The following is a 59547-nucleotide window of genomic DNA, read 5'->3' as shown; positions in this document are numbered from 1 at the left end:
CATCTGAAGGAATCGTACAACCTTTAAATGGACCAAGACCGTGCGAGTCGACCAGGTAACCGTCTCCTGCTTTACATGCATCAACTGTCACGCGAGTTCACACCCGGTTAAAACGTCACAATCGGGCATTTTGAACACTTGAAAACATTTTGATATGGAGTTCAGACACAGACATATTGTTTCAGTAAACCAGTTTACCAATTTTTTAATGTGTTCATTGGGTCCTCATAGTGTGAAAATGCCTGATCGTTATGTATTCTAAACTGGCGATCGGACGCGGGGCAGTCGAATGACACTAACCATACAATTTGATTTTTAATGCCCTAATCTTGGATACGACTAAATCATATACTTTTTGAAAGCGTCTCATCTTCGACTACTTTTTGCAAGGTCGTCAAATATTCGGTGCAAATTCTGTTAAATCACGATGAAAGATCACGGAAGGATAGTTTCTTCTTTTACAAGAACTTGTCATTTTTTTTCATATCTTGTCTTCTAAATAATCATTTCGTTATTGCGAAACAAATAGAACAAATTTTGGTTATAGCAAATTCATAGGCAAATCAATAATAAAGTTATTTGTTGAAAAATTTGTTGAAAAATGATAATCATTTAGAACACTGCTAGTCAATTTTCAAGCACAAAATAAGATATTACAAATGTAGGTTTTTTAAAACTCATCATAGATACCAGGATTAACTTTGTATTTACTCCAGATGTGCGTTTCGTCTACACAAGACTCATCAGTGACGCTCGAATCCAAAATTGTTTAAAAGTCCAAATAAAATAACGAAGTTGAAGAGCATTGAGGACCAAAATTCTTAAATGTTTTGCCAAATACAGCTTAGGTTATCTATTCCTGAGGTAGATAGCCTTAGTATTTCCAAAATTCAAAAGTTTTGTAAACAGTTATAAACTTACAAATATGACCATGTCAATGATAACTCCTAGTACCCTTTATAACTATAATTCTGGTACCTTTGATAAGTATAATTCAATTTAAGATAGCAACTTTTTAAACAAAATTCCAGTGAAAATGATATAAATAAGTATACAACAAACGTTTGTCAATGATATAATTTTTAATCACGACTAAGCTAAGTAACATATTTATTTTTTTGCCAAGGATGTAATTTTCGTCAACAATTACTGCATTATTGCACAGCCTTCGCGATTATCATTAAAGGAAAAAATACTATGTATATAAATATCAAGCTACCCCCTCCCAAACAAAACATTATAAATAAATATAAATCAAAACATTTATAGATAATAACATAGTTAGTAAGTTAAATAATGAAAAGTTGAATATCAATTATTTCATTAATAGAATTAGAATATTGTTTCCTTGATTGCTTCAACAGCATCATGCATTGACGAAAGAAATGAAAACTATTACCTTTTAGACACTGAAAATATTATGTTTGCCAGTCCGAAGTAGGAAATCTTATCATAGAACATACTTTGCTAGTTAAAAAATTACATGTTGCATTTACATGCAGTTGCATGGTGTATTTGAATGACGTTTTGAAATTTAATTTTCATCCTCGAGGGTATCACCGGTTCAGTAGTCTAGTTTCAAAATATAAGTCCGGTATCTATGAGGCGTTTTTTTTAACATCAAGTTACAGTTCATATTAATCAAGCTATATAAAGTTCAATAAATGTGTGGTTATCTTAATTTTTCAAAAGCCAATAAAACCACATATTTACATCAACATAAGACCATATATTATTTTAATTACAAAGGCCATATGATTGAAACAACATACATTCCAAAAAAGGCCATCTTTAAATGGCCTGATCGGTGTACCATCATTATATATGCCTTGTGAATGTAGCTACTTACATGTATCCATCTGATGATAATTATTCACATATAAACAACTAATCAAATAAATAAAAATGATAGGTGATCCATTGATACTATATGTCCTACTTTAATGACCTTTGATATCATAATGCAGGCGTTATCTTTCAATTTGTTTGTAAAGTCGACACAAACCTTTGTGATATAACTGAAGTGAACAATTTAACACATTTTGCATACAAATTGTCTTAAACGATGAACGGTTATTCCGTAGCAAATAATAATGATTAGATGTATAAAGGAACAAACATATATGGATCGGAACTGAAGGTATGAACTAGATTCGAATTCATTTCTAAATCAATTTGTAATTGAGAAAAACATTCTCTACACAAATTATCGAAACAGGTAAGCTTACATTGTTCGTTGTAAAATTCCAATACATGATATAATTAGAGTTGTTGCAGAACAGAGGTATTTCAGGACGTGTGTATTTCATCGACTTCATAAACGTGTGGGAAAAAACAATTACTAACACAATCTATATATTGATATTCGTGTACTGGTCAGAAAATGCATACAACAACACCATTACAAACTAAATTCCAAATTTATATACTTTTTTTTTATAAATTTAACTAGTTCATAACTAATTCTATTGCGATGAACTGTGTGTGGAAGGATCCACTGTTATTCTTTGGTTTCATATTGTAATGTACTATTTTATTATTCATTAGTGTATTTCTCTGTCCCGAGTGTTCTTTCGTTTATATGTACTATATACCCCTCACGTACTGTTCTCATTTTAGTGTATTTTAACATTCCCGTAAAGGCGGGAGATTTGGCTAGCCTTTATATCAATTTCAACTCACTATTTTTCTTAACAATGTCCTGTACGAAGTCGAGAATATGGCAGTTGTTTTAAAAAAAACAATATATGTTTGTGTTCGTTTTTGTAGCAGTTTAGTGTTTCTGTTATTCCGTTGGTTTCCTCTTATAGTTGATTGTTTCTCACGGTTTTGGTTTGTGATCCAGATTTCGTTGTTGCTTAATCGATGTATGACTATTGAGCAGTGACATACTACTGTTGCCTTTATCAAACAATATGTCAATTATGATTGGTGTATACTATAATTGTAAAGTATACGTGAAAAATAAGGAGATGGTAAACGATTGCTAATGAGATAACTATCCACCAAAGTAGAAATGAAGTCGACGTTAGCAATTATAGGCAACAGTTTCCCTCCAATAATGAGAAAACCCATACTGCATGGGTTTTAAAAGGCTCCGACACGAATAATACAAAACAAATCAGTAGAGAAAACTAACAGCCTAATTCATAACAAAACAATTTACGAAAATCAAATATGACAGACGTTTAAAAAACGACACCAACTGAACTACAACCTCCTGACTTTGAAAAGGCGCATATAAAATGTGGCTGGGTTAGACATGTTTGTGAACGCTCAACTTTTTCTGTAACCTGGGAAAATGATGGAACGGCGCAACATTAGAACAATTTATAAAATCAGGTGAAAAAGGTTGATTTCATCAGATCGATCAAAATAAAAAGATCAAACAAAAAACAGAGAGGACGTGACACGCTATATGTTTCTTCTTCATCCTTAACTACAAAAAAGACATAAAGTAGAGATCTGAGACCATTCGCAGTAATTACTTACAGGTGGCACGGTAGTATTTGCATTCCAGAATTTAGGTTGCTCTTTTGTGTACCCTACTTAGGTAAATGTATCTAAACAGTGTGATTGGACAAAAAATACAGTATCAACTGAACATACTTTCCCAAACTGAGGGATGAATCAGGTGTAGAAAAATATGAAATAATTTTACATACAGATGAAAATGAATTTTTGAGAATTTTTTTAAATTTTGTATTCACTGCACCATAAAAGACCTAAAATTACTAGTGGCCTTAGGTTTCTAAAAATAGCAAAAAAAGTAAACGGTCATGATACATATTCAAATTCATTTCTGAATAGTAAAATGAAAGTACTTCAGTTAAGTGTGAATGTAGATTTTTTTGCAGTGTTAGAAAGTGGTGAAAATTCTAAAAAGGCTATCATTATCCCTATGGGCCAGGAAATACTACCGTGCCACCTACAGCTAGTTCAAAGCTAATAATAAATAATGAAACAAATCATCTAATACTAAAATAAAAATCAGCACACATCCCACGTATAAAGCCGTTATTAACAGTCAGGTAAACATATGACTTTGTGCAGGCAAACATATGAGTATTGATAGATTGTACTTAACCTCTTAGTAAAAATTTAGGAAAGATCAGTTATTGCTGTTGATTTTTTCATTTCTTTCAAGTAATTTTCCTTGGGTATATTCTAGCAGTATGTTGAGGGAAATGTTGACTATTTAACGAAAAAGATATCATCAAGATAGAGGAAAGTGTTGTTGAATTTATCAATTTGATGAGTTAAACGTTTCTTTACTGTATTCAACAATAAAGATTGATTCATAACAGTAAATTTAAAGGATCAAGTCTACAATCTGTCGATAAACTTTATTGCCACAACGCACATAAATATGTCAAGGGCCATTGGGTTCATATCTAAACTTCAGAGTCTCATGTTGAAGGAGCATTATTTTCATCTTATGTAATTGACGTATAAATGAAAATTAAACTTCAACAATTTCTTTATACGAATAAGGAATTAAAGGTGGCTCGGTGTTATGATATGGAGTAATAACTGAAATATTACATTCTGTCTGAACGCAGTAGCAAGTTATTATACTACAATCTTCAAAAAATATTTAAAGTTCAATAACTTGTTGCAAAAATGTAAAGTGAATATGGCGATATATTGTGATCACCGACACGGAAAAAAATATAATCCTATAAAGTCGGTAAGAACGAAAAATTATTTAAGCAGAGGAGCAACTATAACGCTCTTTTAATAATTTCAAGAATAAACGAAAAGGGGGAAAATCAGTTCACTCTATATAGCTAACGAATTGTAAGATGAAAATGGTGCTATCTATTTAGACTTACACTTTCGTCGTGTTAATACTTCCTACATTGATAAATTCATTGTAAATGCTTCCTTGATTTTTTTTAAGAATGAAATAGTTATGTGAAACCAACGAAATGGCATATATACAGTTTAAAGACAATATCCCGCCTGAACTGACAGCCACTATTGTACAGATTCCTAGTTCTTCTAAACAAGGTAATATTATGATAAAATGTGCACGCGATCGAATGGAAAAGGCACACTGTTATTTGTGTCTTATTGTAGCATTGTGATTCCTTATGTGGTATTTTTTTTTAATTCAATCACGGGCGAATATTAGTTGCTTGTAAACAAAACATTTTCATTAAGAACAAATGCCTAAGACAAGTCAACTTAGAGGCAGAATAAAATGCCTGAATACATTTCAAATGATGTATGACAAAACGTTCAAATTAAAAGACAGCGTTTCGTACACTCAGAAAATATAGGTATACATGTATATTATTAAACGCATAATGTGCATAATACGCATACGGTATATCGTATCGCATAAGCAACACGACAGATGCCACATGTGAAGCAGGATCTGCTTACCCTTCCGGAGCACATGAGATCACCCCTAGTTTTTGGTGGTGGTTCCTGTTGCTTATTCTTTAGTTTTCTATGTTGTGTCATGTGTTCTATTGTTTGTCTTTTTGTCGTCTTTCATTTTTAGCCAGGCTTTGTCAGTTTATTTTCGATTTATGAGTTTGACTGTCCCTGCCTCCTTTTTAATACTTCATTTCCAAAAGCAATACAGCTAATAGGCATGTAGTAAAATGTGCATCAAGTTCAATATTTATTTATACTACCTAAAGCATGTATGTTTACAGCTGTACAAAGAATCACCACTTAATTTTTATTGCTGTCAATGTATCTAACAGACAGCATGTTTCAATATCCAAGAAGAACAATTCAGATATAATTTTTTCAATGTTCAATTATTAAGTTGCAGTTTGCAGAAAGGGCTACTTGAATTTGGTCTTTGATAAATGTGTCTTCCTGAAATATGCATATAAAATACCAAGTCAACAACTTTAATGTATAATATTTCGATCATTCTTTAAACAAAAGAAATATAGTTGTTTTAAGATGGATCATAGATAGCTTTAACGGTACCAATTTAATGAGTGATATCCCATACACGTTATGGCAAATGATGTCTTCAGTGAAACTCGAGAATTAAAAAAATATAAGTCCAAAACTTCATATAAACATCATGTTTCATTTGTGAAAGTTAAGCATCATAAACCGGTCAAAATATTTTTGATGTGAAATTAAATTTACCTTGTTTTTTAAGATAAATAATATAATGTGTTTCGTTGCAGTTACAAAACCTGATCTCGATGATGAAAAGAAGAGATGGTTGGTCGTAGGCATTTGTATTCATACAATTGTAGCTCCTGCATTAAGGCAGTATGTTGCACCTGTTATAAACAGCTTGTATCTTTCAATGAAGCAACAATACAATATAGACAGACAAATATTTCCAAATTATTTGAGGAAATATAATCCGACGAACAAAGACTTAAACTATGAAGCAATAAACAATAACAGAAGCAAGAAGAGAAATGTATCCTCTTATAATTACAATATACAGAATGAAGTTGACTTTTCCAAATTGTTTTTGGTTTCTCATATGGCCCATTATTCTGGTTTCGATCACACATGTGACTCGTCTGCACTACTTGGACTTCTTATCAACATAGACACATTCCCAACTATTGTTAAAAGAGTTGCAGAGACGGTTGGTATAACAATTGTGATAGTAATAAAACAATTATCATTTATGTAAAAAAATGTTCATCAAAAATACCGAACTCAAAGGAAAATTCAAAACGGAAAATCCCTACTCAAATAGCACAATAAAAAGCTGAAGTCACGAGCCTCTGACCATTGTTAGTCTTGTATTTTAACTACAAAATTTTGTTCATTTTTATGTTTCGGAATTTAGAGTTACCGCCATTTTGACTGAACTTTTTTTTTTTTTTACACATTTTTGTTTAGAGGTCAGCTGAGGCCCGCCTCCGGGTGCGGGGTTTTCCTCGCTACTCAGATTCCTTCTTATTCAATTTATAAAAAAAAGTTCAAAATTCTCAAATCCTAAAAAAGATGGAGTGTGGAGCATCCAAAGTAGTTATATTAGTTCTCAAAGGTCACCAGGTTAATGATTTAACACACCAGACGTGCGTTTCGACTACATAAGATCCATCAGTGACGCTCAGCAAAAAAAGCCAATCAAGTTGAAGAGCATTAATGTTTCCACCAGCAATGACATCGACCCAGTGGTGTAAATAGTTATTGGAGGTACCAGGCTTATGATTCATCATTTGTTACTAAATAAAGAAGTACCATATAACATTTCCAAAACATTTAATGCAGATATGATATTGCATATTAATCAATAAGACTTTTCAAATATATCAAGTGTAAAATAAAATTAGCTATTTGCAAATCATTTTCTTCAAAAGTAGAAATGGCTGCGCAACAAGTATTATATGCACACACTTTTATGGAATGTCGACGCGTTTTAACAACTATTATCACGGCTACAAATGTCCATTTGTCCAATGAAGTCAGCATTAAACTTCACTGGAAATTAAACAATTTATTGAATCGAACTATGTATAACATATGTTTATTTCATCTTCTTATCGGTGTCTTGAAATCGCAAAATTATTTGATTGTCATTTCTTTCTTTTTATATCCAAGAAGACTTTAGTTCTATTTAAATGTGGCTGAAAATATAATGAAAGTTTTGTTATTCTGGCTAGTTAACTCAAATGAGCGACAATCAATTGTACTAGCCCAGATATCGGGTCTTAGTGAAAAGATTAAGAAAGAGAACAAATCTTCCAGCGATTTTGGTTACAATTTTTTTTTTTAAATATTTGCGAATATAGGATATTTTTCAATGAAGTTTTAAACTTAGTTGGTTAGCAATGATCTAGTCACACTGAAATCTCTTCTCTAGATAAAAACCTTATCAAAGATAAAAATTTATAATGTGGTACGCCTGACGGGCGTTGCGTCAACATAACCCTCATCAATGGCGGTGGCGCTCAAATCAAAATGTTTTAACGCCAAAATCAATGTTAGCTATAATCTTAAAAAGTAATGTGCCTGCCGGGAGAAAAAAAACTAAATCAACAGTGAGCTTGAAGGATTTTTACTTTAATCAATTTGAAATATTATATATAAATAGAATGATAAGATTTCACTTTAATTGTCAAAAGAACAGTTACTTTCTGAAATATATCATCAGCGTAGCGATATTCTTATGAAATGATTTAGCTTGAGTATAATTTTGATGCAATGTTATTTTTAAATTGTTTACTGGTCTTTTATATGTGCTTTAGTTTTTATTTGTTCATTGGTGAATGCGTCTTAAATTTTTGCTATTGTTACCTTGCCAAAATAATTTTTCTACATTTTATATTAAGCTTTTTGAAACATACAATGAAAGCAATAACAGAAAACGCCTGAAGTACAGAGTAGTACAACAGACAATATCAATCAAGGAAACCTCCGAAAATATACAAGCAAGAAAAAAAAAAGAAAAGAAAAAACAGCAGCAATAACAACAACAACAGACAACCATATGCAGTACTTTTGAACGTACACTTTGTTGAGTAATTGAAGCATAGACAGTAAATGTAACAACAAAGATCTGACAATTACAAACATAGCCGTAGCTTGTTCCTTTTCGCTTACATCAATTTCTAACCAAAGCGTATTGATTAAGTAGATTTATCTTACTGAATGCGCCTCCATGTAATTTTAGGATATCATTTTTATAAGTGCCCGAGTTGTTAGATTTTGACGAAAAACAATTAATCATGATAAAGAGAGTAAGCAGACACTATCTTTAAAAACAGTAGCACAATGGTAATTATAACTACTGTATCGTCAGATGAAATGAGATATAAAAAATGAATTCAAATCTAAGTCAATTGTTTTAAATAATATGAATTTAAACCCATTTTTGTTTGTACATGTAGGTATCGGTTTTTTTTAACTTTAGATTCGCTCGGATATAAGGAATCCCTGGGCTCATTGTGACTTTTCTGTATGGGATGCAAACAAATACCTTTCTTCATTTCAATTGATGAACCAGCTCATTAGGAACTTGAAGTTGACAACTGCAGATGAAAACAGGATTTTGGGAGACTTAACTCTCTGGGAATCCAACGGTAAGCAATCATGAAAAGAATAACTTTGTACTTTTCTGTTTTTTCCAACTCAAAGGGTCATGTAACAAGAAGACTGTTAGTTCAATGAATAAATATCGACACTGGTGTTGGAAGATTGTTGCTTCCCGATCGGTTATTACAATATAGGATTAATATAGCTTGTGATAGAGCATCGGTCGTGACTAATTGTAAATATGCGATAAAAAAAAATAATGATTTTTGTAAAACCAAGGTTTTAACTTCCGTAATAAGAACAATAAGTCTGAATCCATTTCTGTAATCGAGTTTTGGATGTGAAAAATCAACTCGCTGTTCCTAACTGTATTTGTAATTTTGGACAAATGGCATTGATTTACCGGATTATGATCTTATAAATTCCGCCGTTGGGGATTTTTCGGTTATGCTTTAAAACCTTTCCTATCTTTTTTTCTATTATTGAATTTGTGATATTTAATCAGTCGGAAAACAGGTTGAAATAGAACAAAAGAATCGAAGCTCTCTATTAGAGAAGGCGATAAATGTTTACTGTATTGTTTACTATAGATACAAATTTTTAAAAAGTTAATAGAAACAAACAAAACTGCAATTTTCTTCTCAATTACGAGGTGTTTTATTTCAAAAACACCATTTGCATAAGTTTTCAATTTATCTAGTACATAGTTAAGCAGAACAATTAGATATCAAGTCGACGACATGGGTATCTTTCAAGTTGGATGACAAAAATGCATAACCTCCGATTTTTTTGAACAAATTACCACGGACGGAAAAGATATCAATCTATTAGTTCAGTAATTTTCGTGTCTGCCCTTCCATTATGTGACTGAAGAAAAAATTCCAAAAAATAGGCAACAATTGTATCGAAAAGAGAAAATCGAGTGAACCTTTTTATGTTAGGGCGTGTTTGAGTTGAGTATTTTGTCTTGATATCGTTCAAAGTAAGAATATTTCATACATCGTCTCGCTTCAGATTCTATCATTTTTATAAATTAAAGCTACAGGTTGACTTTATAACACAAAAAAATAACAGTACTAAAAGATGAAATATATGGGTCAAGTGAAATACCTGTCTAATGATTCACACAAACAGGGAAGGTGTGTTCGAATAGCTATTTTTTTACTGAAAGTACTAGACGACAGTCTTACAAGTTGGATGATGAAAATGCATATCTTCGAAAAATTCTAATTTTTTGTGTGTGATAACTAGGGTTTATAGTCTTCAACCACTAAAAATATCTAGTCTGCCCTTCCACGAAATATTTAATTAGATTTTTTTTAAATGTTTATGATTTTTCGAAAATTCCACCTAACAACCGATCAGACAATAGTTTTAAGTTGAATCAATGCAGACAAGATCATTAACTGATGCTCATTAGCTAGTTGATACATTTGTCTTTTAAAATATAACTGACATATAAGGATCGTATTGGTGCAATGTGGATAAATTTATCGGTTTCCAAGAGCAAAATTGGTAGCGCGTCATCGCTACAATGGCTTCCATTTTTACGATTGTGAAAATGAACTGGCGTAATGGGGAGATAATCTTGACGAAGTAGGATCCTGACTGTAATAAGAAAATAATTTTGATAACTTATAACGTAGAATAATGAGCTAATTAAATTTATTTCAAAAACTTTCAAACGACACGTTTTTTTCGGCACACAATCACTTGATTACAACTCAATGTAATTCTAGGCACACTCGGGTCACCCATATATTTTTAATCAAAACATGAAAAAACAAGTGAAACTTCGAGCTACTGATGATACCGAACCTCACTGACGAGTCTTTTGTAGACGAAACGCGTGTCTGGCGTACATACAAAATGTATACCTGGTATCTATGATGAGATTTTGTTTGTAGAAACCGCATTATCGTCTCTGTGTTCTCGTCAGGACCATTTAATAAACACAGCAATATTTTCACTTGGCATGAGTCACTCGACTGCGGCCACCATTAACGATATTGCTTCCTAAACATATGAGATAATCCCGTTCTTTCTGACTGATGTTTTTAAGGTTCAATACTAAGCTTTTCTTTGTAAGATTGTGTACAAAAGAGTTATGTCTTTATGTGTTCTTTTGGTCATGATATCGTTTGTCCTTGTTCGACTTGAGTTTTTGATTCCCCTTTCTATTATCTGACTTTTTAACATCTAATATTTGTTATATAATGCTATGAATAACATTCACTGTAAAAATATGTGAATTTGTGTCAGTAACTACCTTATGTTCTTTGCGAATGATTTTTTTTTCATAAAAGATTCCATTTGGGCATTTAGTTAAAAATACTACAAATAAATTGTACTTCTTTAACGCTTTTTGACAATTTCCATATATTCAATAAGTGAATGATTGTATAAATATCTGTACTAACACATGCATTTTTGCCATGTTTTGGGATTCAACTGCACTTAACAAGACTGAGGTATGTGCCGTTGGATAAACACAAACATTTCGTTTTACGAGGACAATATTTAGGTAATATTAATTTGCCAGTTTATAAATAATGTGAATAATAATCATGATAATATTTATGATAAATTTATCAATCTTTTCCCACTCAGGTATTCTGTTTCTACAAGGGAAAACCATAGGACTTGATTTGCTGGAAGAGGTAACAAAACAGACCACCTCTCTTGCCAAGTATGCACTGAAAGTTACAAACGAAGCAGATGAAAGCTTTAGACAAGTTGAAAATGAATTATCAAGTATTCAAAATGGGCTAAGCTCTTCCATTGAGCGGATTTTTCAAATTGAAAGTAAACATGAGATATTTCACAATGCTATTGAAGAATCCAATAAAGTTATTGTAGGTCTAAGGGATAAAAACATTAGTTTTGAAAAAAGACAGTTAAGTAATGAAAAAAATATTGAGAGTACGAAACAAGTTTTGGAAAAGGCTGTAGAACAAGTTGGGAAGTTGAATATTTCTAGCAAAGAAACAGTTACAAATATTGGTTACTTATCCGAATCCCAAAAAAATGCTGAGAAAGGTCTGATCGAAATTGAAGAAAGTATTATTGGGATTAAAGAAGATATTGAAAAGCTTAAATATAATTCTCATGTAAGACCAGAAGGAAAAGTTTACTTCTATCCACCAGACCGCATGAAATGCTTTGTAGGTCGAAGCAGAGAGTTGGCGGTCTTGCAAGTAAATTTTATGAAAAACAAAGATTCTCAATATGCTCAGGTGGTTTGTGGATTGGGTGGATGTGGTAAAACTAGCGTTGCTATAGAGTATGCCTGGCAATTTCAGACATTTTATCCAGGTGGTATATTTTGGATGTCTGCAGAGTCAAATGAAACATTGGAAACATCAGTCTCAAATCTAGCAATAGATATAAACACAATCGGAAACAACGCGAAAGAAACACTTTTACGAACCCTTAAATGGATAGCTTCATTGCAATCACAATGGATACTTATTATAGACAATGCTGATGTTGAAGAACTTATTGATAGGTACATGGAAAAGAAAAGCGTGTGGACATATACTGATAACTTCCAGAAGGGAACCAAAAGAAGTAGAAGAATCTTTACAAATTGACCAACGTGATTGTCTTTACCTAGATGTATTGACTCCAGGAGAAGGATTGGAGTTTCTCAAAACAAGAACAGGGATAAAGAGTAATCATGAGAACGAAATTATTCTGGAGCTCAATACAGAACTTGGTGGGCTTCCTCTAGCACTTGAACAAGCTGGTGCATACATTAAGGCAAAAAATTGTACATTTGAGCAATATATGGACAAATTTACAAAACAACGACAAAAACTGTTGAATGCAATGAAAATAAAAACTTCTCAAAGCACTCAGAAAGAACGACTAGCAGTAAAAACGACATGGCAGTTAAACATTGATTACATACAGAAAGCTTCTGAAGAGGAAGGATTAGGTACATCCGCCGTAAAAGTCATGGAAATTGCATCTTTTCTGTCTCCTGATGATATACCAATTGAAATAATCAATGATGGTTCACCTCAGGTAAAAAATGAAGAAATGAGGGAGCTGTTGCAAGACTCATTTGGAGTAAAGCAGATAGTGGAGATCTTAACAAGATTTTCCCTTTTCCAACAATATCGAGAAGATACTCTAGCAGTACACAGACTAGTACAAGAAGTAATAAGAGACAGTTTGCGAGACCTCAGTCATGTAAAAATAATTTTACAGCATGCAACAAGAATGGTCAACAAAGCTCTAAATTCAACAGTTTCTCCTTACAAAGCTCTTTGTGTTGAAACTGGTAAATGTCCGGAAAGAGGATCACTTTATTTGTGGAGTAAATTAGCTATGAATGCAAATATATTAAAGGGTCACATAGTTAATTTTCTGAAAAACAAAGACCAGGACAGTTCGTTGCATTTAAACTTAGAAATTGCCAATCTTATACACACCTCCGCAGTGTTTCATAGTGTTTATCAACGCCATGATGAAGCCTTGGCAGACCAAGAGCAACTACTTCATATAATGACTATTATTGAAATTCCAAAAGAAAAATGTTCGGAATTTACATCAGTTAAAATACCCTTATTAGAACGAGACAGAAATACAATTCAGGATTGTTTGTCTGCCGTTTTGGTGAACATCAGAGATGAAGCAGATGTAATGTTGCCAGATGAACCAGAGATATTCAGGGAAAAAGGAAACAAAGCTTTTAAGAAAAAAAGATACCGTGATGCAATTCAGTATTATACTGAAGGTATAAGATCGTCTCCAGATGAACCTGTTGACTTTAAGTTATTTTCCAATCGAAGTTTACTCTATCTTAAAGTAAATGACTATAGAAATGCTTTAAAAGATGCAGAAAAATGTACAGCGTTAGATCCTTACCACTGGAAAGGTTATTGTTGGAAAGCTTATGCTATAGCAAACTTAGTGAGAAATGGTGAACTACCTTCAGAATTTGAAACAGTAGGTCTTGCCTCAGCATGCATTGCTGCTAATCTTAATGAGGAAGTCTTAGTAGAATATAAAATGAAAATTAATTATCCACTTATTGTCTTCACGATTATAGAAAACCCAAATGATCTCTCTTCAGAGATATCATCAATACATCGACGTCCGTATACAACTCTATTGTTGAAAAATGGATACTATAGACTAACGGAACGAGTTATAACAACTAAAAGTATTCAAATTATAGGCATGAATGATAATGTCGAAATTTACTTAAATCATTGCCTTGAAATAATAAGACAACCCGATTCTGCATTTAACATTACCTTTAAACGTGAAAGGCAAATACATATTCATTTTGAAAACCTGACATTTGTATCAGGTAGCGCACAAATTGGAGTTCATTCAAACGCAACAGCTACATTTTACAAATGTAAAATATCTAATGGCGATAAAGGATGTGACGATTTTCCTAGATGTAATGGTGGATTTGGTTGTGTAAAGCGTCCTGTGAAATGTTCAAGACCAACAGAATTACCTGGATTGGCAAATTTTCCTACAGGTGAGGGAGGTTATCCCGGAATTGTGGTAGGTTCTGGATGCAAACTCATTGTACAAAACTGTGTAATATACAGATGTGGTGGAGGTGGCGTCCTCGCCGAAGGGGATGGTGCTTATCTTGAAATACGATATTGTACAATAAGAAATATGAGAAGTACTGGAGTAGAGGCTAGAAATGGTGGAATGGTGAAGGTTGAAGACAATGTTATTATTAATAATCAGTTCCATGGAATCATGCTATCTCCAAGAGGTAATGGGATAATATACAGAAATCATATCCAAGGGAACGGCCAGGAAGGTATATATTGTGGCGGCATAAATTCGATTGGTAGTATAACATGCTTTCCAGATAAGAGTTCAAAAGAAGCATCGCAAGCTGTTATTGCTGATAACATAATTCTCCAAAATGGATTATCTGGCATTTCATTAGATGGGGGAACATATGAGGTCAAAGGAAATAGAATTGTCGATAACTGGCTTTGGGGAATGATGATTAAATCAAGATCATCGGTATATCTTCTAGACAATGACATCTTTGAAAACAAAAGCGGTGGAATACGCATTGGTTCAAACTATTCAGCCTCCGTCATTATTGATGGTAATACGATAAGAGACCACACAGGTCCTGATATTTTTGTAATGAACTCCATTGAAAATATAATCGGTAAGAATTTAAAACCGGTACTTGATGAGATGAGTAACGTTTTCGAAATGGCAGAAGAAAGGTCTATTTACTCGAGGCCTCCAATCATCACCAACAGAAATATTAGAAGAAACAATAATAAAGGTATCCAGCACCCAAAGGAAACAGTTCAAATAATCCAAACCTGTTGTTCCTGTTACCGTTCATCTCTTCTACTTAAAACGTGTGGTAAATGTGGGGCAGCCACTTATTGTTCTAAAGAATGTCAGACTAATCACTGGAAAAAACACAGACAAATGTGTAAACTTCTTCATAAAGAATATACTATACAGATTAAAATGAAAAACACAGAGCCTTATATGAAACCAGGTATAATAAGAACCTTCCATCACTCCGTAAAAGGCATAAGAGAAGGTCCAAAACCAGACCCAAAAAGCTCAAAAAAATTCATAGTAAAAGTTCAGTCCGGTCAGGAGTATGGCCCCTTTGATCCAATGAAAACTATGTTGTTGTATGATAGAAGCGTTACATTAGACATTAAGCTATCAAACCCTGGACTGTATTGTCTTGTCAATGAATGTGGCATTCTTGCGGGTGAATCACTCTCAACAAAGAAAATATTTTGTTGGGCTTCTTTCAAGGACAACGGTTCAATCCTCTGTATTCATACGGACAACTTGCCTCCATTTCAAACATGGTAATGTAACTTGTGATAAATGTTCAAATATTTGTACTGAGCCTCAATTTATATCTATTCAATAGAAATCACTTGTGATATGATAAGCCATTAACAGTTGTGTGTATTTTACTTTTTGTATAAAAGAAAACATACATGTTAAACTTCAATACAGAACACGGTACAAAGTTTTCTCTGATATTAAACTATTTCTGTTCCTGATTTTCTTATTACAACCGAAAACTATATGTGATATATACTATTGGTAACGGTATCGGATTCGACCCGGAACTTGTCAATTATTGGTTATATCTATGATGTGGGAAACAAAAGGGCCTGGAATAATGAAATATTTAACTAACCACGTTGCCCTGTATAGTTGTTATGACTAAAGTTGAATTATTTCATTAGTCGTTTTTACGTCCTGTCGGCTAACAAATTAGACCTCGTAATTATAGTAGTAAAGATATACAAATTAAAATTTGATCGCAATACTGGTCTAGTATTAATTACTGTTAGAAATTCAGATGTTGTCTTTTATTTTAATAAACAGATGCTCATTTATAAACGTACATTCTTACAGCATTTGAAGGTTTACAAAACTTGAGTCTTGTGAGTAATGACGGACAGTTCCGGGATGTATGAATGCAGCAACGAATATGTAAATGACAGAATATTTTATTTTATATTTACTCTAATGTCATAGATACCATATACCGGTATTGTGCAGCAAAAAAAGGAAACATTAAAAGACTTCTTGTAGCTTTTCATAAAAATTTGATTAAGCGTATCTTTCATAAGTTCGTATCTTATGAAAATGTGTCTAAAAATGTAAAAAAAAAAAAAAAATAAAAATAAAAACTCCAAAGAAAATTCAAAATGGAAACTTCCTAATCGTATGGCTAAAACAAAAGTTCAAAACAGACAAAACAAATGATTAACATATTTTTGACTTGTATTGGTACAGGCATTTTCTTATGGTCGATAAAGCATGACGCGATATTTGAAACCCAAGTAGAAAATTTATTTGGATTAATGCCATACTTGAAATATTAAAACATTTTTTGCGTTTTCATCTGATCGAGACTAAGTAATGAATATATGTATCAGAGCTGGCATGCAAAAAACTCGTACGTTAAGATATATAATCGTAGTACTACAAATGTATTCATTAATAAGGGAGGGGGGGGGGGGGGGGAGAAAAGTGAAACAAAGGGATGCAGGAAAAAACAGTTTCGTTTACTAATCCGGAACTCAAAAAGTCATTCTTATACAGGTAGAACGATGTTTTTTAAAGTTAAATTAACTAATAACAGTTTTATCACGTCTTTGTTGTTTAATATCTATGTCGTCTGTCTGCTAAGTACCGAACATGTCCCATACCGAATATCAAAATATAACTTAGAATATGACTGTTGTCTTTTGATGTTTCTGATATGGATTTGATTGGATAATGTGTTATGTCTTATCGTTCGAAGTCTAAATAATTATAAAATTGCCTTTCACTACCCGTATTGCCATGAAAGTTTTTGGGAATGGTATTGTGAAAATAATTGCATAAAGTTTGAAATTGCATGTCTGTCACTGTTTGTGATATTATGTTGTTGTTGTTCTACAATTTGCATGTTGTGTCGACTATAGTGTTTGTTTGTACGTTTCTCTGTGAAGAGAGTTCATGCATGTTGTTGTGCTGTATATCTGTTACGTAGTGTTGTGATTTTAGATTTTTTTTACTCACCTTGTCATATAAGCAAGAGTTTTGGCTAGCCATAAAAATAGTTTGTTTCTTTGTAAGTTGGAGTTGGTTTTCATTGCACTTCAATGTTCCTGATGTTCGTTTGTTTTCCTCTTAAAATTGGCATGTTTCCATCGGTTTTCATTGCACTTCAATGTTCCTGATGTTCGTTTGTTTTCCTCTTATAATTGGCATGTTTCCATCGGTTTTCATTGCACTTCAATGTTCCTGATGTTCGTTTGTTTTCCTCTTATAATTGGCATGTTTCCATCGGTTTTCATTGCACTTCAATGTTCCTGATGTTCGTTTGTTTTCCTCTTATAATTGGCATGTTTCCATCGGTTTTAGTTTGTAACCCGGATTTGTTTTCTCTAAATCGAATTATGACTTTTGAACAACAGTATACTACTGTTGCTTTTATTCATACATATATTTTGGGTTCAAACCAGCGTCTGCTCAAACCAGACTTGCCAATTAGTATGTGTTTGTTCTCCACAGAGCAAGCAGCATTTGGGAGTAAGGGCAAAGATTGGTTTGCCTTGGAGTCATTGATATATCTGTGAAGGATAGCATATCTTCCAGCAAACAGTTACCTTGTAAACTAGCACATGGAATGTTTAGGACTAAGCAGGGTTTATAGTCATACCTAGATTTTATGTTCTTGTCATAAATATCCTTTTAATTTGTCACTAGACATTAAACAGTCGTCGTCCATCATACTCATCATGGGTATCCTAAATATGGTCTCAATTTGCCACTAAAAAGTAATATCACAAAAATACTTAACACCAAGAAAAATTCAAAAGGGAAAGTCCCTAATCAAATGGCAAAATCAAAGGCTCAAACACATCAAACGAATGGGATACTGTCTTATTCCTGACTTGGTACAGGCATTTTCTTATGTAGAAAACGGTGGATTAATTGTATAACTTTATGAATGAAGGTGCATGTATTTGAAGAAGACATCCATCTAAAATGATTGATGTCATAAAGATGTACCACATGTATCACAAGTAATGGTAACAGCTGGTACTGCCCTTCATGGTAAAGTAGGCTACATATAAATGATAAAACAATATTAAGTATTTTTTATATTTTTTATTTTTCAAATTGGAGGACCAGTTTTAATGTCAGATTATTTTTTTACTATTTTTGTACATTTTTTAAAATTTCATGATATGCAAAATTCAAAAGAGAGTTAATTTTTACATAAATTTGTAAAATTTATAAATTCTATTTATAACCATAAGAATAATTATATATGTCATCATGTACACATTTTTATTCAATAAATTTAACCCCAATTATCCCTATAATTTGACACTGGTAAACTGGCAAAAAAATTTGCAATAAATCTATCATCTGAACCTTTCTATTAGAATGACTAAATGCATTTATAATCTAATCATCCTAAAATTAAAAAAAAAAATGTATGGGTTCTGTAGAACCCAGTGTCTCGCCTACTTTTGCTGATAATTGCAGGGTCAACAAAAATGAGGAAAAAAATCCATAAAAAAAATTCCTCTTGATACTATCTTTTGATGGTAAGAAGCTTCTGTCTAAGTTTGGTAAAAATCCAGGATAGTTTATAAATAGTAATCAATGAGGTCATTAGGTAATTAACTTAATTCAAATTTTCCTATAATTCATTTAGATTCATAAGATATTGTTGACTAAATGATTGTAATAAGCTCTACAAAAAATAATCACGGAAAAATGCATTCCTTTATAATATATCCTTATATAAATTTTTACTTTGGTGGTCATGCGAAATAATTTTTGGGAGGAAACTTGATAATATTATGCATAAAAAAATGAGTACAAGTTTGTGCCGGTACATTGATAGCATCTCTAGGGTAAAATTCAGTAATTTTCATAAAATATTGTATAGTGAAATTTCAAGTGGCCATGCTCTTATGTTATCACTACACCCCATGTAAAGATTCGATACAACAATGATGATCCATATGTGTTTAAACAGATGTGGTACACCACACCCAAAAATAATAAAAAATACCCACCCCAAAAAATATGACATTAACTTATGACACTAATATAAGTACAGACTAGTAACACAAATAATAATTTGACTTAGAACTAATGAATAATATACATACTACTAATTAAACTGATAATATACAAATAAAAAATAAACAAATACACAGCAATTTTCAAAAATATTAAGAATGGCTATCATAAAACCATTTATTCATGATTATTGTACCATTTACATGTATATCACAGTTCACATTCAATTAATAATTCAAATGTTGAGGAGAAACTGACTGGAAACCAAAATGCTGTTAAAAATTCAATAACACATATATATTCAAAAGCAAGTGACTCTTAACCTGACAAAATTTTGGCTATCATAAATAAAGACATTTATCATCACAACTGTACAAATAAATCGAAATATGTGTTAACATGGGTTTACCCACTATTCTTTACATGTATAAAGTGCATATAAATATCACCAATGTCTTCATTGTTGAGAATATTTACACATAGTTTTGGAATCAGTGACCTATAAATCTAATAGGTTAGAAAAAGGGAAGGAAAGTGTTGTTCCTGGAATTTTAAATTGTAGCATTAGTAGCTATAAACTTTCTTTATATGTCTGACATTAAAAAATTTTTGAAAAATAACACTGTATGATTGTCAGGTAACTTTTTTTCACCTCATTAACTATTCATTGGTATGTATCATTGAATCAAAGAAATAAAAGACATACAAATAACTTTAAAAGAAAAGTTACAAATTACAAATCTTTTATACTAGTTTGATCTTCTTCAAAATGGTCATCAATATATAATTTGACCAAACTATTGGTATTGGTTTCCAATAGCCTCTTATTCTTTAATTTCCATACAATCAGTATCATGTGGTTTTTGTCAAAAAATCACTATGTAATTTGATATCATAATTATAACTTTTATATAAATGCATTACTTATTTGACTAAATTTATGAGTTATAACTTCTTTATGGCACATTATTTGAATTTAAATTTTTAAGATTAAAAAAAATCATTTATAACACTATGAATATTAAACAAATATAATAAACAAGACACAAAGCATTTGTAAATGTGTTAAAAACCTTAACAAAATAAAAACAAATCACTGGTTTCAAATATGAGGATTTTATGTCTTTGAGACTAGCTTCAAAAATCAAAAAGTGTATAGAATTGCAATTTTTTTGTCAGAATGCCATACAATGGACAAATCTTTTAGTGGAGTTTAAAAAGTATAAATAATAACAATAATATCAACCACTTATCACATTCTGTAAATATATAAAATGCCAGCAGTAAGGACAATATCTGCACAACTTAATACTGGAATGTATGGGAAAGGGAAGTATAAATATCTAGAGTTAACTCCCTTTTTAAACTGTAGTTATTGCCCTTCATTTCCTGCAGCAGTAGTTTTGTAGAAAATACACACTGACAAAAACATTCAAAACAAGTTTACTTTTATGTAGTTTTCAAATTTGATTGATATATGACGACAGTCAATAAAGGGAGACCTGACACACAGTTTTAACTTAAACATTGATGAGCAGACAAGAGTTTCCCTTTCTATTCAAATAAATATATCCAACCGTGAAAAACAAATGTTAAAGAAGCAGAGGAAATAAAATTTATATATTTGAATTTGGTTTTAATTAATATCATAAACTCTCATATCAATATTTTGGCAAATCCAAGATAGCTGCCTATCTAAACTAGAGACTAAATGGAGCATGTATTCCTCATAAATTAAAATCACTGCATATGACAAAGGTTTCTTTCGCTCATAGTACCATTTACTAGACTAAAAAAATCAAAATCAAAGGGACATTACTGATCTAACTAAAATGATTAAGTTCTAGCAAAAGAGGTAATTTTGATTTTATATAGACAAATGGGACAGAAGACAACTGATAAATGCCAAACAATGGCAATAGCCCACATTGTCCTTCTAGGCAAGGTAAGCTAATAAAAAAAAGCTTCTTATAATTGAAAGTTCATTAATAACTTTTAGCAATACTCTTGTTATTCTTCAACATTTACGTCTGACTATTAAAATCAAAAGTTGAAAAGCAAAATGTCTTATTAAATATACACAAATTCTTTTAAAAACTTCAAAAAATCTATATCAAACTTCTATTATAAAAAAAAAATCTGACCTAGTAAAGATAAATACATAATTTTTGTATATACAAATTATTTTGTTTCTTTTCATCATTAAGAAATTTTATATAAAATTTTGTAGTAGATTTGTGCCTAAATGTTTTCTCTTGAAGGTCAAGATCTGTACTTGGTATAGAGCTTTATAGTATGCTCTACTGGTTCCAGCCAATAGACTGTCTGTGCCACACCAAACAAAATGGCTATAGCTATAATCCTACTGGTACCTCCTTTGTAGAAAGCTGTCCATCCCTCAGTCTTATATATTTTCCTGAAACATTAATCAAATTACCGGGTTATTATCAATAGTATCACCACTAACACAGAAATTTAATAGATGGTAAAACAAGCTGCTGATTTCATATTAGTTGTTTTTTCCCTAGTACCAATCGTTCGAGTTAAGCCAATTACAGCTGATTTTTACAGGCAGCACATATGTTGTGTTGTTACAATAAAGTCAAAGCTATGGTTTGGGTTGAACGCTCACAAACATGTTTATCACTTCATTTGATAATTGGTGGAGATTTGTCTCATTGGAAATCATATCACATTTTCTGTATTAACATTCTTATCTTATTTTGAAGGACCAGTACTAGAACAGCCATCATCATCTACACTTGAGGAAAAAAAATGTAGGAAACAAAATATATAGACCTGAATCTGCTATTAACTTATGTGTTTAAATATCCCTTTAGTATCTTTTGACTCACCTAAAACAATCAGTTATGCCAGCATAAGTTTTTTCATTCTTTCCTTTTGTAAGAGTCTGTAATCTTGTCTTTACAACTAAAAAGAATAAATAAAATGAAATGACTGTTTTAATGAGTGTGTATTCCTTACATTAACATACTGATCCCTTTCATTTGTAGTTATGTGATCAACAGAATCAAAGTAAAACAATCTTATTCTACTAGAGGCATTGCAAGAAAACCTGGTCTCAAATATTTTTTTTGTGTCTTTTGATTGGCTTACTTCCTATGTGGTCTTATTGTTTATATTCTAGATTAAGTAATATATTATTGTGCACCAATTTAAAATCAATATTGATTTCCTGCAATGATGACATACTACTGTAAAATTCAGATATTATTGCCAGCATTTATTATTGTGATTTTATCATTTTAGACTAAAATGCCATTTGATTTTCTGCAATATTAATAAAAATCATGTTTAATTCATATAAAAAATATCAAAATACGAGTTTAAATTATTGCGATTATAACCATGATAACCCTGTTGCATTTTTTCACAATAATAAAAAAAAACACAGAAATAATTTTTTGAATTTATTGCACATAGTGTGCTAGTGACCTAATACGATATATATAAAGGGTTAGTAATCTTTTAAGGACTAAATTTAAAGTATTGGTCACTGTGATATCTTTCATGCAAGTCCACCAAAATTGCCAAACGAGAAAAGAGAAAAAACCTCTACTTTGAACTGTCAGAAATGACATAAACTATGTGACCAGTTGACTTATTAACATGTTTTCTATATTGTTTTCTTTTCGATGGTTTTGACATGGTGTTGTTAAGATTGCTTTTGACAGTTAAATATCACGTTGATATCATTCTTCTTTCTTGTACAAAATAGTCCATTGACAGAAATATAAACAAATGTTCCTTGATAATATAAATTTCATAAAGAATCAGGTATTTTAACCACAAAATAAGTTTACTTTTTAGAAAATAATATCTACAAGAAAACTACTGTTGTAAAACTTACAAGACTGTGTACATAGTACACGGATGCCCAATCTCAACTATCACTTTCTATGTTCACTGGACCGTCAAAATTGGGTAGAATCTCTAATTTGGCATTAAAATAAGAAAGCTCATATCATAGGGACAATGTGTACTCAGTTTCAAGTTGATTGGACTTCAACTTCATCAAAAACTACCTCAACCAAAAACTTTAACCTGAAGCAGGACAGACAGACAAACAGAAGGACAGACGCACAGACCAGAAAACATAAAGCCCATAAATGGGGCATAAAAACTTACCATCAAAGGGATTAACTGAGAGGGAAGCAACGGCTCCAGATATAAATGCTGATGAAAAACTAACATAAATCTTTTTTTCATTTTCTTTGTGTCCCTGTAAGAAAAATTATAACTCTAGATAATCCTACTACATAACCTTGATTGATTGATCGTTGGTTGCTTAATGTCCACTACTACATAACAGGATTCAGACATGTCACATCAAGGACAGATTATGTACAAACAAATCTTATTACATTAGAAATCAAAACCTGGCTACTATTGGTCAAGTCTTTTAGAGATCTCTACTGTTTTATTATACTTTGGATTATTTGAAGGGCATTAATTAATTTTATAGATTTCTAGGGAATAGAGCTCTAGGTGAACCACACATTTGGGTTTTAACAAAATACACAAATATTTTAATACCTTAATTGTACCCAAATTTGTTAAAACTTTACAGGATCATAAGCATGATAAGTGTAATAGAGAATTTTTTTTAAATGCAAAGTTGGCGATGGGGTTAACATTATTAAAATATAATTATAACTATCCAGTTCTATTTGCCAGGAATTATTTGAATTACAGCTTTTACATTAATGCTAGCAAGACAAATCTTTGTTTGGCTTGCTTGCTTTGTTTGTATCAATGTTTGCTCAAGCATGGTAATTAAGATAGGCGGGGCTTCAGCTTGTATACATCATACTTAAATTTTATTGGACGTTATGTTGGAGGTTAAGGACACTAAATTTTAAAACATCACATGATACATATTCTCACATGTTTCCTTACCTGTAAATATACAATACAGACAGGATTCTACTTCGTCTAAATTATCTTCCTATAACACCAGTTCATTTTCACAATCGTAGAAACGGAAGACAATTTTTTTTTCAGAGATCCAACTTAAAGACTGTCGTCAAGCACTTTTAGTAAAATAGCTATTCGACCACACCTACTCTGATTTTGTGATCCATTGGATAGGTATTTCACTTGACCCTATATTTCATCTTTTAGTACTGTGATTTTTTTTATGTTATAAAGTCAACCTGTAGCTTTGCTATATAAAATGATAGCGAGATGATGCATCAAATACTCTTGTTTTGTACATTTTCAAGACAAAATATTCATCTCAAACACACCCTAACATAAAAAAGGTGCACTGGATTTTCTCTTTTCGATACAATTTTTCCCATTTTGGAATATTTTCTTGAGTTGCATAATCGAAGGACAGACATGGAAATAACTGACTGAACTAATAGATTTATATTTTATAAAAACAATATTAGGTCAATTAATGTTGAAGGCCAGTTTCTCAGCCTCATACAAGAAAAAAGTTTATATTTTTCTTTCATTGACAAATTATTGTATTTTTACAGGTGACAAAACATGTGAGAATATTTGTCATGTGATGTTTTAAAATTAAGTGTCCTTAACCTCAGACATAACGTCCAATACAATCTAATTATGATGTATACAAGCTGAAGCCCCGCCTATCTTAATTACCATGCTTGAGCAAACACTGATACAAACAAAGCAAGCAAGCCAAACAAAGATTTGTCTAGCTAGCATTAATGTAAAAGCTGTAATACAATTATTCCTATTCATCTAACCTCTTATACATTTCTAGGAATATAATTGGTTAAAAGTGTCCACGTGGAGACTCTGTAAATTTCATTTTAGGTTAGTAGGGAGGCGGGCTTATTTATACACGGTTAGTAGTGGTGTTACGTCCCTTTAGAAAAACAAAACAGTACTGAAAAATCTTAAAGGTTTCAACAGACGAAGAAAGTGATGATAAAGTGAAATAAATTCAGAAAACACATTTAAATCTAACAAGTTGTCATTGTTGGCATCATGTTAATGCTAACTGTATTGAAGACTTGCTCACTTTGATAGGTCACTAGTCTAAATTTTACACGTTAAAATAGTCGGTAAGATAAATTCTTTACATAGTGTGCTAATGACGTAATACGGTATATATGGGGTCAGTAAATTCCATTTGGAATTCACTGACCCCATATATACTGTTTTAGGTCACTTGCACACTATGTAACTAATAATATTACAAAGGCATTTCCCATATAACGGTTAAGGTGCAAGTAAATACATGTACTACAATATTGACAGCATTTTATAAGAGTAAACAATATGGAATAAATAAAGCATATATCGTGTAACCTGCTTAATCAAACACCTGAGTATTCCAATATCCTGCTTAAACGGACACATTTTCATGGTCCAAAAATATGCCTATCCTTGCAGACAAAAAATGAATATTCCGACACCCTGCTTACATGGCTTAATCCAACATTTTTTTCTGGTCCCTCAGTGTGTCAGATTACACAGGTTACACTGAATAAATGTTTTGAAAAAAGTGCAAGGTGTTAATTATATATCAAATAAAACTGAAAACAAAACCATTTAAAAATTTTGCAACAATGCACGTTTCTAGGTTAAAAATAAACTCTCATGTAAAAGCACTGCTTACCATCTAAAGCATGCAAGTTGACCTTTTTTGGAGGAGTTTTTGTAACTAATTCTTTATTTCTATGTGTAGTATTTTGTGGTTAAATCATTATTTCATCCTTACAAAAGTTATGCTAATTGTTTTTTCAACAAGTATGCTGACAAAACTTTCCTTCAGAGTTTGAAAATTAAATTGTTTATGTTTAAGTATAACTTTAGGTTAGTAATAATAATGTGCAGTTTAAAAAAAACAATTCTTCTTACAGTGACTTGACTGTTAGTGTTGCTATCCATCAATTGCAACTCATTCAAAATTTTGACCAAATTGCAATTTGTTTTATAAAATCAAATTGTTCAACTGGTCAGAATATTGAACAAATTGTTCAGTCAAAATGTGAAAGTGCAAGGTGATATAATAAAAAATACTTACAATCCTATAAGACTTTAACTCCACTTTAATGATGTTATTACTAAATTTGTCTATCAATCTGTATAGTTATATTATAGCCATTACCATACTAAAGGTAAAATGTTTTATTTTGAATTGCTATAAAAATGTCCAAACTAAGCTTTCATATAGTTTTTCTTTCCAAAAGGATTTTATATTTATAAGAATTATATATCATTTAAAATAATACATCATATATTCAGTAAAAAACGTGCGAAATAACAATATGCTATTGATAAGTTTCCTTGGGGAGATAACCTAAAATACTATTCTTTTGAATAAAGACTTTTTGAAACCAAAAAAGATTATCTCCCCTTCCTACAAACATATTGCAATTTCACAAATATTTTACTGAATATGAAATGTTTTAATTCACATAATGTGTGATTCTTATGAATATAGAATACTTTTCGAAAGAAAAACTATATAAAAGCTTAGTTTGGACATTTTTATAGCAATTAAAAATAAAACAGTTCACCTTTAGTATGGTGATGGCTATAATATAACTATACAGATTGATAGACTGATTTAGTAATACCATCATTAAAGTGGAGTTAAAGTCTTATAGGATTGTAAGTATGTTTTATTTTATCACCTTGCACTTTCACGACTTGACTATGGTTTTCTACAGCAGTTGGTTCAAATTTCTGACCAGTTGAACAATTTGGTTTAATAAAACAAATTGCAATTTGGTCAAAATTTTGAATGAATTGCAATTGATGGATAGCAACACTTACAGTCAAGTCACTGTAAGTCATAATCATTCTTTTTAAGTCATAAACTGTTATCACAGAGATATGTCTCGCCTTTTTGTAATTTTGAATATGTACTCTAACATCTTACATAAGTTATGCAAATATTCAAAGTCAATGAACCATGACTGAGTTATATGGCTAAACAATCTCCATGTAAATGAAATGTGCCAATGCTAATACAACTGCATACCAAATACCATTGACTTATTATAAGTCGTTCCCAAATCTAAATACAAACATTAACTTGTAAACAATGTAAAAGTTTCAAAGTCAATGAACCATGAGAAGGGGTGGGGCTATATAATCTTCATGGAAACAATACTTGCAAATGCCAATAAATTTGCATACCAAATATCATCGACTTAACATAGCAGTGCATCTTAAACTGATCTAATCACAAACTAATACATGAAAACTAAGATCTGTTTCAAAGCCATTAGACTGTGACTGAGGGGCAAGGCCAAATATTCTCCATGGAAATGAGATGTGCCAAAGCTTATACAACTGAATACCAATTAACATAGGCTTACCACTAATGGTTCCCCTTGAACTGACCTAATCACAAACTAATACATGATAACTTAGAAATTTTTCCAAGTCAATAGACCATGACTAAGGGGGCGGAGCCAAATTATCTCCACAAAAAATGAGATATGCCAATGCTTATACAACTGCAAACCAAATATCATTGACCTACCACTTGTGGTTCCCCATTAACTGACCTAATCACAATACATGTAAAATAAGCAAAAGTTTCAAAGTCAATAGACCGTGACTGAGGGGTAAGGGCCAAATAATCTCCGTTGAAATGAGATGTGCCAATGCTTATACACCTGCATACCAAATATGATTGACCTACCACTTGCCGTTCACCATAAACTAGACCTAATCACAAACTAATACATTGTTGATGCCATCGCTGCCGTCGAGATGACGCCAGAAACAGCATACCTATGTCTTGCTTTTTGACTCCTTCAAGGCGAGACAAAAGCATTCTTCAAAAAATACAAGTGAAATTTACTGAAAGAAGGAAAGGTGTAGAAAAACAGATTTCTTTAAGATTATGTTCTCACAGGTTTAAAACTAGTATTCATTCAAGCAAAGTGCAGAAAGTTTTAATATTTTGTTGCTTATAGTAAAGTAAAAGTCAAAGGTTGCTAGCTTCTCTAAATATAGTGAAAAAGGTGCTATGTTACCTGTTACTGTAGATTCATTATTATTTGTTGGATAACAATTTTCATGGTTTTCGTGGTTTTAGGTGAACCACAAATTTAAATGATAAACGAATTGCACATTTTCTATGAACTATATATGTATGTAGACATTGACAAAACCACAAAATCAAATACCCACGAACATGCTGATTTTCCTCAATCCAGGAAAATTGATAACCACGAAAATAAACGAATCCACAGTATGAGAATGACAGTTTAGCATTTAGAGTATTTAGAATTAATTTAATAAATGAAAAAGACAGAGCTTTGATTAATAAAGGATAAGGCTGAAATTACATGATGCATATGTGCTCACACATACCTTAATTATACATGATGTTGTTATATCATTAACAGACTAAGCTTTAGTATATTGTATCATTCTCTGATCAAAATTTGACATAACACATCTTCCTCCTTTCCTTACTCCTTATTAAACCAAGAACCCTTTTTATAGTTATTTAGGAATGAATTTAGTACAGATTGTGAAATGTTAAAACACAGCAACTTTATAAATAAAAAAAAGTTATTCTAATAGACTATTCACACCACTAAAATCACAAAATGACTATGTACAATATAGATTTTTTTGCCACTTTGATATGTGATAACATTGATCAAATAGTATCTACATTTTTGTTGCATTTTAACAATAAAGATCTGCTCAGTGGACTCAATGCCAGAAATTAGGAAAATTTTAATCTGGTACAAAAATAAACTGCTTAAGATTAAAGAATTTTTCAAATAATGAACAGAAACATTTTATGTGTCCACCAATCTCTCAAATAACTTTTTTTGTGAAATTCATATCAATAAATAAACAGGAAAAAGAAATTGCAGTCAAATTCGGTAAAAATATTGAAGTTAAACTATGGTATCATGGATAAACAGAGAAATATTGTGGTTATCATTTGCCAATGTCATATGCTACATTTCTTCAATTAAGTATTCCAATTTCAGCATTTTTAATGCTTGAAAAAACTTTTTATTGTACCTTGTCATATCAATTTTTATATTCTTACTCAAATAACTTAAATTAAAAGTTAATAATCCAAAATCTTGATAAAATCTGTCCCCCCCTCTTGTATAAGAAAAGAGGCAATATTCCACAGAACACCTTTTTTTAACACTGTACACATACACTTTAAAATAAGATTTTGTCCTTTTAATCTATATACGTTACAAAAAAACCTACATAAATTTAGCAGGCCTAGGTATACTTACTAACATCTTGATTATCTGAAGAAAAAATACAGATGTTTAAAGTTTCAACATATTTACAAAAGTGAAATCAGTAATTCAATTTATTTTAGCAACTGATTAATACGAAAACAAAAGCTCTTATTCTAATTCTATACAATAGAGAACTGTTTCTTCAAATCTGATAAAGTATTTCTAAATCTATTTTTGTCTTCAACCTAATATCATCCTCTAATGTTTCTTTTGAATCAATATAGCTAATGCACATTTTCTTTTGAGTTTGAACTGTATACACATCGTTTTAAATTACAATTATAATTATAGTATAACTAATTGCCGTATTTGAATATCAAAAATAAGACAACGTGTGACCGAACGACGCATGGATTAAACAAGTGCGCAGCACGAGTTTAATCCATAGGCTAGCGGCATTCGGTCACACGTTGTCTTATTTTTGATACATAGATGCCAACCCCCTTTTGACACAATCAGTAACAAACTATCAAATTTTCCGTATTTTTGAAAAGTTTTCAGTAATCATTCATAAACGTGCATTTACCAATAAAAATTACTGACGAGTGGTTGCAAAGTGATGTACACTAAAATTTGTCATTTAACATGTTGTCTGTAGTATGTATTCCATTCATTAATTGTTCAGATGTTCTCGACTCAAACATTTTTGTTTTGTCAAGGAGAAGTAGAGAAAGGGGGAAAGCTATTTAATAAAATGCAAGTTTGCCTCTTCGGAAGTCAGTTAGTTACCCAACAATAGGTTGATAACTCCCGAGAAACCAGAAGCATTACATTGGCGTTTCCTAAATACTGGACCAGGACGGAAAAGTAATGATATAAATCCACGTTTTACAAAATTGAACGTCGATGATTGGGAATCCGTAACTATTCGACTTTGACCGTAATAGCGTAGTTTTTATCGCAAAATCGGAAAAACTACGGAAAAATCGTAATGGTTGGCATCTATGTTGATATTCAAATACGGCGATTAGTTATTCTTTTTATTACATTGGCAAATGGCCTTGTTTTTTAATGAAATTAATGTAGAAAATGTAAGGAACTATATCTTTTTCCTACGCATTGACAATTTGTTTTGATCCGACGTTATCGACGTCTTGACAACGCCTATTATTATACCTTACATATATTTTAAACAATTCTATTGGGTAAAACGTTATCACGTGACATGGAATAATTCAGTTGTTTTTCATTCAATTGCAAGGAAGGACGAATAACCCTAAACATTTCCACCAGCGGTGAATAACCCTATTATTCACCGGCGAATAACCCTATTATTCACCGGCGAATAACCTTTTGAGATTGTTGATTTGTACTTGAGTTATCTCCCATGAAAATGACGTCACAGACGTAAATAAACAAAATGGCAGCGTTCACGTTACACAAAAAGCCCACCGAGAGACGTGGAAATAAGACATTGGACATGAATAGAGTGCCAGCAGCTGATAATAGCTTTTATAGAGTAACGGTCCTTTTCAGGGCCATCAATATTTTACAAAAAGATTCTACCTTTGTTGTACATTCTAGAAATTCTAGAACACTAATGTATTTTCAAACGTCAGCTTGTCTTTGACTTTGTTATGTAAAGTTTAAAAAATATAGAAAGTGTTCGAAAGGCATTTCCAGTGTTAGTTCGGTATAATAAAACAATTGTGGCCCCTTAGAATCGATGAATATCCAAAATTGTCAACCCTTAAAAGTTATTTCACTTCGGGCTGCGCCCTCATTGAAATAACCTTCTCGTGTTGACAATTTTGGATATTCACCTTTTCAACGGGCCATAATTGTATATTGTTGTATGACGTCAGAGAGTGAAATAACCATGTTTATTTCACATGTGAAATTATCGGTTTTTATTCAACTGGGAAATCAATGTAATTCATTGCAACCAATGTAATAATAACTTTTAACATACATTTGTAGGGTTGCCTACAATTGCTTACAATTTACTTCATTTGAACTTTGGTGGATTATTGTCTCCTTGCCAATCATACCACACCTCCTTATTTTTATGTGTCATGTTCATTTGTTTCAGGCATATTTTAATTTTATATTTTGTTTGAAGATGTCAATGTATTAAAATCATACATTATTTATTGACCCATTTTCTGATAAAAATTTATTCTTTACAACAGTACTGATATTTAACAGATACCTGAAGATGATAAATCATATTATAATCTAATAACAAGTTCTTGCAACATCAATTTAGTATTAAACTTTAACACTGATAGAGAGTGATTTGTCTAAATATTTAATAGAGATTCCTATAGTCAGTTTTAAAATATCAGCTTATAGACAAGATGATTTAAAAAAAAATATCTTACTTTAACCAATTTTACTTTGGTAAGTGTGAACTGAAAAAAAATGATCTTTTTAAAGATACAATGAAAATTTGTCTTACCCAATCATTTAAATAAGAAACTAAAGGGAAGTAAACAGTTGAAAATATAACATCTCTCAAAAAGGTAGGTCTAAATCCTTTATACAGTCCCAAGAATCCACGCTCAGCATACAACTGTTTACTAATTCCCAATGCAGTCTTCTTAGCTACTGTACCATCTGCATTTAATGTAACACCTAAAAAAATAAAACATAAATATAAAGATTCATGTCTCTGCACTAAGAGATGGTTATTGTTTTATTTAACTTCTAATCAAGCAGTGTAAAAAGCAAAAGGTGAAATCAGGCCATGAATCGTATTTCAAATTTTCCTTTGCACAACAATGTTAACTTATCCAACATTTAATTGACCCTCTTGTGTATTTAAAAAAAATATGTGATAAAGTCAAATTTAGGTAAAATTATTTTGGAATAAAACAGATTATACCAATAAGTGTACACATTTTGAAGTGGGAGGTTATTGTCTGTATATGTAATCTTTTTTTTAATTTCAAAAAATAATTTTGTTCACATGGAAAACAAGCATTCACATAACATTACATTGCAACTTTATAGCTTATCTTTTCTTTTTAAAAACATTGGAGGCCTTTTCAGTACTATACCTTAAAGTTTGGAGAATACTGTACAATTTCATGTTAATATTTGTATCTACTTTATATATACTGCTACAGGTATAGCTCAAAAACGTCATCTAAAACAGTAATAAAAACAAACAATGCAATGTCCCTTACTCAGCAGGAACATTGAATGAGGTTACTCTAGATCTAATATGGGACACAGTCTTATTCTAGTGAGAGCCGTTTTGTGATTTTTCAGTTCAAAATAGGAGCCCAGAGTATGACTTTTATCCTCCCATAATAAGTACAGAATATTTGGCTAAATAATTCATTTTTTTAACAACTTCACACCTTCCAATCCCCTAAAGAATGAAATGTATTAGTTTATTGAAAAACAAATATTTGAATATCCAAGACCAACAATTTTGGCAAAATAAAATTTGATCAACCGGAATGAAACTCACCCTTAAAAATCAGCAACTTCTAATAGTATGATTTTATACTTAATCTTATCAACTGATTCAGGCATTAGTGAGGAAAAGTGGAAAAGTGATATTTTTCAAGCAATTTTATATAAACAAGGGCTACAATTCAACTTCTTATGATATGACTACTGCAGATTCATTATTATTTTTATGATACTAATTGTCATGGATTTCGTGGTAAATGGTGAACTATGAACTTAAAGGTTAAACAATTTACAACTTTTTTCTTTATGAATGCATGTAGGAAGACTTTTTCAAAAACGCTCAATCATGTATTCACAAAAATGTAATATTTCCTCAAACCATGAAATTGATGACCACTAAAATAAATGAATCAAAGGTTTATATTAAATACTTAAAGCTGATCAACCATGATCCATTCATTACAGAATAAAAATATGTTGAGAACAGACATTTTCAAAACACAATTCCCTTTTTCTTAGGACCACAACTTTCACAAAAACAACTGAACTAGGAAAATATTCAATGTTAATATAAAACTTCCTATGATATGAATCTGTACCTAGTTTGTAGTGGCACAGAAAGATTTGACAGAAATGTATTGCAGACAAAAAGATAAAGAAACAAACAGACAGAGGGACAGAAATAAACCAGTATATCTCCCTCCTTTGGAGCAGAGATATGAAAGAAATATACTTAAACTAAACATTTTCATAATTTTGATGTAAATATTGCCAAAATACACAAAATTAGTTACCACTCCTGCCAGCATCTTGGAGTTGTATCTTTAACAATTCCATGGGTGTTGTTACTATAATCTGACAGGCACCAGCCAGTCCACCGGCACTCAAACGACCATACCATTGTAAAGTTCCACTAAAAATACAAATAAAATGTTTATTAAATATAGGAAAGGCAGCTTATTTTCTCCCTTTAATGATGGATTTTACAAGTAACAAGAATGTGTCCATAGTACACAGATGCCCCACTCGCACTATCATTTTCTGTGTTTAGTGGACCGTGAAATAATTGGGGTAAAAACTCTAATTTGTTATTTAAATTTGAAAGATCATATCACAGGGCACATGTATACTAAGTTTCAAGTTGATTGGACTTCAACTTCATCAAAAACTACCTCGACCAAAAACTTTAACCTGAAATTTGCACTATCATTTTCTATGTTCAGTAAACCGTGAAATTGGGGTCAAAACACTAAGTTGGCATTAAAATTAGAAAGATCATATCATAGGGGACATGTGTACTAAGTTTCAAGTTGATTGGACTTCAACTTCATCAAAAACTACCTTGACCAAAATCTTTAACCTGAAGCAGGATGAACGGAAGGAAGGACAGACGGAAGAAAGGACAGACAGATGAACGAACGGACGCACAGACCAGAAAACATAATGCCCCTCTACTATCGTAGGTGGGGCATAAAAATATCTGACAAAATTCTCCTCATTATGCAAAGAAAACTGGCCTCCTACCATTTCAGATGTACCATGGGTACTGGATAATAATGCTAGCTTCATCTTATGTCAGGAAAAAGGATTCTCTACTTGCATTTACCTCTGGTTAAAATAAACAATGCCTATACTGATATACAGATAGAGAATTAAATGATTAAATAGATGCTTAAACAAGCACATTGTTTTTTCATGATTTACTTGACAAAATATAATATTGATAAAATCATTTTTTTGAGATTTTTCAATAAAATGATAGAATAAAACATGTCACTGTGAGAATACTTTTTTCCCATCAAAGTCATTCATGCATTTAAACAAGGTCAGTTATTATATATCTCTTTGAATGAGATAGTTGTCATAGTTGTAAAAAAAATTAATGAAAACTTACTCTTTACCTCCAAAATGATGGCAGAACAGGTCATTTAAACCCAACTTTATGCATATCTCTTTGAATGAGATAGTTGTCATAGTTGAAAAAAAAAATAATGAAAACTTACTCTTTACCTCCAAAATGATGGCAGAACAGGTCATTTAAACCCAACTTTATGCATTTCTCTGGAGTAATTAGAAGTGTATTCACTGCCCATCCTAAAATATAAGAATTGTTAAAGGGAAAATTCACGATTTTTTACTTATGGTTTAAATATGTTCATTATGACATAATATATATATTCACAAAGTTTTATCGCTATATGTGCAGTAATAAAGGAGAAATTCAATAATTAATGAAAAAATATCAACTACTTCCTGTAGGTCGTGACGTTTTCTCCTGATTTTTGCATGCCGGGATTTAAAATACAATCATTAAAAGTCTTGGTTTTTAATCATATTTTAACGTAATCGTAAGCGCGCCGATGACTTATGCTTTATCTAATAACCATCCGATAATAAGAAGATAAAACGCACAGACGTTCAATTGTTCTCATTCGTGAGATAAATTATCTATGTTAAACGTATATATTCGAATTATTTTTGTAGACAACACAAAAAGTTATAAATTTATTTTTAATAAATGCATTTTCGGACTGATAAGGTGAACAAATTAAAGTACAATAATCTGTAAAGACAATATGTTGGTGTACTATTATTGACCTTTTACTATCTCTGCTATGGCTAGGTTTATACGATGTGTGTATTCACGGTTCTGTGGCAATACTCGTAGATGGCTTGTTGAAAGGTAAATTGTTATTTGCACTTCGGTATTTAACCACGCCTCTAGGGCACACCTTGCCAGGTGTGACTGTCTATTCGGATCAGTGGTAGCATTTAATACACACATTGAAAATACATATTCAAGTTGGTGACAAATAAAAATTGGTCGCCGTGGAATTATTTAATTATATTTGGTGCTATTATTTATTTGAATTCAAATAAGTTAATTTACTAAGAAATACACAATTTTCGGTTAAAGACGGGAAACTTAATTCATATGTCAGAATGAAATGATATACAAGTCTTGTCCTTGATTTATGTCTCATAAAAAAGGGGGACTTAGAAATTAGAAATAGCTTTACTAAATCATTTTTATTTGTCTTTATTAGGTGAAAAAATGTACGAGAACACTTACATTTAGACTTTTGAAAGCCATGTATTAATTAATATATGAAACTATCTGAAGATAACTCTACCGAAGCAGAATATAATATGTACGAATAAAGAAAAAAATATTTTTGTAATGGAATCGAAAAATTACGAATAGATATTCTTTTCAAGTGTGATAAACGTCAACCAAATTTATTCATAATCGGGAACGTCCTTATTAAAATCTGAGACAACTATAATAATCGTCGTCTCCCAACGTATATATATACTTAAATAACTATTTGATCAACGATGTTTAAAATTAAAAGACAACGAATTTAATGTTATCTTTCCCTATTTTTGAATGTTATTATAAGTCTGTTCAACTTGCAAGAATACCCCTAAAGCGGACAAATATCCGACAAGCAGTTTATTCTTTAAATTGATGTCATTGAATATCAAGAAAGAAAATAAATCCCGAAATTGATACTCAATAGTTTTCTAGAAAATATTCACATTCCTTGGGGATTATTAGTGTACGTCCAGTTGCATATATTTTACATGAATGTTGGAACAATTGTGATGATGACGAATTTCGTCCTTTATTCGAGAACAATCTAATTGATATATAAATCTGTGAGTTTACTATGTTCTTAACTTCGATGAACCAAAGCAAGTTATAAATTGACCTGTATTTAAATCAAATTGTTTCTTTTTTCTTCTTCTTCTTCTTTTGGTATACAATAGTCTATCGAATTCGTTGATTACATACTGTTGGCAGACGTGGACTAGTCTATTTACAAAACTTTTACCACAATTTACACAAAATGTATGTTTCTTTCTTATGTTCAATGTATACATGTATACATATTTTAAATTGCGCTACTGACTATAGTTCCGTAACTTTCTACCAGGCGTATGTATACACGAATCGTCGACAAGTGCGCACATTTTTTTAGATCAATAATTCTGGTATGTTCTAATCTGTCCTAAACTATTGACAACGAGTATATATTACATTTTCCCAAATTAACCCTTGGAAAAATATGTAAATAGATTTGTATTTCTTCAATTAATTTTTTTTGTATTATTTTTTTTTTTATAAATAATATTCTTTACACCAGAAATGTTATTTATAAACAAGCGTATGAGTTCAGTAATGGCTAGTATATTATATCACTTTCGGACACGCAAGACAAAAATGTATATTATACATGCACCTGATAGTTCAAAATGGAAAGTTATAAGTAACGGTCGTGTACACTGATCAATACCTACAGAAGTGAAACGATGCATGAACTTGCAAGCCCGCCGGACAGGAAATCGATTGAATACCTGGACGTGTCACCTTACACCCCTTCCAATACCTTTGGGAGTAATACCTTTAGCCATGCTGGTGATCAGATGAGGGAAGATCCGAATTTATTTAAATAAAGTTTATTACTTGAAAGAATTATGAACGAATTAGATTTTCGAAAACAATTTCCACGGAACACTTATTTATCATTTTATGACTTGAACTTTGACTTTTTAACTAATTACAATATTATCAGTTTAAAAATAACAGACTATATGGTTATTTAAAAACATAAGACCATTTTCCGTATCAAGTTAGTCAGTCAGATAAAACAACCGTACGATTGACAAGATATCGACACGCAATTACGACTACATCGTTTACTGTAGTTTTGTTCCTTTGTGGTTTATTGACATATCGGGATTTTTCATCGGAGAAGGTGACAAGATGGCGGAGAGTAGAGAACTGATACTCAAAATTTAAAATCGATGGTGATCTCTTATTTAGCGGAATAAAACTTTAATATCTATAAATTTGAGCATTTTTATACAGAATGGACATAATATCAATTTTTGATTTTTTTGCGAAGTTTCCCTTTAAATACAACTATATGTACTGTCAAATACAACCAAAACTGCACCAAATGATATTTTGTGGATTAAAGCATGAATAAACACAAATGAATTATCTTTATATAACATTGTCCACTCACCAAAGATTTTAAGTCTTATAGGGAGGTTCAGTTATTTCCACTTGTTATTGCATAGATGGCATAAAATTAGAAAAACTTTAATTCAAATACTATTATCAGTATATTCTATTAAGGAATAATCTATTGAGGATTGATATGATTTGGTTTTGTAACATGGAAGGAGATGACTTTTAAAAAAGTTTCTACAGACAATAGAAAATGCAGATGGCAAATAGTGGCAAGGTTCATCATCATGCCCCAGATGAGCAAACTATGAAGGGAAAAGTAAGGATGACTTTAAAAAGAACTTTTTAACCATATATCCTGATCATGAATGATAACAACTATGTTGATGATTGAATTTCCACAGAAAAGACATGAAAATTATCATGCTCATAGCATTAACAAAATTTAAAGTCATAAGAAACGAGTGACCGGTGAAAAATAATGTTCTTCCAATTCTTGAACCAATGCATTCAAACATCATTAACTTAGTCTTCTGTGAACGAATTTATCATTTTTTTCGTGTAAATTTCGTATAATCGTCAATTTTTTTTTTTAAATCGGTCAGTGTTGTTGTGAAAATATGGCAGGTAATTAAAGTTCGTGTTTTGAAGCCGAAGTTTAACGATTGTCACCTGTTTGTCAACAATCGACAAAAAATCAACAAAAAAGCATGGAAATTGAGCACATGTTTAACATGTAAATTCAGATAATAGTTTATCAACGAGGATGCATGTAAAACTCTGGTCAATTCGTTAATTATTTCTAGATTGGACTATGGCAACGCTTTACTTTATGGACTACCAGCTTACATGATTCAGAGACTACAAAGGGTTCAGAACACTGCTGCGCGAGTGGTTACAAGAAAAAAGAAATACGAACACATTACTTCGACACTTGAGTCTCTTCACTGGCTGCCTGTGCAATACAGGGTGCAATACATAATATTATTATATGTATTCAAGTCCGTGAAACATGAAGCGCCATTATATCTTAGTGAACTTGTAAATTTATACAGGCCATCAAGATCATTAAGGTCTGAAAACAACTTAACACTCGTAACTCCTATTGTGCGAACCAAAACCTACGGCAATAGAAGATTTGATCAAGCAGCTGCCATCCTTTGGAATGCATTACCAAAAAAACTTCAAAATGCAAAGTCAGTGCCTGTATTCAAAAGAACTTAAAAACTCACTTTTTTCGACAAGCATTTTTAATCCCTTAAATTCGTTTCTGTGATACATTGTGCCATAGACGTTAGCCTGCTTTTGATTTATCGAACCTTTTAACTGGAGATATGTTTCATTTATAAAATGTACATTGTATGTTTTTAGTAGCACACATATTTTTTCATTTCAGTAATTATATTTTTACATGGTAATATTCCTTTTTCATCTTTTGAATACGTTTTCAAATTTTTAACTTATATTTGATAATTTTTAATTGCAATCTTATTTTAGACTTTTTTTGGCTATTTTATTTTACCAGCTTTATTCAGTATAATTTTATTTTGATTCATTGATATATATATTCCACTTTTTTGTAAAAATTTCCACATTATTAATCCTTTTATCTAGAAAAGTTTTAACACTTAAATATTTATTTTGTGTGTTCATGTTCTATATTTTTATCACTGTCTGTGTGTATATTTCGTTTAACATGTGATGTAAAGCGCTTTGAGTAATATTGTTTTAGATTTAGCGCTATAGAAAAATTGTAATAATAATAAAAAAATAATAATTTATTTTAAGGTATTGTGATCACCGGATTTTTACAAGATGGGTCACACTGAGGTCACTTTGCATACGGAAAATATGTCGGGGGAATTGCTTCCTGGCAGGAAGCAATTAAAATAAAGTAAACTTCTTCTAAATATAAATAAATTAAAAAAAAATCTTAAGGAAAAAGTATATGTACATAAGTTTTATAATGAAAACTATCCATTGAGTTATAAAAAAACATATGCATTATTTTTTTGGACTTGAGGTTTCTTATGGCTTTAAGGTCCCTTCATAAATTACTTACCCCTGTACATGCCAAAGAAACCTTCTGCTTTATAAGTCTTTTTCGCACAATCCAACCTATATATACAGATATATAAAATAAATAATTATACCATGCATACATATAATGAGATGTGGAGATAATGAAACCTTTTAACACAAGAAAATCAAAAGCAGTTATCTTGAGTTTGACAGCAAGAATAGGGATTGAATATACGATTGTAAATAAGGCAAAAATAAACCAACTGTAATACACATCGTTCAGAAGGTATAGAAGTTTTATTGATGAGCTTTACTTTTAAACCTTTATTATGGTCTTCAATGATAAAAATAGAGGTGCAAAGGAGCCTGTATTTCTCAATGGTCCATTTGCCAATTACCAATTTGATTCTGTTATTACACACTTTTTAAACGAATTACTTCCCTTTGTGAATCGTAGACTGGTTCCATACCGGACAAAATTGGCTTTTACCAATGCAAAGCATAGCAAATTGAGAGTGGTGTATCGGCGGTTCAACTAATTTTTCACGAAAAACAATTTCTGATGACAAAAGTATTTAGCTTAACAACAAATTAATGTAATTACAATGTAAAAGATTTGAAAACCTTAAAGATTACCGGTACTCAAATTACACACAGGTATTTTTGCTCTTTCTGCTAGCTCCCCATTGTAAATAATAAATAATGTCCCTCATAAGGGAGACAACTAAAAAGGGATCTCTAATAACGGGGTCAATTGACGGGAATTTGCAAATAACCTATTGTGCAATAAAAAAGTTGAAAAAAACTCAATGCATGAAGAGTATTTGGATTGATTTCCTCCCATATATACTATGTTTGAATTACAAAATTTGTGATCGTGATGGATGAATATTCACTATCAAAATTATTATAGCAAAGTCTATGTAGAGAAAGCCTATTAGATGATGTAGGCAAATGTTAAAATGTACCAGTACTTATTGAGTCTAACTATCAAAGTTAAGAAGAAAGTAGTACATGATGAAAAATGCATTTTATACTCATTTTAGTCTTTACATGTATGCTATTACTTGATTATATGCATTTATTTCAAAATTCTGCCCCATCTTAAAATCCTGAACGGTCCCCTAAAGCCAGGATGACATCTGAGGTAACAAGTTTTGTTTAAAATACTTACAAGCTTTTGTAAATTTTCTCCCCATTTGGCCCTGTTTCTGCATTCTGAAGTCTAGTTTTACACAGATCTACTGGAAAGTTTATTGTAACACCAGTAATACCAGCCACAGCAGCATTACCAAACTTTACACCTAAATTACTGAAAAACAGTAGAACAGAGAATACAATTAACATGTACATTTACCTCTCTAATAAACAAGCAATTTTTCAAAATGAAAATAATTTTAAAACTTATATTCGGTCCTACTAAAAAGCGCCCGGGAGCGCCCGAGAAAGGAAAAAGCGCCAGGTGAAAAGAAAAAGCGCCTGGAGAAGGAAAATTAGCGCCCGGAGAAGAAAATTAGCGCCCGGGAGAAGAAAATAATAATATTTTATAACAATATTTTTTTTCCTTAAAAAATAACTAATCATTGCTTGTTTTGTCCTTAATATAAATGGGTATATGTACGATGCTACATCTAAAGTGTTGTTGTATTTTTACATTTTAGATTAAACAAGAGGCTGTCACAACGACAGCAAACCGGATTTATTAATATTTATTTGTGTCCTGGCAATATCACAAGAACCATTACTGATGAATGGTGAAAGTGAAAATCGTCAATATCAAATTTGACCTCCATTTTGTCATCAGTATCAACATCTTAAAATTTGAAAAGCTTAGATTGAATGGTTCATGAGTAAATGCAACAACGTGAATGGAAACGCCATTTCACAATCTTTCAAGAACCATAACTCCTGAACTGTAAAAGTCAAAATCGTCATTATTGAACTTGACCTCTAATTTGCCATCAGTAACAACATATAAAAATTTCAAAAGCTTTGGTTGAATGGTTCATGAGAAAATGCACGGACACGACTGGAAACACCATTTTTCAATCTTTCAAGAACCATAACTCCTGAACGGTAAAAGTCAAAATCGTCATTATTGAACTTGACCTCTATTTTGTCATCAGTAACAACATATTAAAATTTGGGAAGCTTTGGTAAAACAGTTCATGCGTAAATGAACGAACACGACTGGAAACACCATTTTTCAATCTTTCAAGAACCATAACTCCTGAACGGTAAAAGTCAAAATCGTCATTATTAAACTTGACCTCCATTTTGTCATCAGTAACAACATATTAAAATTTGGGAAGCTTAGGTAGAACAGTTCATGCGTAAATGCACGGACACGACTGGAAACTCCATTTTTCAATCTTTCAAGAACCATAACTCCTGAACGGTAAAAGTCAAAATCGCCATTATTGGACTTGATCTCCATTTTGTCATCAGTAACAACATATTAAAATTTGGAAAGCTTAGGAAGAACAGTTCATGCGTAAATGCAGGGACACGACTGGAAACTCCATTTTTCAATCTTTCAAGAACCATAACTCCTGAACGGTAAAAGTCAAAATCGCCATTATTAAATTTGACCTTCATTTAGTTGTCAGTAACAACATATTAAAATTTTAAAAGCTTTGGTTGAACGGTTCATGAGTTAATGCACGGACAACATTTGATTCCCGCCCGCCCGCCCGACCGACCGCCCGCCCGACATGAAAGACATTGTCCTCGATCAAAATGTATATTTTGTTACTAAAAATAATCGGTGCCTGAGGTCATATATTTTCGCAACTGCATGGTGAACACTTTTTTATACAGATGTGACATAGATTTATTATATCTCTTTATAAAATAAAACTGTTTCAATGGCTATGGTTATCAGGGTTTTAATGCTTAGACTTAAATTTAAACCAAACTTCTGCTTTTTACCCCCTTGTTTTAACTACGGTACATATCGTTTTTGAAAAACATGTCTTTTGATGTCTTACATGTTATAAATCTTCCGCATAAACTGTGATCCATTGTTATCAGTCTTTCGAAATAGTATTCATATATTATTGTTAAAATTGAAATATTCATACTTGTTTTTGTGCTTTATTACAAACGTATATACTATCTGAATTGGCAAATTACTTGTCTAAAATAAAAATAAAAATCAATTTTCTTAACTTAACAAAGGTGTCTCATGCCAATAAAATATAAATATATTTTCCCCGGGTGCTTTTTCTGTTCCCCGGGCGCTATATTTTCTTCTCCGGGCGCACTTTAGTAGGACCCCTTATATTTGTTGTCTGCATGAAATTTTTTTCTCAAAACTTGCTGGATACGCATACAAGACTTTTCTTATTTATTAACACAAATTTTACAAGGTTGATCCTAGATGTTTTAACAAAATGAACAAGAATAAAGCAAAAGGTCATCGGTTTCAGAAAGTGTATGTACATTTTTTTTATCATCCAATTAAAATATAAAAATTTTCAGCACACATGTGGATACTCCAAACCGTACTTAAAAAGTTCAAATAAATGTTTTTGTAAATTTTTTATATTTTTGTCAGAGTCAAAGTAAATATTTTGCCCAAATTTTATTAAATTTATTAAAATGAGACAACTTAATATTACTAAGGGTGTTTGGCACCACCTTAACCTCAAACTCATGCCATTTTGCACAAATTTGATCTGGCAGAATTTGGAAAGAAACTACTGGTTAAGATAATTCAGAGTAAATACTCACAATTCATTTCCTGCTGGCCTTGTTGTCATGATACAATAATGTGGTACCTTATTTTAAGGAAAACAGCAGACTGAAAAATAAATAACCATTCATACTATTTTTGTACATTCAAAACATAACCTTGACATAAATAATATGAAAATATAAATGTAAACTCCTGACATAAATGATTAGGTTAAATATTAAACAAAAGTCACATATATATGTATTTGAATGATATTACATTATACATGTTATATATAATCAGGTAATTATGCTAAGGTTAACTCTGACATATCAACTGTACAAAACAAATTGAACAAAACTTCTGCACCAAGTGTTCATGACAGTTTACTTTTTTTTCTTTTTACCTTAAGTTAGTTTGATAACACACCTTTCTGATACATTGTAGCCCACTGAAATTCCATAATACATTAATGGCTATTAAAAAACTCTCATTACAACCTCTACACCTAGACTTGTCTAGCAAATTAACAAATTTCTGTCTCCTGGTTAGGTAACAACACTTGAGAATTTAAGTCATTTCTCCCCAACAGCTTAAGAGAGCTTCGAGGGGAATCCATGACAAATCCACCCACACCTAATCCACCCACGTTTTCACAAACTCGCCCCACTTTGTAAAAAATTGCTCCACTCTTGTTTACCAACTTGCCCCACTTATGAAAAAGGGTCAAATCCCATTGCAATTCACTTTATGAAAAGGGTTAAAATCGCACTGAAATAAGGTCTGCCAACTCGCCCCACTCATGACAAAGAGATAAACCATGATGAATTTATTAGTGCAAACTCGCCCCACTTTTGAAAAAAGATGCAATCCCGTTGTATATCTTTGTCCCTGTGCCACTTCAATACCTATGAAAATGTGATATTCTGTCCAGTGAACGAAATTTCACAGATGAACAGATAACCCAAGACACAATTTCATGGGACACCTTTTTGGCTTACCTTTTGTACATATACACATATGTCTCTGATGATACGAAAAAGTATTTGCAATTATGTATTACAATGTATTAAGAATGTTAAACATCATTTAATTTCAAAAAAATTGATTGAACAAATATCCGGGTTTTTTTTTTGTATTCTGTGTAGATTAGTTTTCATTTAAGTGGAGCTAGTTGGTAGACCTGAAAATTATATATTGAAGTAGGTTTTACCTTTTTTCAATAAGTGGGGAGAGTTGACAGGGGAAATATTTATGGGATTTAACCTTTTTTACAAGCGAGGCGATTTTTCAAAAAAGTGGGGGGAGTTGGTAAACCAGTTTTGGGCAATTTTTTTAAAAGTGGGGTGATTTGGTGTGGGGCGTTTTGCCAGTGGGGTGATTAATTTTGTCCTGCTTTCCTTCAAGAGATGAAGATCCAAGGGCAACAGAGTTATCAGATGAAGGGTTTGACTCAATATGTGCCAAAAAATATAAGAATGCAACAACGTCACAACCTTACCAACTCAACAATACCAGCTTCCAGTGTCAAGAGTGTGAATCAGTGTTCTCCACAGGATTTTTGGATAGCACAAACTGGGTAACAGGTGTGGACAGCTTGGTAAAATTATTGGTACCTTTGAATGAAGTGCAAATCAACAGAAAATAATTGTCTGGTAGCTTCAATGCCTTTTTGCGCCTGTCCCAAGTCAGGAACCTCTGGCCTTTGTTAGTCTTGTATTATTTTTAATTTTAGTTTCTTGTGTACAATTTGGAGTTGAGTATGGCGTTCATTATCACTGAACTAGTATATATTTTTGTTTAGGAGCCAGCTGAAGGACACCTCCAGGTGTGGGAATTTTCATTTTTTTTATATACTCTATTCAAATAATGTATTGTATACAACTAGTCCAAATAATTATGACGTCTGGCAAGGCTATTTTAATTTTTTTCTGGGACGCCTTCCTGCGATAATGTGGGATTAAAAAAAGTCAAAATAGAAAAATACCCACCATGCCCACAGCAGACCGCATGATTATCTGGACTAGTATACAACAAGACAACAAAATAAAATAGAATGGACCCAGGGATTCCAGGACATGAAGGAGATGAGGTATTATTGATAGTGAGACAAGTCTGACAATTATCCACCAGACTCCAGTGATCAAATGAATCGAAATGACCAAGACATCATCTTTGCAGAATTTCAACAATGAGAAAAATTCATACCTAATAGACGTATTTACACTTGTATGCAAATTTGTCCGCCATTACGTAAAATCACACAGGTTCCCGTAAACTTTGACATCATAATTAGTATATAAAATATTTGCAGGGTTTTCCATTCATTTTGGCCTAAAAAAAATTTGAAATCTAGATTCAAAATCCTGGCATCTGGTGAATTTTAAGACAATATTTTATGCTTGTCAAATTGACATACTACCAGCAGAACTTTTTTTCTAAAAAATTTTGTCTGCACAATTTTAATAGTTTGAATACTGCTATAACTTAATCGTTGACAAAATTGAGCATACTGTTCAAATTCTGTATTGGATACAGCAATTTTATTTATTAGAAATTTTAATTATAGATATGATGCACACTTTATTCTATATAATCATGTCTTTTAAGCTTTTGTTTTGAAATAATTTTGTAATATATTTAAGGTCAAATCCAAAACTAAACATGCTGTTGAAACAAAAAACTTTTTCAAGTCATCCATGCATAACTAAAACAAACAAAATTGGATCTGAAATTAAGTCACACTTTTCATCTCTTCCTATCACACATTGTTTTTGAGTGCATTGAAATGGTTCCAAAGATACATGTAGTATTGGCGCTATTGGCAAGAATTCGTAATGAAAATTACCATAAAAAAGGATAAAAAATATTTAAAAAAAGTATGAAGCCAAATGTTAATGATCACAAGAAGTAATATTTATAGTTTTGCTTTATTTCAAAATTAGGGTTTTAATTTTACATCTATATTTAATGCCCCTCAATTGATGTTTTCTAACTACTAAGTCTTAGTAACATGATTACATGTATTCTTGTTAAGTGTGACTTAATTTTTCAAAATTAAATTATATTTTTAATTCTGTCTGACAGCAAATTTGATTTGTAAATATTCCTTTATCATAGGAAAATTTCCGTATTTGCTTGAAGTATTCAGGCCTGTTGGGTCATATCAAATCAGGAGACAAATAATGTATTCCAGTTCTCCCAATTTAGAGACATCTCTAGATCTGGAGGCTGTCTCCCGATCGGGGAATATTGACTAGCTGTCAAATCTTCTATCCAGCGTAGTGTTTTTGAACCAAATTGACAATTATGTCATCGATTCATTCGCGACTATTAATAAAACACAACAGAACAAATTGAAAAATAATGCATGCAAACGTTATAAATTGTTTTATCATAAAAATCCACACCTTTGTGTCGCTTAGCGGGGAAAAAATCTGTGATGGAACGTTTCATCGTCAACAGTTCAACAAATGAAAGTTTTTAACGACCTTGACATTGCATGACTTGCATATTATATACTCAATATCTCTCGGGATTTTTCTAATAAGTCTCTTTCGATGGATAACGGCCATGTGCATAATGTGTTCCGATAGAAATACAAACCGGAACTCTCAAACGTAAATAAAACCTCTAGATAATAATAAAGTTACGACGTATAGAATAGTCGTATAAGTAAAATATGCACCTAATTTTTTTTTGACTGATGACGATTGAACCGGCCAAATAACTGTTTGAAACGGTCAACTTGGCCGGCGGCCGGTTCTTATGGAAAACACTGTATTTGACGTCACAATTTAAAATTGATTGTTGCTTGACGTCAAAAGGTGATTCGGAGTCGATCTAAGGTCATTCGGAGGCAAGATACAGCTTAATACCAAAAGTGTAAATACGTTTATAGTAATAGTAGCTACATGAATAAAAGGCCCAAGTGCCAAAGTTGAGTAAACTTAAGTTCGATTTCAACATGTTTCAACACGTTTTCGTTATTACTCATAGTGTAATGAAAGTTTTTAATTGGCAGAACTGATGTATTCAACTTTATATTGCTCAATTACATCTGCTCTTATTTTTGTGCTTCTTCGTTACATTTGTTGTTTTTATAGTGATATTAAGATGATAACACAATATTGACTGCTGTACCCCTATTTTTGACATTTTTACTCTTTAAGTATGTTTGTTTTGTTCATGCATCGTTGACAATGTAATGGAATTTGATGCGACTGTCATACAAGTGAGAGGTTTAGCTAGCTATAAAACCAGGTTCAATCCACCATTTTCTACATTAGAAAATGACTGTACCAAGTCAGGAATATGACAGTTGTTATCCATTCGTTTGATGTGTTTGGACTTTTGATTTTGGATTTTCCTTTTTGAATTTTCCTCGGAGTTCAGTACTTTTGTGTTTTTACCTATTCAAAATAAATATTATTTGGAGGTTCGTCAGAGGTCATCAACAGCAACCTGCAAACTGTCTTTTAACTAAAAATTTCGGTCAGCAGAAGATATAAAGAAAGGCTCAGCGTTATACCTTTATCTACTGTATAAGAAAAGAACGCTAAGTTATAAGTATCGATATTTAGACAAATGATATACTCTTGTTATTATTGCAAAAAAAGATTTAGTCCTTCTCCTGGTTCCAAAACAGATAATGATGGATTTGGTACCAGTTTGTCAAACTAAAATAAACCTTAGACGGACTATGATGAAATTATTCCGTTTTTTTTTAGCCTATCTGTCAAAGTCTTTTATCTTCTAAGTCGATTTTTACCTGTGATGTAAAATCATTCACCATGTATGGCATGTATACTATGTTACATTGAATAGGTGAAATATAAATTAATTGAAATATTTTTTGATTATGTTAAAGAAAAGTAAACACTTATTTTCAACAGAGACATATAATACAATGTATTATATGTCTCTGTTTTCAAGATATAGTTTCTTTTTTATTTTCAAGATATATATCGGTACGCTCCGTTACGTATATTCCTGTCTCGATACGCTTTCAAAACGTAAAACGTAGCTCTTGAAACGTGAAAGTGTGACTGGGGCTTAACGTTCTCATTGAAAACGCAAAATAAAAACATAACTGCCGCGAATAATCTGGAAATGAACATAATCTTGGTCACCCTACAATCAATAGTCTTAAGTTTTATATACTTTTTTTTTATCACAACCAAAACAGAAAGCTGTACTTTTTCAAAATACGCATACGGTCAGTAATACATATGATTCACATTCAAGTTTCCAAACATGTATATATTCTAATCCCCTCTGAATATGTCTCCATTGCTATAAATTGTGTTTTATTTTTTTTTATCTTGATTATCACTATCTCACAGAGCACGTCTACTGGACCACTTTATTTTTGTTTTTAATTTAACCCATATCTTAATTTACTTTTAAAAGCTAAAAAAAAAATCTGCGTTATTACCCATTTATGTAAATATTCCCTATTACCCATTTAGGGATGTTCCCAAGATAGGAAGCTTATACATAAGTAAGAAAGAAAGAAAGCTCAGTGTAATTGAAGTCATCGGACCGAGGTAAACATAGTGTTGGCAGAAAAGATTTTAGAATATTTAGAAACTTTACAACAAAACTGTCAAATGATATTGGACAAAAATTGTAGAAAAAAATCCGTCGAAAATATAACAAAACGTGTCAAAAACTAATGCAAATACTGATTAAGGTAGCTTTGTTACTCATGTTACTCTAATAATACCAGTTGTTGATATGATCTTTCCGGATATCAGATAGGGTTCATGATATATTTAATTTTATTCATGTAATTTTAATATTTTTAATTTGAAAATTCTGTATGATTTTGGATAAATGGTTGTCTAAAATTAACCCATTTGGTTCAAATAAGTACATATATGGTTCAGTTCGTTCAAGACCGTATGAATGTACTCATATAGTCCGACCGTACGTGCATGGCGGGTCGGACCGTACGAGTAAATGCATACGGTCCGGACCATACGCGTATGGTTCAAATACGCATATGGTCTGAAACATACCGAAATATCAATACAAAATCAGAAATGTGCAACATTTTTCTCTAAATTGTAAAACTTTGCGTGTCAGTAGTGATGCTTGTATACCATATATATGTGACAGCAGGGGCGGATCCAGTCATTTTAAAAAGGGGGGTTCCTAACCCAGGACAAAGGGGGGGGGGGGGTCCAATTACATGTCCCCATTTAAATGCATTGATCGTCCAAAAAAAAAAAGGGGGGGTTCCAACCCCCGGAACCCCCTCTGGATCCGCGCCTGGACAGTAAATGTGTATAATAAGAGATTATGTAGAATCCCTGAAATTTTCGGGAAAATGTATAATCGCTAGAAAAAATATCAGGGACTATACATAATAACTAGAATTTAAAGACGATGAATATAATAAATTCTATAAAATCATATAGAATAGAATATTTTTTTATTTACCAAATTAGGGCCCCAGGAGGGCATATAGCATACAGACAATATTATTATAAACAATAACATATGCAATACACAACAATAAAAGATATGTAACAAGTGTTTAATATAAAAATAATAAAATAAAATAATATACCACAGAAAATACACTCAACAAAATAGTAGCAATGTATTATTATTCAATGAATACTATGTTGACCTTGACTCAAGTGCAACCGGTAAGTGTATTTTCACTTTGAAAAAACAAACATGAGGCATTAGTAGTTTGTGCGGAGAAATCTCAATATAAAAAAATACAAAAAAAAAAAAAAAACAACAATTAAGCACTCGCACATTTGACTATGTGGTATACTGCAAATAACAAGTATATTTAATAGAGGATATTTAATATGACTTATCTGCAGAAAGCACCAAGAGTCGGTGCTTAAAGGGAAGTCCCTACTTGTACTTAATGCAGATGAGTCAAACTCCTAAATTATTAAAATATATTTTAAAAAATAAACATCTTTAGAAACATAAATGTTAAATTCTTAAGGACAATATTCAAATAAAATCATTTGTTTTTACAAACTGCATTGTGTTGTTTGCATATCTTTAAAACAAATTCTACCAACAAATGTATGGTTTAAAGTGGGGTATATGACCAGGAAACCCGACTACCGTTGACAAGTTTAAATACTAAACCATTTCATTTTATTGACTACTGAGTTAAGAATTTTGCGGAATTTTTCTAAGTAGTCTGTTGATTTATTTCAAAAAAGAAACAATCGTCTAGAAATCTTTTCCACTGTGCATTAACATAAATTTTGAATTCCGCTGTCCAAATATCTGGCCAACTTTTCGTATAATATTTTTTCTTAGTAAGCGATAACTATAAAAAAAAAAAGTGGAGTAGGTAGGTGCAACGTTTGTTCCCATGGCAGTTCCTTTCATTTGTTTGTAGTATTCAACTTCAAAATAGAGATTATTTTCATCAACAGTTAAATAACAACGAATATTACACCAAGCTTCATAAAAACAATGATAAAAAACCAATCAGAAAAAATCAAAAATTGGTTGACGAAAAAAGTAAAATCACAAACTCCGAGGAAAATTCAAACCGGAGAGTACTTTAAATCAAATGGCAAAATCAAAAGCTAAAACACATCAAACGAATGGATAACAACCGTCATATTCCTTACCTGTTACAGAAATTGTCTTATGTATATGTTATGGTTTCATAGCGCTATACCTCTCACTTGTACGACAGTCGCATCAAATTCCAGAATACACAAAAACACTACAATTCAAACAGCTGTAAAGCATAAAAAAGTAAGTACATTGACTCTCTCAAACCCAACGATCTTAAACTGAGATAAAAAGTTGAATCAAAAACTAAAAGATCGAGTCATCTCTAGACCTAATATTAAATATGTAAATAGTCAAAATATCAGCCCAACAATGTAAGTTCTGATATTCCGCAATTCTTTTGTTTTGGGTTTCGATGCTACCGAGAAATCGTGGCACCAAATCGCCTTGCGCTATGCCCAACGCACAAGGCCACTAGCGTCATAACATGGTACATGCTATATATAAGACATGAATATGGAATTTTTACAGATGAGCTGAATTATCTATCGCAGAGGATCCTACAAATGAATGTAGGATGCAGTCACAGAAATAATTATATTTTAAATACGTCTGAATTGGTGACCCCTCTACCACAGATTTTATTCATCGGTACAGATATAGTGATGCCAACACATTCTATATATAATTCGTCTAAATAACAGCCCAACAATGTTAGATCTGTAAATTTGTGGAAGCAGTTTGTTTTTGTTCTTCACTTATCCAGGCCGGGATTCGAATTTCTACTACTGAGATATCGTGGCATCATTTTGCCTTGCACTATGCCGGCGCGCTATTCCACAGTGGTAATCCACCACTTATAGGCTCATCAAAAATCAAGCTTTCGTTGGCCGAGTGTTACCTTTCCTCGTCAGATTTTTGCAGAAGAAAAGTTTTTGTTTTCTCTAGCCGGGATTTGATGTATACATATATGAAGCCCAGGTGGTCGTGTGGTCTAGCGGGATGGCTACAGTGAAGGCGATTTGATGTCACGATATCTGAGTAGCATGGGTTCGAATTCCGGCGAGGGAAGAACAAATTTCGCAAATTTACAGATCTAACATTGTTGGGATGATGTTTAGACGAGTTGTATATACATAATGTACACAGCCATGTATCACCATCACTGCTGGTGATCCGATGGATAAATCTGTTGTAGAGTTGTCACTGGCTCAGACGTACTTATACATATAATTATTTTCTGTGACTTTATCTTACATTGATTTGTAGGATCCTTTACTATAGATAATTTATCTGACCTGTAACAATAACATCTCCATGCCTTATATATCATGTACTGTAGTACGACGCTAGATTAAAACTGACGTGGAAAGGTAACACCCGGTTAACTGTTTTTAACTGTTTAAACTAACTTGAAGGATTTTCTTATCCCAGGAATAGATTACCTTAGCCGTATTTGGCACAACTTTTTGGATTTTTGGTCCTCAATGCTCTTCAACTTTGTTCTTGTTTGGCTTTATAACTATTTTGATCTGAGCGTCACTGACGAGTCTTTTGTAGACAAAACGCGCGTATGGCGTATTAGATTATAATCCTGGTACCTTTGATAACTATTTAAAGTAATCGAATATCATAATTGTTTTTTTTTTCTTACTATTTGGGATTTTATATAAAATACGAATAACATGAACACTTTGTTTTTTAAAGTTTCACTTTTGTGACACATTTCAAAATTTTTAAACTGATACGTGTATGTTTGTTCATCACTTTTAAAAATAATTCCTAATTGCACAATTCATATTGATACTATCCAATTTAGAGTCCATTAACACAAGCAAATGATATACAAACCGTTCTGGAAAGTTTACTTTTGCTAAGATGAGAAAAGGGATTTCGCCAAATAGTACTAATTCACAAGACATAGATGGTTTTTTTCTAGCGAGCTATACTAATCCAATGAGTACTCGATTTATAAATCTTTACCAAGTTGACAGCCCTGCCCCTAGTTACTATAAATGATATTTTTTTTTTTGAAATTTCGAGTGATAACAGATCTTTGATAACCACTGTTAAATTTATTTTCAACTAAGACTCTAACCGATAAAAAGCTTAGCACAAGGATGTGTCTACATCGTTAAAACCTGAATGTTGACCTCTTGACCATATATGTCTTTCGATGTCATTGTGTAGTTTTCTTCTGACGTATAACCAGCATCTTCGTTTATTAATTTTTGTGCTTTGAATTTAGTTACTGAATCTTTGGCCCTAGAAAAGTGTTACTATTTTCAAATTTTTCTGTTAAAACAGGCTAAACAATCATATCGTTTTTACTTTTAATTCATTTCTTAAAAATATTTTTTAAAACTACAAAATATATGAGAAAAAAGTAAAATCACAAAAAAACTGAACTCCGAGGAAAATTCAAAACGGAAAGTCCATAATCAAATGGCAAAATCAAATGATAAAACACATCAAACGAATGGACAGCAACTGTTATATTCCTGACTTGGTACAGGTATTTTCAAATGTAGAAAATTGTGGATTCAACCGGGTTTTAAAGCGCTAAATCTTTCACTTGTATGACAGTCGCATCCAATGCCGTTATATTTACAACGATGCGTGAACAAAACAGACATAATAGGTAAAATATTCAAATTTGGTTACAGCAGTCATCACTGTGTTACAATCTTGCATAATAATCTGCCCACGTTCATAATGCTTAAAATGGTTGTTTTAGGAAATATTCATGCCTTTGATAAGATACTAGGAGTTTATTCAAAAGTTGATTTGAGCACATGTTTTTTATATATAAAAATTGAAGTTTTCTGTCGCATATTAGCTTCTTTAAGATGTTTATCTCTGATTTAAATAAGAAAATAATAATAACAAGGACACTTGAGGTTTCCTTTAGTTTAAATGTATTTAAATGTTCACACAAACCTATAATACTTGCAGTCATATGTAACCTTATAAAGGAAAAAAAAACCAAAACCACAACATAGGATATGTAATTTCCTACTTTCCATTAATATGTACATGTAAACGATGCAAACAAAAAAATCTATATTGTTTTATTTAATACCGAACTACAATATCTTTTTCTGCGTATTTGATTTGAAAAAAAAATCCATGGATTAAATATTAACCTTATAGCTGTGGTAATAAGATACATTCACATTGTCCCAGGCAGGGATGTTGTGAATATTGAAAAAAGAGACCGAAACATGTTCATAAATTAACTCGAGAGAATGTCATAAAAGAGGGACGAAAGATACTCATAGATAGAAAATAAACGTACAACGCCATGGCTAAAAATAAAAAGACAAACAGACAAATAATAGTACAGAAGACACAACATAGAAAACAAAAGACATAAAGTTACCATGTGACTCAATTTTTGAAAATCATAGTAGTCAACTGAGTTTACTAATAGTATATTGGTGCATCATGTTTTGTGTTGTTTCTACTGGTTAAAGTCTGATCTATTATACCCCTAGTTAGAGAATTAACATACTTGACTGAAATATATATTATGTAAAAGTTAAATAAGAAACATTGTTCATTTCAGTGTTGAGTAATGCCTTGTTGTGTTTGACCACTTACAACTTACCATGAAACTATGATTGATTATTAAAGTTAATTGTCAAATTGGTATCCTTGATTAATTTTTCGCTAATGTATTTCAATATGAATAACTATCCGTGACATCTATTATGCAAATATTTCCATCGCGAAACAATTTGTGGATGATGTTTTTGAATTAAATTAAATACGATACTATATAGTATCAGATGGAATTACTACTCCCAAATAAAAGCTGTTTAAAGCTGTTAGGCTGATGATACCCTCGTTTTTGTTTATGCTTAACAAAGCTAATTAAATCCTTTGATTTAAAATTTCATATATATATACAGTACATCCAAGAAAATAATTGCAAGTTCACATTGTAAGTAACAATGTTTCTTGAAAATTTTTACGTTTATACAACATTTTGTTTTAATTGTAAATGGTTAATCGTTCAATACCTTGATTGCATAATTATAAATGATTTGGTAAATAATGTTATTTGGTCTCATTGACTTCCCGGCTATATTTCGTTCCTTTTAAGATGATTTTGAAGTTAGGTAGCCAGTTTAAATATCACCTTAAAACCTTATGAATATATAGAAGGAGTGGAGTGTTATCAGTCAATAGGTCGCATGCAAGAAAAATAAAGAATCGCAGGTGATCATTAGGTATTGATATTGTGGAGATGATAGAAATACATATCAGGGTTTCGAGAAAGCAAGTAGTAAACAGAAAAGTTTGCGATAATTTAGATATAAGTCATCTAATACTACACGAATTATTTTTACAAAACAAAACTACGCTTTTAAATATACTGCAAGGACAAACAACAATTGTCGTCTTTCCTTTTCAGCATGAAAAATATAGACTTATGTAAAAAAAACGATACGACTAAACATTGTTTCAATTTCGCACAAAAGGTAGGTACAATTAAAAATCATTTCTGTTTTTTAATGAAACTGAATTGATAAACATCGATACAAGTTAAAAGAAAAACCAATCCATTCTCGTATGTAAATAGCACAGATATCAAAATTTGGACAATATCATCAATAAACATAACCTGTGTTATGTGAATGCAATTTGTTTCAGATAATTCTTTCATTGCAATTAGAAATTCAGATTATGATTCGAATTAAAATACTTTGTAAATGATTTCTTAAACGGTTTGTTCCAAAATATTTCGTAAAGATTATATTGTCTTAGACGATTTTGTTACGTAGGCGAAATTGACCTTAAAACGATTGCATTGACTATTGATGTCCTAGATAGGTAGATTGGACATATTTTGACTTTATTTTTTGACTAATTTAAATTGGGATTTATTGTTACTATAACATTCCAATGAGACTGCAAAATGTTGTTTTTTTTTTGTTTAAATTTAACCTGGAGTATGCGTGTGTAAAATGTATTTCGACATTTCACTTCGATAAATGACATGTTTATTATTGGAATAAAAGCCTTCGCTTTTTTGTTTTCTCCGTATTAGGCTATTAAATTTTTGATGTACTATGTATGTGGAATTTTTTTGTGAAAATGAATAAGAAGTGGCATTTCTTACCTTTCATACTTTAATTTCATTGATAAAAATCATATGGACCCACCCAGTGTTCAGTTTGAAAATCATTTGGTTAGTTTACACATGCATACACGTTCTGATCAAAACCAATTTACATGCAGTGTATATAAAGTGCGAATCCAGTTTGTTCATTTTCACTGTCGTATGCGAGAATGTCTATTGTAGAACAAAAGGATGACGGAAAAACTACGTTTGTTTACTTTTTCAAAGTACGAAATAATTGATTTGAGTGTATGTTTTAACATAATTTAATAATTATTTAACTTTCTAATGTATAATAACAAGATTAAAGTAAAAAAAGTGTAATTAAAGCAGCTGAATACATAATATTGTAGCTTGCATGCAATTCATTTTAACTATATATGCGATGAATTATCACTGTGAGTGCAATCATTTCTGATGTGGATTTTTGGAGGTGCGGTGAATTTTCATTATTGTTTTATATGATAATTCGACATGCAACAACTGAAAATAGTCTTAAAATGACTTTCATATTGATGATATTTGCAATGCAAGCTGGTCATAGATGATAACTTGAATATACACGGATATAAGCAACTTCTGGTTGATTCAGGACATTGTGTACAGTGCATCGATATTTTTTCTGTACGTTCGTTTTATGTTTTTTTTCTTCGGTTTTATGTATTTTTTCGTCATAGTTCTGTACCGTTCGTAAGTAAAACATCAAAAACATAATTAGCTGTTATTGAAATGCCCAACTTTTTTTGTCAGCAAGCATTTGCAACTGCTAAAACTATTTTACATTTCTAACATTTCATATTGAAGATTTAAACGACCTGAATCTGTATTGGTTTGTCGTGAAACGGAACTTACTGCCGCTAGAAAACCCTACTCGTCGGGAGCACCTGATTTCAATTCATTTTCTTAAAAATTCAGCATTTGATCTTGAGGTCCATGGCCAAGCTCACACGAAGGTCAGGTTGATATTCGTCACATTGTATTAAGGTAATACACGTTCATATAATCCATATATACTAGTATTCAAATACTTCTGGTGAGTTTGCTACTAGTGTGTCATAGATCCAAAAATTTACTGGAACAGAACATCCAGGAATTTAACGCTTTTATAGTTCGTTCTTATGTTGTCCTGTTACAGCACTGTCACAGGTTAGGAGAGGGTTGGGATCCCGCTAGCATGATTAACCTAGACACATTCTGTATGTATGTGCCTGTCCCAAGTCAGGAGCCTGTAATGCAGTGGTTGTAGTTTGTTTAAGTATTACATGTTTATTTTTCGTTCATTTTTTGTACATAAATTAGTTTTCTTGTTTGAAATATTTTACATTGTCATTTCGGGGCCTTTTATAGCTGACTATGCGATATGGGCTTTTCTCATTAGTGAAGGCCGTACGGTGACCTATAATTATTTATTTCTGTGTCACAGGGTCTCTTGTGGAGAATTGTCTCATTAGCAATCATACCACATCTTCTTTTTTTATATTTGGTGGAAATATTAGGACGGTCTATCTATACCATTATTGCTTCGCGAAGCAGTAATTAACGTCCGGAATCAATTAAACGGCGTTTATACTCCGCGATTTAGAACATTTTTAGAGCATTAAAACATGTAGCAATAAACTGTATTAAATATATCCTTGTATTCTTACAATTACGCATTTGTTTATTTGCAACAATGATTTATGAGAAATTCTAACATATATTAAGGCGACTCGATTTTTGCTCAACCTTCTTTATTTTATAAGATGTATGTGATACGGCATAATAGAAATCAATTATTCAGCCACCCAAGTGTCAAATGTAAAGCAATTGTTTGTGCTAGACGAAAACGTTACCACTAACATAATCGTGAAATGAATATCGTTTGGGACTGCTCTTTAATCTAAGATGAATCCATTAGAGCTATTTTCATAATACTTGTAGTTAAAAGTTTGGTTGGCTTGTATGCCTTTTTAGTATAAATGTTTGCTCAATTATAATTACAATGCTTAAGCAAACATAAATACAAACAAATCAAGCAAGCCAATTACACATTTTAACTACAAGCATTATGAAAATAGCTCTAATGACGTTTTATAAGTATGTGCTGTATATTTAGACCGAAATCGAAAACTGCTTTTTTCGGTGACGTGGATTGGCTTAGCTCTACAAGATATATGTTTACAATGATGGCGTGTCATAGGAAAGGATATATTTAATCCGTCATATAGATCTGGGTCTAAACAAATTATCAGAGAAAATATAATTGACAATATGCCACTTTTACAGAATTTATTGATATTTATCATATACTTAGCATTGATATGATAGCTTTTGCATATGTGTAATGGGCGGAAGTACACACGCCATAATATCCCACCGGGCTGATAACCCATAGTGCACAACACCCACAATAGTGCCTCTCGTGCAAGTTACTTCCAGCGTTTCCGGTATCGGTTGTTCACTTGTCCATTGTGACATCTGGGTCGAATTCAATATCGTAGCAGCTACGTAGCGGCTACGTAGCTGCTAACAATATTTATGTTACAACTAGTCTATAGCTACACGTTCAATAGTCAAAATCTACGTAGCACTACGTAGCTGCTACGATATTGAACTCAACCCAGATATTTTTTATGACGACGTCAAAATTTACGGGAACTTTTGTGGGGATAGTTTAGTACTCGCTAACAAATTTAGGAAATTTTACCATAAATATATGTATGGAGGTAGTGATGCTGTTGTTGGACATTTATAGTATATTTGATTCATAATTTAACTTCTTTATAAAGTTTTTGACTGTTATTGCACTTGTTTATTTGCCTTACATAAAACTATTTTCGGAAGTATATGATAAAGCGAATAATACATGGCCTTTTCCATATCAGCCTGGGTATCCAGGCTGATATGGAAAATGCCATGTATTAATCTCTATATTACCTCAGACTCTTACTCACTAAGCATGCATATATAATCAATCCTTCTGACTTCATACATTTTGTTAGCGAGTCGGCTAAATTACGACTTTATATGATCAAAATAAATTAATATCCTTCTGTGAGAATGCATCGCA

The 59547-nt window shown here is 31.7% G+C and overlaps 2 protein-coding genes across 3 annotated transcripts; one reads left to right on the top strand and one right to left on the bottom strand.

Annotated features, from left to right (window-relative positions):
• Positions 1-4903: 4903 nt before the first annotated feature.
• Positions 4904-16292, top strand: LOC139491103 (uncharacterized). Its single transcript, XM_071278468.1, has 4 exons — positions 4904-5013; positions 6165-6583; positions 8861-9029; positions 11593-16292. Exon 4 carries the CDS (start codon positions 12463-12465, stop codon positions 15826-15828), a length of 3366 nt encoding a protein of 1121 aa, XP_071134569.1. The 5' UTR covers positions 4904-5013; positions 6165-6583; positions 8861-9029; positions 11593-12462; the 3' UTR covers positions 15829-16292.
• A 3471-nt stretch (positions 16293-19763) lies between these two features.
• Positions 19764-48518, bottom strand: LOC139491132 (mitochondrial glutamate carrier 1-like). Of its 2 annotated transcripts, none has more exons than XM_071278543.1 (11): positions 48393-48518; positions 43918-43987; positions 41357-41494; positions 40223-40278; positions 35183-35273; positions 33974-34092; positions 32215-32390; positions 29805-29819; positions 23716-23809; positions 22422-22497; positions 19764-21982 (listed from the first exon to the last, which is right to left on the bottom strand). In XM_071278543.1, the coding sequence occupies exons 2-11, from the start codon at positions 43944-43946 to the stop codon at positions 21829-21831; spliced, it is 948 nt and encodes a 315-aa protein (XP_071134644.1). In that variant the 5' UTR covers positions 43947-43987; positions 48393-48518; the 3' UTR covers positions 19764-21828. The 2 variants fall into 2 exon arrangements, with proteins under 2 accessions (XP_071134644.1, XP_071134645.1); XM_071278544.1 differs by having other exon boundaries at positions 48403-48495.
• Between the last annotated feature and the right edge of the window lie 11029 nt (positions 48519-59547).

This window comes from Mytilus edulis, chromosome 10 (assembly GCF_963676685.1).
Source record: "Mytilus edulis chromosome 10, xbMytEdul2.2, whole genome shotgun sequence".
Classification (NCBI taxonomy): domain Eukaryota; kingdom Metazoa; phylum Mollusca; class Bivalvia; order Mytilida; family Mytilidae; genus Mytilus; species Mytilus edulis.
Note: the sequence above shows the minus strand (reverse complement) of the source record. Positions and strands in the feature narration are given on the sequence as shown.

Bases quoted from the DNA above. Each gene is read 5' to 3' on its own strand.
- LOC139491103 (XM_071278468.1), top strand. From the start codon at position 12,463: ATGCTGATGTTGAAGAACTTATTGATAGGTACATGGAAAAGAAAAGCG.
- LOC139491132 (XM_071278543.1), bottom strand. From the start codon at position 43,946: ATGACAACAAGGCCAGCAGGAAATGAATT. The intron at 22,498-23,715 runs GTAAGTTTTTAT...TATTCTTTTTAG, and splicing joins CTCAGTTAATCCCTTTGATG to TTGTAAAGACAAGATTACAG. The intron at 21,983-22,421 runs GTGAGTCAAAAG...TTAATGTTTCAG, and splicing joins GGCATAACTGATTGTTTTAG to GAAAATATATAAGACTGAGG.